At 39.7% G+C, this 72,089-nt stretch overlaps 1 protein-coding gene and 1 pseudogene across 1 annotated transcript; both read right to left on the reverse strand.

Moving 5' to 3' along the window:
- Positions 1–483: 483 nt before the first annotated feature.
- On the reverse strand, positions 484–16,766 carry LOC116523515 (vomeronasal type-2 receptor 26-like). The gene is made up of 7 exons (XM_032238630.1): positions 16,720–16,766; positions 13,342–13,633; positions 10,490–11,350; positions 10,324–10,370; positions 8,876–9,125; positions 2,893–3,013; positions 484–1,385 (listed from the first exon to the last, which is right to left on the reverse strand). The coding sequence occupies exons 1-7, from the start codon at positions 16,764–16,766 to the stop codon at positions 484–486; spliced, it is 2,520 nt and encodes an 839-aa protein (XP_032094521.1).
- A 4,019-nt stretch (positions 16,767–20,785) lies between these two features.
- Positions 20,786–38,417, reverse strand: LOC116523516 (annotated as a pseudogene).
- Between the last annotated feature and the right edge of the window lie 33,672 nt (positions 38,418–72,089).

Consider the following 72,089-nt stretch of genomic DNA (forward strand, 5'->3'; position numbering starts at 1 on the left):
GGCTCTGCTCATAGTCAATCATGCCCTAGTCATTTCCTGAATGGATTTCTGCAATGTAATTTATATCTACGTAAATAGAATAGAATAGAATAACAGAGTGGGAAGGAACCTTGGAGGTCTTCTAGTCCAACCCCCTGCTTAGTCAGGAAACCCTACACCACTTGGACACGATCCAAATTTTTAGCTCATACATGGGTGTAAGTCATTTTAGACATGTTACACCTCTGCTCCATAAGCTGACAATTATGTCCTGCTGCTTTTCAACTATGACAGAAGAGTTATCATTATTATTTTTTTACAGATAACTGGTTGTGGTTACACTGACAATAGATTGTCTTTCATGTAATTAACAAATTTTATTCAATTTCACTTTTAGAGAAGGAGATTATATGATGAGAACACAGAAACCAAGCTGTATAAAATACAATATGTTTCCTTGAAAATGAAATATATTTAATGAAATCTATTTATTTGCACCCAATGTTAAATTCTTCCCTTTCTTAGCTGTTCCTTGTTATTTAAATCAGGCCTTACCAAAATAATGTAACATTTTGGGAAGATGATAAAAGCCAGTAACCCGCCACTGGAGCACAAAATGGAGAAGATCTCAACAGCCACCATATATTTCCCCTTTGTGCTCAAGTATGTTGGAACAAATGATAGCCAGATGGTGCAAAATATCAACATGCTAAAGGTGATAAATTTGGCTTCATTAAAGGTGTCAGGTAACTTCCTGACCAGGAAAGCCACTACAAAACTAATAGTTGCCAGGAAACCCATAAAACCAAGGACACAGTAGAACATGACAGTTGACCCTTCATTACACATCAATACAATTTCCTTTGGCATGGAATGCATGTCAACATCTACAAATGGGTATGAGATAGATAGCCATATAATACAAATAATGGTTTGAATAAAAGAGCAAGAAAGGACAATAGAAAGACCCAGCCTCTTTCCCATCCATTTTCTCATTCTGGATCCTGGCTTGGTAGCCATGAAAGCAAGAATTACAATGATAGTCTTTGCCAAAATGCTAGAAACTGCCATGGAGAAGATGATGCCAAAAGTAACTTGCCGAAGAAGACATGTCCATTGACGAGGCTGGCCAATGAATAGCAGAGCACAGAGAAATGAAAGCAGGAGGGAGACGAGAAGAATGTAGGTGAGGGTCTCATTATTGGCTTTCACAATAGGGGTGTCATTGTGTTTAATGAAGAGCCAGAGCATCAAAAGGGTAATGAGAGAAAAGGAAATAATAAAACTGGTGAAGATGATCCCCAAAGTTTCTTCATAAGACAAAAATGTTACATATTTTAGAATGCATAAATTTTGCTCCTCATTGGGATAATGATCTTGTGGACAGTGAAAGCAGTTGTCCATGTCTGTGAAAAGAGAAATAATCAAATTTAATTAACTATTTAAAGATGCACACAACTGCATGATGGACAACCAGCAGGTCGTAGCTGTGGCTAATAGAGTCTTTGCACTCCTAAGGGAGGTGCACCAGTTGCATCCATTCCTGGACTGGGAGACCTTGCTTGCTACCACCCACACCCTTGTAACCTTCTGCTTAGATTGCTGTAAGGTACTCTACATGGGGCTGCCCTTGAAGATGATTCAGAAACTTCAACTCGTACAAAATGTGGCCACGTGTGTAATTAACGGCACTAGCCTGATAGCGCATGTGAGACTACTACTCAATGACTTGAACTGACTGTGATTCTGCCTCCCAATGCAATTTAAGGTTTCAGTTCCCTACATGGCTTGGGATAAGGTTACCAAAGGAAATGTCTTTTTCCAATGGTTTTTACCTGCCCAATTTGAGCATGCTACAGATCCCAACAGCTAAAGAATTTCAACTGGCAGATAATAGAAGATTTTGTCCTGCAGCTCCTGCCACATGGAATATTCTTTTTTCAGAGATTAGAATGGCTCCAACCCTGTTGACTTCTTATAAAGTTTCAAATACTTGACTAAGTATATGGAATTTATTAAGAGCCTTGTTCAATGGTAAAATCTATTTTTTTTACTACCGGTTCTGTGGGCATGGCTTGGTGGGCGTGGCTTGGTGGGGCCACGTGACTGGGTGGGTGTGGCTATGTTGTCATGTAACTGGGGGATCAAAGGCAGAAACTCACTTTAACAATGTCCTGCTGGAGCAGGGTTGTACTAGATGACCTCCAGGTCCCTTCCACCCTGGATTATCCTCTGAAGCTGCTTCTAATGCCAGGTTTGTAGTTCTTCCTTCATCTCCTTTTCCCCTCCCTTCCTTCCTCTTTCTTTCTTTCTTTCTTTCTTTCTTTCTTTCTTTCTTTCTTTCTTTCTTTCTTTCTTTCTTTCTTTCTTTCTTTCTTTCTTTCTCAGCTCCCCTGCCTACCATTTTTGGCTTAGCAGGCCTCAGGTAAGCCTGCTGGGAGCAAAAACGGACCCCTCATCCCTGCATTTCCTGAGAACATGTAGTAAAAAAAATGCTTAAAAAAAAGTTCCAAAGATCAGCTGTGTGACGTGCAATCGTCGGAACGTTTTTTTAAAAAAACTTTTTAAAGTAATTTTTATTACCTGTTTTGCGAACCAGTAGAATTTTTTACTAGTAGCATTTCACCCCTGGCCCTGTTTCTTGGATTTACTATTAGTTGATTCATCATCATAGGTGCTGTTTGTACTATTTATTTTGTGGGTGTTTTTATCATTTAAATGTTTTCTAAATTGTTTACATTTTAGAATTATAAACCTCCCAAACTCACTTGGTTGAGTTGGATGACTATAGAAATTGAATCAATCAATGAATGAATGAATCAATCAATCAATCAACCTGAGTAACTCAGCAGGTAATTAGTTATGATCACAGACAGAAAGTGAAGGACTATTCCTTTACAAATGATCACTTACCTTTCTGATTAGAAATCTTCCCTCCTGGGCAAGGAAGGCAATCATAGCAACAAAATGGTTTCCCTTCCTTTTCCCCCTTCCTGTAACCTGGATGACAATTGTCATTGCAGAGAGAAAAAGGCTGTGTCTAAAGATAAACCAAAGAAAAGAATATTTTCCGTATTGCAAATGTGTACATCTACAAATAACCATAGTGGTAAGTGCTTTCATAGATGAATCTTTCAGAAGGAATTCATATATGATCCCTTATAATGCAGAATCCTTTAGGGAAAAACAGTTTATCAATTGTTTCAGCCCATCCAAAAGTTCATATAGAGAGCAGTGATGTGCGGTGAGGTTTATGGCTGGTGAGGCACTGAAAACAATTTTTAGACTTGTGGACTTCAACTCCCAGAATTCCACAGCCAGGCATGCTCAGTTCCGATTTAAAGCAACAGCATTTGTTTTTCTCATTTGCGAAATATGTTTCCTTCTTTCTTTTTCTTCTCCCTTCTCCTCCTTCCTCCCTTTCTCCCTCCCTCCCCCCCCTCTCTCATACACACACACAAAGTTGGATTGGAGGGAGTCAGGGAGACCATAGGAGGAGGCAGGAAGCCAGTCAAAGAGCCATACTGGAGCACACACACTTTCCCCCAGCCCTGGAAGGATCCAGCCCAGCTTCACTGATTACAGGTTTGAAAAGACAACGGGGCTCTGCCTGCAATCAAACTACACTTGGGGAGGGAAAGCACTTCCCTCCAGCCTTTGCCCAAAGCCCTGCACCAGGAGGATGAAGTTTGAATTCCTCCCCCTCCCTCCGACTCACACGTACCTTTTCCAGCTGTTTCAGAGAGGATTTCAACTCTGCTCTTGCCTGCCATCATGAAAAAAAAATGTAAGGAAAAAGGCAAGAGCTGAGGTCAGGCTGAGCTAGTTGCTGCCATAGTCACCATGGATGATTCTGCTTAACTGTTTAAAAAAGCCTCTTAAAAAAGCACCCTCTACAGGAGGAGGCAGAAGAACTACGTGCCTCGTCTATGTCAGGAATTTTTCGGCTTTTAACCCTTGCTTAACTCTACTCGAGTGATCATAAAATGCCTAAAGTCAGACTAGCTGAGGCACATCGTTCTCCTGCCTCCTGTAGAGGGCACTTTTTTAGAGGCTTTTTTAAACAGTTAAGCAGAGTCATCCACACGGTGATTCTGGCAGCAATTAGCTCAGCCTGACCTCAGCTCTTGCCTTTCTCCTTTTACATTTTTTTCCTTTTCATGATGACAGTGGTGAAGCTCTGCCTCCCCTGCCTCCCCTGACTGCACGTCACTGATAGAGAGTGATAGCTAGGTAGAGAATCAGAGAAAAAAAAAATAATCTGACATATGTCAGCACTAATCAAATGCATTTTAAATGTCATGTTTTGAATTTCTTATCATTCCTTTGTGATATCTTGTTTATTATTAATTTTCCTCTCACAAGTTTACAATTAGAAATTCTTCAATTGTAGGTAATGACTCATAAGAATATAGCTTCCGAGGCTTCCGGGGAGGGACTTGCCGTCTTCGGCAGCTTAACGGAGCTGCCCCCAGATTCCTGGTTCGTTATCTATTTAATATCTTTTAGATATCTCTTTTTTCAGGCAAGAAAAAAGCAGAGAGCGTCTCAGTCGGCAAGAGTCTTCTTTGAAATTGGCAGGTTTTTTTTTGGGCTGCAAACGGAGGGGAAGAGTCAGTCAAGACTGAGTCATCTACTCCGGCCAGAAAATCTCAGCTGTTTTTTTTACAGCACAAGGCGAGAACCCCCCCCCTTTGAACAATTTTTGTAACTATGTTATTGAAATTAATACAGGCGGAGACTGAACTTGAGAGCTTTACTTTCCTTTTTCTTTTTCTATCAAAAATCCCAGTTTCAATGTGACAAAAAAATCCCTTTGTGTAATTGGTTCTAAGATGGCGATCTTCTAGCTTTCGCATTTGTATATTATTAGCTTCCTGGCACAGCCGACAGAGAGAAAGATCAAAGGTATTGCCTGATAGCATTCTCCGACTAATTAACATTGCCTCTTTGAAGACCTACCAAGAATTTCTTTTTCTTTTTCTTATGAATTCTTAAAAGCTGTTAAGCCTACTTGTCAATATAGAGATATTTTAAACACAGATGAATATGAACTGTTACACTACAATGCTAATTCTTTTTGAGACGTGCTTTGTTACAACGCTCTTTTTTGAAATCTTTTGAAAAACCTTTATGAACAAATAAAGGGGGGACTCAACACTTTCTTCTTTTGCAAGTTACATAACGGGCCAGCAGAGTTCGAGTAATTCTTGACTAATTGTTTGAAATAATGGCACCAAAATCAAAGTCGGGGAAACGTTCTTTTAGCAATACACCTCATGCATTTGGCATGAAGTCGCAGCCTTTACCTTCTATGCCCCCTACTGGAGATTTGCTAATGAAAGAACTTCTTTTTGAGACACTTAGAGAATTCAGAGAGGAGATAAAGCAACTTATTACAGACTTTTGTGACAAGTTTGACACTAGGATTGCTAATACAAAGGAAGACATGATTGGATTTGTAACTGTATTGACAGAGTATGTTGCTGGAATGGAAGATAAGCTAGAGCTTCTGGAGGAAGCCAATACCAACTTGACATCCAAAATCGAAGTGATACAACAAAAAGTTGAAAAAGCTGGAATGGAAAATAAGCTAGAGCTTCTGGAGGAAGCCAATACCAACTTGACATCCAAAATCGAAGTGATGCAACAAAAAGTTGAAAAAGTTGGAATGGAAGATAAGTTAGAGCTCCTGGAGGAAGCCAATACCAACTTGACATCCAAAATCGAAGTGATGCAACAAAAAGTTGAAAAAGCTGGAATGGAAGATAAGCTAAAGCTTCTGGAGGAAGCCAATACCAACTTAACATCCAAAATTGAAGTGATGCAACAAAAAGTTGAATATACAGAAAAACAAATCGTTATGATAAATTATAAAAAGATGGAGCTTGCATTAAGAATCAGGGGACTGCGCGAAAGTGAACAAGAGGACCTGAAACAGATTTTCTCAGAGGCCTTCAATCGTCTGGTGGGAAGACCGGGAATCAACTTTGATTGGCAGATTGAAAAAAATTACCGCCATAATTCTTGGATGGCAAAACAGAGACAGCTCCCTCAAGATGTAATCATATATTTTGCTACAAGAGAGTCTAGAAATAGGATACTACAAAAGTCTTATAATACCAAGCTACAAATTGGCGGACAGGATTTGATTGTCTTCAAAGAAATACCACCCCAAATGTTAAGAGCCAGGAGAGATTACGCTTTTCTAGTGGAAGAACTCAGAAACCGTCAGATACAGTATAGATGGGATGTGCCATTTGGTATTATAATTACACTTGGTGAGCAAAAATATCATCTCAATTCTGTATGGGAAGCCCGAGATTTCTATTATAAGACTCTGAAGGTGGGACATTCTGAATCATCTGGATCCGGAGAAAGACAACGAGAAGGACAAGATAAACAACAAATTATACAACCACAAGATAGAAAGCATCACCTTTCCTTCCTGGTGGGGCAAGGGATCAGAGAACAAGGACCTAGCGGTACGACTACCAGACGAATGGGGAAATAAGGCAGACTGCAACAACTTTAATAGTTATCGGCCATTGATTAAGGAGCTATGTCCGAACTTTTTATAAAAGAGAAAGAAAATATTTTGCTATTTCAAACAGCCTCAATCTCGAACATGGTCAATACTTTGTGATTTCTGTCATGCAAAAGAAAAACGACATAGTTGCATACTGAAGAAAAGATATTGACTTGATATAATTATGAACTTTTATATAAATTACTGATGATTTACTTTCTGGGGCGAAGAGGACGGAGATTGTGGTGGGGGTTCTTTTGGATCATGGCCCAGTTTGGATGGAATTGGGAAGGGTAGTGTAGTTAAGAAGATCTTGGAGGTCGAATGGGAGCTATTTTGATATGAAAAGTATATTAATGATTGTAAAAATTGCTATCTGAATATCATGTTTGGAATATGAATAAGGGCATATTTAGGGAATTTTCAGGAGACCTAAGAAAAGCATATATGAGAGGAGTACTAATGAATATAAAAATATATATGTATAGATATGTACGTATATATATACATATATATGTGTGTGAAGGTGTATATATATATATATATATATAGGGATACAAATAAAGGTAAAAAAGAGTTGGAAGAGGAAATCAAAAGAAAAATTCAAAATGTACCGTATATACTCGAGTATAGGCCGACCCGAATATAAGCCGAGGCACCTAATTTTACCACAAAAAACTGGAAAAGTTATTGACTCGAGTATAAGCCTAGGGTGGGAAATGCAGCAGCTACCGGTAAATTTCAAAAATAAAAATAGATACCAATAATGTTTTTGAATATTTATTTCAAAGAAAAACAGTAAACTAGCGGTGTATTCAATGAAATACTTCACTCACCTCATGATGCTGATGTCCCGCTGTGATGATGATGTCCCGTGCAGCCGCGGGAGCGATGTCCCGCCTCCTATGACACACGGCACAGTGATTCCTATCATTGGATCACTGTACCAGAGGAGGTGGGACATTGCTATGTGGCTGCTTGCCATAACAAGGAGGAGGTGGGACATCGTTGCAGAGCGGCAGGAGGGGGAGGAAGGGGAATCGCAAGACAGCCCTGCATTACATTAGAACGTGAGGAGGGGGGATGGTGCGGTGCGCGCTGAGCGGCAAACTGACACAGAGGGAGGGGAAACTCACAGGGGCGCCGGGCCATTCACGAGTGTCACCCAGCGGCATGGCCCCGCCCCTTTTTCTCCTCCATTTCGGGCAAATTTTTCACTGACTCGAGTATAAGCCGAGGCGGCTTTTTTCAGCCCAAAAAGTGGGCTGAAAAACTAGGCTTATACTCGAGTATATACAGTATCTAAATTGTGTTATAGAGGAAGGAGGCACAAAGGGAACAAAATTAATGGGTTTGGAAATAGACAGAACAAAGCAAACTGTTTAAATTTGTGTAACGGTGAGAAGCTGAGTTTACGAACAATGTAAACTGCTTATTATGTTTAACATTAGTAATAACTTAAACTGTTTTGGGTAACAGTAAGAAGCTGAGCTCAATGTTGAGATATTTTAGACTGTGATTGTTAAAATGCTATACCGTGTACGGGCTCTGGGAAGTCGGGGGAAGGGAAGGGAGGGGGGGTTCTAGGGGGAGGGGGGAGGGGGGAAATACAATATGTGTCAAATTCTAAAGTACATGATTCCACTTGTATACTGTGGCTTTTTAATGTTAGTGTTAAAATAGAACAAGCTGAATATACTGGAAGATAATAGAAGTACACCGAAGGGAGGAGTTGAGCGAAAGAAGAAGGAGAGTGGAGGGGGTGAGAGAGAGGAGGAAGAGAAGGAAGGGAGGGAATGGATTAAGAGAGGGAGTGATAGAGGGGGGGGGAAGTAGGTAGTAGAGGGGTATGTAAGAAGGAAGAATGAAAGTTGGAGGGGGTTGAAAGAGGGTGTATGGTGGATCAAGGAGGTATATTGGGTTTGTATTGTAGAGGGCATTTTCTATATAAGCGAGGGCTGTGTTTATTATTCAATGTTATATGCCCCGGTTATGCACAGTAAACATGTGATTGTATAGAATGGAATGGAAATAAAAATTAAAAAAAGAAAAAAAAGAATATAGCTTCCAACTATATCTAAATCACGATTTCGGATAGAAACTGTGGTAAAAATGAATGCAATCTAATAAACATGCTGGCATGCTGATCCTGAAATATATGATTCCTGCATATTGATACTCCGTGTAAAAGGAAATATTTGAACATTTCATAGTTTGTTGGATACTTTCTCCTATGTCTCGTGATCTGACATTTCTTTCTACATCTTCTTTGTATTTTCAAACACCTTTCTGAGATATTAGAAGAAGAGTTGCTTAAAAAAATCTTTTCCCCCAAGCTTTATAACTCTCGAATCGAAAAAGAGTTACAGAACCTACCTCATTAAACCACTTTGGCCAGATTATGGTTTCCTCTGAAATAGTCAACGTTTTTTCTGCGAGAGACAAGGCTTGTATGTCTCCAACTTTGACTCGAAGGAAGGAAAGGTTTGGGAATGTTACCCAGTTGACAATATCAAATCCAGTTTCCATTTCTCCATTTTGATTGAAGAAAACTGTTTCCCCAACACTGTTGTTGAATGAAATGATTTTCACAAAATGGTTGAGCCGAAGAGAGAAGCTGAAATATCAGGATATATTCAATTACATTGCTCTTTTCCATTTAAGTTTGTTTCATGTAAAACAAATAGGCAGAAAATAGTGTTCTGGAGAAAAAGGAGAAATTGGGATGAATAAATGCATCTTCTGAGAAGGTCTAAACTTTTTGATTGCTTTGATAGACGTTGCTATGCAAGGTCATGCATATCCCTAATTGAATGTGAATTGGGCCTATATATTAAGTTCATAGGAAACTCTCAGACAAACAGCCTATCAGAGGTACAACATTGGATACAATGAAGCTGCATCAATGTTTCTCTATGGCTTATTGAGCAGATTTCTCCATGCAAAACTGGAGCTGCTTGGAAGCACGACTTCAATCTGTATAGAACTACTATGGAAATTAAATAGAAATGCATCCCATTTAGGAAAAGAATGTTATGCACTGTGAGAATAGGGTTCATATCAGTTGTGAAATTCATTTTTTTTTTTGCTACAGGTTCTTTGTGCGTGGCTTGATGGGCATGGTGTGGCTTGGTGGGTGTAGCAGGGGATACTGCAAAATCTTCATTCCCACCCCACTCCAGGGGAAGGATACTGTTAGGAGTATAATCTAACTGTTGGGTTGGCAATATATAAATCATGTAACCTGTTTCTTTAAATCATACTGTAAAATGTGATTGGTTGCTGTTTTCCTCAATCGGCCATAAGAGGGAGCCAGAATGACTGTTAGCTCTCTGTTTGTTAGATGCTGATCTGATCTGATCTGAGTGTTTTTGGAAGCTGGCTGTTAGAAAGTGCCATGAGCTATTGTAAGTTTTGCAACTGCTAGCAAATTTTGAGTACTGAACTGATTATATGATACTGGACTATGTTATTTGGATTATCCCTTAACTGAAAGACATTGATGACTGACTGTCTTATCCGTGTATGACTTGGACTGTTTGATGGACTCTGATACCTCTATTTCCATGAAAGTAAAAGCCTATTTAAACTGCAGTGTCTCTGTATGCTGGTTTGTGTGTTCTCCAACACAACCCTCACAACGCTTCTCTGAACGCACTTGCTCTCCCAACGGGGAGCTTACCTAACAGATACTACAAAATCTCCATTCCCACCCCACTCTGGGGCCAGCCATAGGTGGCATTTGCCAGTTCTCTGAACTACTCAAATTTTCACTACTGATTCTCCAGAACCTGTCAGAACCTGCTGGATTTTACCCCTGGTTTATATGTGAAGCAATACTAGCTCTCATGGCTGTTATCAGCTATTTTACCATTTTTATGGTCTTAAGAAATATGGAAGTATAAGACTTTTCTAGTTAGCCTAGGATCTCTCCCATGAACCTCAGTGACCAAATTGAAATCCATTTGTCCAGGACATTACCTTCCACAGATGTTGAGCCAGTAGGCTTTGGGTTACTTCATGGACACTCTTTTTCTTTTTTGATTGAAATGAAAGCATGTTATGCAAAGCATATGCCACGGTGTAGACTGCATTGTAGATGTTGTAGCTATGGGAGGTCATGCTCATTTCAAACACAGATGCTGGGAGATTCTCCAGTTTCTCCTCACCTGTGCAGGAGAGTCCTTCTTTCCTGTCTACTACAGATGCAGAAAAGAAACACCCAAAAGCCTTTTCCCAGAAAACCTGAATGAAGCTATCTCCTTTTTCATAGGTAGCATTTGTCAACTGAAGAAATTCAGTGAATCTCGGGACCTCCTTTGAATGAACTGCTAAGGACAGGGCACCATGAAGCAAATCTATGTCTTCATTCTTTTGAAAGGAGAATGATGTGAAATCTATCTGGGCTGTCATAATATAAACCCTTCCTCTTTCCTTTATTGCTACATCCTCATGTTTTGATATCATGGGAAACAGTCTGACAAATACCATGGATTCAATTTCACCATAAATAATGGATACATTGGTAATACTTCCAATTATGACTTCATACATGTACATCCCCTCTGTCACCATCTTATCAATGTCAGTAACTGATGTAATTACTGGGAATCTTTCAATATAATCAAAACAAATTCCTCTTTGAGAAAATATAGGAAGAGCATCCTGGATAAATCTCTCTCCATTGTTATCATTGTCATATATCACTCCAATCCATGTCCACTGGAAATGCAATAGTAACTCAAGAATCCCATGATATTGTCTGTATACATCTGGAAACATCTGGTGATAGGATATAGCCTGAGTTTTCCTATTCATCTCAGAAGCAGAACCATAGGTGAACTATAGTAATTAAAGAAAAATGTATTAATTTATATCTAGATAAACATTTATTTTTATTGTTTACATGGATGTGACTGAGATAAAATTTTCTTTTTACATAAAAATATTATGAAGCCAAGTTCACTAAACATTTTTGCTCCTCATAGTGTTTCTATAATTACATAAGCCATAGGAGAACATTAGCTGTTTTTAAGTTCTTAGAAAACATTTCAAATAAAAATGCTTAATTATAGTGATCTTCAATGCAAATGCACTTTATCATGATTTCAAACAAGTATCCCAAAAATACAATGATTAACCAAATCCAACAGTGATCAATATCTATAAGACCATCTTATGATGAAATATTAGAATCATTGTGAATGACTGCAATAGGGCTTGAAATGTAATTGTTCTAAAATTATGAATTAATGCCTAAAATACATTATATAAATACATTATTTGTCATTGAGAGAAAAGAAAAAAGTGAAGCTGAATGAGGATTTTGTGCAGTTGATAGCAGTGTTTCGGGAAATTAAGATATAAATGTAATGAATGGAAAGAATAAAATACATAGCATAATTTATCAATTAGTGAGGCTATTATTGATCTATGCCAAAAAGCAATTCATAGGTTGGTGAAAATTGCATTTTACCTTTCAGTGAACGGTCATAGTTTAATAACCAAATATATATTTTGTGGGAAATTGTGCAACATTTTGAATGACTGCAATATAGCTATAGATGTTATTCTCCATGGATGGGCAGAACAAGATTAGAGAGTAAAAATTACTCATACAGAGACTCAAGAACAATTGCATTTTATAGTGATGACTGCTTGAGTATAATCACTGAGATCACACCACAGAAATGTTAAAAAAGGTCCTTGGAAGCAGATAAAGAGGGATAAACACAGAATTACCAACAGAGTGAGCTGCATTAACAATGAAAATGATAAAAGCACCAGTTTAGTCTAGAGATTAAGGCATCATGCTAGAAAGCGGGGGATCATGAGTTCAAGTCCAGCCTTTAGCCATGAGATAGAGTTCAGTCAGTATAACACTGCATATAATGTAAAGAAATAGTATAATATTTTTGTTTAATTTATGGCCCCCAAAACCCTACCCTAGTATTTTACAGATCTGCTTATTTCTCACTAAAGGAAAATCTGTCTTTTAGTGGTTTTCATTACCAATTTATAAAGGTAAAGTTTCCCCTTTCACATATGTGCTAGTTGTTCCAAACTCTAGGGGGCAATGCTCATCCCCATTTCAAAGCCGAAGAGCCAGTGCTGACTGAAGACATCTTGTGGCCATGTGGCTAGCATGACTAAATGCTGAAGACGCATGGAGCGCTATTACCTGCCCACCAAGGTGATCCCTATTTTTCTACTTGCATTTTTATGTGCTTTCGAACTGCTAGGTTGGCAGAAGCTGGGACAAGTAATGGGAGCTCACTCCATTATGCAACACTAAGATGCGAACTGCTGACCTTTCTGATCGACAAGCTCAGCACCTTAGCCACTGAGCCACCCTAACCCTAACACTTCAATTTATAGTAAAGCAAAATAGAACGGTTGTATATTTTCCTATCCTATTGGTTCCAAGAGGGAGAGAATTTATCCTGAAAGAAACATCTATTTGAAAATGATTTGTCCTTAAAACATGACGCTGCTCCTTATCGCTATAAAAATATTCATTCAAATGTCATTTTTAATTTCCAGTTAACAAAACTATCTCTCTGCATGTTTTAATGTGAGATAAGATACATTGATGACAAGGGTGGGTTCCAGCAGCCACTACTGCCAATTTGCTTGTGGGTCCACAGCGCGCACATGCTTGAAGTGCCTTGCGCACAACTGCACAGTACAATAAAGCAACAACAACAGGAGAATCAGTATGGGGGCATGGCAGGCCTGGGTCACTGCCAGTTCCAGTGACCCAGGCCGCCAAATCACTACCGGTTCAGCCAAACCGGTCCAAACTGAGTTAAAAATTGGGAGGAAACTCTTACTTGTGGAATCTTGTAAATGGACAGGATGGCTGCCATGTGGATACAGACTTCAGAATTAGGTCCTCCAATGACTGACACTAGATTGTTCTCTGTTTCACACTTGTAGTTAGGGATTAATTTGCCTTGTGTTGAGAATACTTCCATTGAGGCATGATACGTCCCGCTTGCAATAAAGTTGCTGTTATAGATATGGGAGCCCAGAGTGAGGTTGGGCAAAATCTGTGGGTTTTCATTGATCTCCCTTACAGCAAATACCAAAGACAAAATGTGTTGGTAGAGTTGAGTCACTACCCTGAAATGAAAATTACATGTTGATTTGAGTACCTTTATTTTAGAAAAAGAGATGTAGCATATTTTCATTCAACTCACAGCTTGAAACATGTTGCGTTCATAATTATACTCATATGATTCCTGATGAATGTTTTTTTTTTTTAATTTCAATTTAAAACAAGTACAACATCTTTCTTTACATGTTATAGAAAGTGTATCAGTCGGTCACAAATTAACTTTGGTACATCTCCTCCACAGTCAACAAACATAACTCATGTTAACTCAAGTATTTCAACTCAGACATTCATACATATCACCATCGTCATATATCCATTTTCATTTGACTGTAATTATTATTTAAAAATATTGATAATAATAATACTCTTAAACAATACATGCCCACACCAGTGGGAAAAGGAAAAATCAAAAAAAGACAAAAAAAAAAAGACAAAAAGAACAAAAGACAAGGCAGGGAAGAAGAAACAACAAAAAAAAAAGAAAGAAAAAAAACACAGGTATATATTATAAAAAAAAAAGTATATCAGCTGGTTACAACATGTTTTGGTGCATCTCTTCCATTAATTCATATTAATTCAAATATCTTAACTCAAATGTTTACCATATTGACATCATTATACCTCCACTTCTAGTTAACTACAGTTATTTAAACATCCTTCAACCTTAACTATGCCAAAGAGTTAATCCATAACCACATGCTGACATTTCATTTACTTGTTTGTAAAATCCTCTATTGACATCAAATCCTCATATCCTATTTTAGCTGAACATCCATAATATTTAATACCAAAAATTCCATCTTCCATGCAATATAATTTATTATCATTCTCCCTTCTTTATGTAGTTGTATCGTATATCATAGCATTTTCCCCATATTAATTAACATTTAACTGTATATATTTTATTTTATTTTTTAGTAGTGATAATTATTGTGATTAATAACCTTTATATATAGCCCAAAAGTATTTCCAACCTTCCTTTCTCATATCCAATTATTATTTATCATATCAACTCCACATTATATACATTACTATCAATATCAATTATTATTCAGCTATATCTATTACAAATAAGAGTAATTAGATTTAGCTAATTTTAAGTTGTATTCTTCCATCTGTCAGCCTATGTCTCTCCAATAACAAAACCTTCTCAGTCCTATTGCCATTCGTTGAATAGATTTACCAAATGTTTTTATAAGCAAGTCCAAACAGGGATATCTTCGCACCTTTTTGCTCAGGATGTCTCTGATGAGATAATAATGTTGTCCCAGGCTTGTTAAACTTTTCAAATTGACTTTAATTCTCAAGGGTGGAATTTTCATTTCTCCTGCGCTCTGTCTCTTAAAATGAGTCTTCTTTATAGCTCCCCCTCTTTCCAGCATAGCATTCCTTTCTTCCTCCGAGATAGACCAGATGCCATTTCTCACATTTTTCATTTGTATTTCAGGAACATTCAAACATTCAATGTTCTCACCTTTTCCTTCATATTTTAATGTCAAATAATCCAATTTTTTTCCAAATCTTTGATATGAATCAAACAGCTTCCGAAATGCAGAAAAAAGTATCTGAAATGAGCCCTTGGGAATATAATTCAACGCCATGTTGTGTCGCAGTTAGAGACTCTAAGGTATTTGCAAGTAAAAACACGCTGGGAGCTGTGCGATCTTATCTGATCTTAGATCAACACAACCAAGCAATAAAAGTGTCAGATCGTGAAGGGCCAATTAGTAGTAGGTTAGTTTTTACAACCCACTTAGAAAGAGTCAGGGGGGAATGTTGAAGAATTCCTTAAAGCGTTTAAGAAATAGGGTAACCACTGGCCATAAATCCATTAAAAAAACACCAATTCGCCGCTAGATTCTTCTGTTCTTTGGTTTCAATTAGCTTAAATTTTAGTGCGGACCGTCTCTCTTTGAGTAATAAAATCAGCTTACCAGTTGAATCCACTTACACCATTCTTAGGGGCAACCTGCAGTTTCAGTTAGCATACAGCTAATCCAGAAAGGAGTTGGCAGGAGGGGTTAATTCCAAGCCCCCCCAGAGACTTTGCGAACGTCTCTGAGGTCACTGGATCTCCCCTCACCTTTCACTGTCTTCTCCGGGACAGCTAGGGTCCGATGACCCGTCCAAAATTCCTTCGGAATAGGGGAATTTCAGGAATAGCCTGAAACTCCGCCTTCTCACTGCTAAGCCCCGCCTTCTTCCCCTGATGAATGTTGTTGAATGCTGATATGAGTTCCATACACAATATCATTTTTAACTTTGTGCTTCATCGTGCTGCAATTGTATCTATATTCTACAGCACGTTTCTGCAAGTATGAAACTGCAACAGCAGTTTATCCTAGCTACAGAAGTCTTGCAAAATCTGAAATAGCAATAGCACAGACATATACTGCTTCATAGTGCTTTACAGCCCTCTCTTAGTTGCTTACAGAGTCAGCATATTGCCCCCCAAAATCTGGGCCCTTATTTTACTAATAAGGATGGAAGGATGGTAAACTTGGAAGGATTTTAACCACTGTGGGATCACAGTTATTATAAGATAGATAGATAGATAGATAGATAGATAGATAGATAGATAGATAGATAGATAGACAGACAGACAGACAGACAGACAGACAGACAGACAGACAGAGAGACAGACAGTATATTAGTATGAATAATTAAATTTCCAGGAAATTATTGATGATAAATTCAATCTGTTGATGTTCATTTTAAAAACAGTGAAATCAGAGCAACTTTATATCTGAGTATACAGTAAATGATCAGAGGAAAGATATTTTAAAATATTTGGGAAGATTGTTATCTTCACACATATACAGACATTTCATTGTTAAAAAAATATTTAGTCATGAATACTCCCATTATTTTAATGAATACGAGAATCCTGATATATCAGAATTATGAATTCAACTACATGAATGAGATTGAATAGAACTATTTATTCTCAATGCATTGCTGAATTGACTTTTACATCCAACATATTTTTAAACAATTTCCATCTTCACAGAACAGGTTTAGTACAATATAGAACCAGCACAAATGAAACCCGTCTTCTCAACAATTAGTTTTAGATACATGAGCATCTTACTCAGTATCATAGAAAAGGTCAGTAGAAGGCTTTTCGTGAAAGTGCATTGTGTTTGAAAATATATAGATTTGAGACAAAATACCAGCAACAATGACATCTCCTGATTGATAGTATTTATGAAAAATTGGAACAGGATCACCAACAATGCAACTCATGTTAGGAATCTCTGAAACTGCCCTAAACAACAGCATTAAGAGCAATATAGACAGCTTCATTAATTTGCATGATAGAATTCCTTCTTTGCAGTCTTTCATTTGTTGTATTTTTTCTTGTAATAGATTCTTGGCTGAATAGCACAACCTAACTTGAATGACTACTCAGTTGGTTTACAGCACCTTGTAATGCATTAAAGGACAACACATAGATATATACAGCCTACACCTGCTTCTTTACATTATAGAGCAAATAATGCTTATGCCTCTGCCTTTACTTTTTCTGGTGGTTAACGAAATTCCTTTGGGACTTGGGGATGAAGGCACAGTAATTGGAGTAAATTTGATAATTGCCAGAAAAATAACCACCTATTCAACATCACAAGTTCTATGAAATATCACAGGAATGTATTCATCATCTTTCATCAAAAGCCATCTCCATCCATGCTCCCTGGAGGAGGAAAAGACCCAAAGGTCCTTAGAAATAAATAAATAAAATGCAAGGTATTCCTTAGTGTTCCATATTTGGGGATTTTCATTTTCTTTTCAATGGGATTGGAGTGAAACATGAATTGAGAAATCACCTGGAATTAAGGAGACCATTCCTAACAGTGAGGACAATCAACCAGTACAACAGCTTGCCTCCAGAAATTGTGGGAACTTCATCACTGGGGCTTTTTAAGAAGAGACTAGACCCATGATGGCGAACCTATGACACACATACCACATGTGGCATACAGAACCATTTGTTAGGGCACGTGAGACATTGCCCTGTCATCTCCAGTGCATGCCTTCTTTTGAGGCTGTTTTTCACCCTCTGGAGGCTGCCTATGGAGCATGAAAAATCAGTGCTATGTGCAAACCAGAAGTTTAAGAACAGACTGTCGGTTTGCTGGTAGGACCGTTTTTCGCCCCCTGGAGCCTTCAGGAGCCTTCAGGAGGCTCCGGAGGGCAAAAACCGGCCCTATGAGCAAACTGGAAGTCCATTCCTAAACCTCCGGTTTGCCCGTAGAACTGGTTTTTCACATTCCGGATGCTTCAGGGAAGTTCCTGAAGCCTCCGGAGAGCATCCAGGGAGGCGGAGGAGGCTGTTTTCGCCCTCCTCAGGCTCCTAGAAAGCATCTAGAGGCTGGGAAGAGCAAAAAAGGTGCACCAAAAGTGGGGGGAGTGCTGGTCGCATGTGCATCTGCACAGGCACACAGGCATATGTTCTTGGGTCATGCGCAATGTGCTTGGGTGTGGCACGCCCACACATGAACCCCCTGCACTCCGCCCGCTTTTGGCACAAAAGGTTAACCCTCACTGGACTAGACAGTCACTTGTCTGAGATGGTCTAGGTTTCAAGGTTCCAAGTAACACCCCCAACAAAAGAAGACCCCAAGGCTTGAAGTTTCCTCAAAGTTCCATTTTCTTAGATATGCCATGTTGGCACATGTGGGAAAACCCGAATCTGAAAGTTTCCAGGTTTTCCCCACTCAAGTGAAAGTTCAAGTCCCTGCCCAGCACCCTCATGTCCATCACATGATCCAATCAGGCACTGTCTAAAACTGGAGATGCCTCCCAGTCACACCATCGTAGCTGCAGGGCAAGGGGTCTTTGACTCTCTGATAAAGGAATGTTTAATTATATATCACCCGTACTGCATATAATCCCCCCTCCCATTTTCCCACAACAGAAAATGTGGCAGTCCTGAAGGCCCAATTTAAAAGATGGCTTCCAGGTCTGACAAAAGTTTTTTTTTTCCTGTTTGACCGGGGGGCTGGACTAGAAGACCTTCAAGCTTTATTCCAGGTCTATTCTATTCTAATTCTAAATATTTGACATAATATTATAAACTAATAAGTTAGAGATGAATACCTCAAATCATTTTTCCATGAAAATAAAACTGTTTTGAAAATGTATTTCATTATTTGTTTATGTTAATATCATCTTTGGAAATAAGAGTGGGGGGAATCGTCTTCTAAGATTACCTCAAATTTCATCACTATACGTGTAGAGCTGAAGAACTTGATTTATTTTGACGACTCATAAATCCTACTGTAAAATCAGACTCACCCCTGACTTTTCCTTCCTTGAATTTCTCTAATGAACATTATTTTGTATCCTGACCCTGTCCTCCGTTCAGTAACGAAAGCTGAGACAAGCTTAACTAGAATGTACTTTAATTGCAAAACCAAAATCCCGGTGGCTGAAAGCCAAGCAAACAAACAGATAAGGACCTTGGCAGCAACTCAGACAAACCTTGGTAGCAACTCAGACAAACCTTGGCAGCAATCCATCCAGCCAAGTTACTTACATTCTCTTTAGTCAATGTGTTGACTTCTGCAAGAGGGTCGTGTGCACAAGCAGTCTTTTTTATAGTGTGGAGGAGCCTAATGACCACCAGCTGAGTGCAATTACCTCCTGTAATTGCATAATTGTTCCTGCCTAGTAGCTCTTCGATGGCATGCATCCAGGAACAACTCACTGCTGGCTTCTGGATCACTCTCCCTTGTCTCCTCCTCACTGGTCCAAGGCTCAGGTGCCACCTGGTGGCCAACCAGTCTCTCTGCGCCCTGCTCGGAGTTGGAACCCTGTCCAGGGTCCTCCACATCCTCCAGAGCCAACTCATAGGGCCCCTCGCTGTCAGGGTCCGGTGGCAGCTCCAATGGCTTCTGCTGGGCCACAACAGTTTTGTAATATACATTTGTTTGAACACAGATGCAAGAAGCACGGAATAAAAAATATCTTCACAGGGTAGAATAACTGGATGAACTGCACAAAATTTATTCAAACTGCATTTTAAAATATAATTCTGACTTTAACGGAGGGTGAAAGGTTCTTAGAGTATCTTATGCTCAATAGAATGAAAGTTAGAAGCCCCTATTATTGTCTTTGTTGATGTTTTTCTTCTTCTCTATTTCTTTCCTTTTCCTATAGCTTCCAAGTTTTTGTTTTTCTATTTTCTCAAACTTTATTTTTCATTAGTTATATTCAACTGACCCACCAGAATGTTGTAAGTCCTGCCTCCTAAAAGGTGGGGGACTCTTGGACCCAGAAGAAGGGCCTTCTCTGTGGTAGCTCCCTCCCTTTGGACCATCATCCCCACACAGATTAGACCTGGCCTCACTTTGACATTCTTTTGCAAGACCCTGAAGACCTGGTTCTACCAATGGGCCAGAATGGGATGGAGCCCATTAAGAGGCTTGTTAGTCTGTTTGCTATTGCTGGGGTGGATGGGTGGGGGGTTATTGTTGGTATTGTTGTATATTGACCCAAAGGTGCTTTTTTTCAAGAGCAACGGGCCTTTCTGGTTTTTCTTTGAAGACGTTTCACTTCTCATCCAAGAAGCTTCTTCAGCTCTGACTGAATGTTGAGGAATGGAAGGATTTATACTCCTTGCAAACAGGTGGTTATTTGCATCCTTTTAGAGAGTCATTGAGGCCACCTGGAGGTTTATCTGTGTCATCAGGGTCACCTGAATGGTGCAAATTGTGTGGAGCCTTCTTGGAATTATTGAAAGGATTCTTTTTTTCTGCTGAGAGAGGACTGTTCAATTTCAACATAGATGGCCTCTTTAACTTCTCTTTACCAAATGGTGATTTGAAGAAAAAGCTTCTTGGATGAGGTCAGATGTCTTTAAAGAAAAACCAGAAAGTCCAGTTACCTCTTGAAAAAAAAAGCATCTTTGGGACAACCATGGCGTGAATAACTGAGAATCTCCATAGATAGGTTGTATATTAAGTTTTTATTTTTTGTAAGCCTTCCAGATTCATGGAGAGTGAGTGGCGGCCATACAAAATTTCTAAATAAATAAATTAGCTTTTACTACATATGTTAAAAATATAAGTATTTTTTTAAAAAATCCACGTTAACAATGACAAGTTATTTGCAAATTGTATCCCTTCATTACACACTGTTTGTTCATCACAAAATCAGAAACTTTTCAGTTGCCCCATTGTTATTCTTCTTAGCTGTTCCTTACTGTTCAGTTCTGGTTTTCTTATCATAATATAACATTTGGGGAAGAAAATACAAGCCAATAGTCCACCACTGGAGGACAAAATAGAAAAAATCTCCACGGCCACCGTATATTTCCCCTTTGCGCTCAAGTATGTGGGAACAAAGGTGAGCCAAACACTACTAAACACCAGCATGCTGAAAGTGATGAATTTGGCTTCATTAAAGGTGTCAGGTAACTTCCTGACCAGGAAAGCTACTATGAAGCTGAAAGTTGCCAGGAAACCCATAAAACCAAGGACACAGTAGAACATGATGGTTGAGCCTTCATTACACATCAGTACAATTTCTTTTGGCATGGAATGCATGTCGACATCTAGGAATGGGGGTGAGATTTATAGCCATACTGTACAAATAATCGTTTGAATAAAAGCACAAAAAAGAACAATAGAAACAGCCAGTCTCTTCCCCATCCATTTTTTAATTCTGGATCCTGGCTTGGTAGCCATGAAAGCAAGAATTACAATGATAGTCTTTGCCAAAATGCTAGAAACTGCCACGGAGAAGATGATGCCAAAAGTAACTTGCCGAAGAAGGCATGTCCATTGACGAGGCTGGCCAATAAATAGCAAAGCACAGAGAAACGAGAGCAGGAGGGAGATGAGAAGAATGTACGTGAGGGTCTCATTATTGGCTTTCACAATAGGAGTGTCATTGTGTTTAATGAAGAGCCAGAGCATCAAAAGGGTAATGAGTGAAAAGGAAATAATAAAACTGGTGAAGACGATCCCCAAGGTTTCTTCATAGGACAAAAATGTTACATATTTTGGAATACATAAATTTTGCTCCTCATTGGGATAATGATCTTGTGGACACTGAAAACAGTTGTCCATGTCTGGAAGAAATAAAACCACCCAGATCTAGAATATTGTATTAAGGCAATCAAATTCATATTTTTACAGAACCTTGAAGAATACCATTTACCTTGAAAATGGAGCCAAATAAAGAAACTTATCCTCCTTCTACTTTTCTGAGTAAGTTATTTGTATATTTATTTCTTTGTCTCTTTGTTTCATATCATTTGCAAACTTCCACAGTCAGACCAAATGAATGTCCATTTTAAATAAGTAAAAGAAGGTCAAATGGCTTTACTTAGATTGGGAAATTATCCAGTGCATAATCTAGAAATTTTCTTCCCCTTTCCTTTTCCATTTTAGTAACTTATCTCTAAAATCTTCGCCTCGTGATCCATAGTGCTTGTTCTGATCTAGACTTCCCAAAGCACGAAGCCAACTCCTCATCAAGATAAAACCTTTTCATTTAGTTTAAAGTGAATTCTTCTTCAGCAAAGTCCCAGCCAACAGTCTTTCAAGAGATTTGTATTTGTATTTGTATTTTATTATTTGTATGCCGCCCTTCTCCGGGAGGACTCAGGGCGGCGAACAATTCAAATGGGATAAGGGGGAACATAAAAGACAAAATACAAATAATAAAAGTCGACAACAATCGCACAACCATACATGTCGAGAGGGGAGGGAACTCATCACCCCTAGGCCTGCTGGCAAAGCCAGGTTTTGACGGCTTTTTGGAAGGCCTGGAGAGAGGTGAGGGTCCGAATCCCTACGGGGAGTTCATTCCAGAGGGCCGGAGCTGCCACAGAGAAGGCCCTCCCCCTGGTAATAGCCAGGTGGCATTGGCTTGTAGATGGCACCCGGAGGAGGCCAACCCTGTGAGATCTAATGTGGGTCTGTGGGAGGTAATTGGCAGCAGGCGGTCTCTCAAGTACCCAGATCCAATACCATGAAGGGCTTTATAAGTTACGACTAGCACCTTGAAGCGTATCCGGAGACTGATCGGTAACCAGTGCAGCTCGCGGAGGATAGGTGTAACGTGGGTGTACCGAGGTGCACCCACGATCGCTCGCGCGGCTGCGTTCTGGATGAGTTGAAGTCTCCGAATACTCTTCAAGGGCTGCCCCATGTAGAGCGCATTGCAGTAGTCCAGTCTTGAGGTCACGAGGGCGTGAGTGACTGTTGCGAGTGCCTCCCGGTCCAGGTAGGGACGCAACTGGTGCACCAGGCGAACCTGGGCAAATGCCCCCCTGGTCACAGCCGACAAATGGTGTTCTAAAGTCAGCTGTGGATCCAGGAGGACTCCCAAGTTGCGAGCCCTGTCTGAGGGGCGTAGATTTTCACCCCCCAGCCTGAGTGATGGAATATTGACCAAGTTTTTGGGAGGAAAACACAACAGCCACTCGGTCTTGTCTGGATTGAGTACAAGCTTGTTAACCCCCATCCAGACCCTAACAGCCTCCAGGCACTGGCACATCATGTCAACCGCTTCACTGAGTTGGCACGGGGCAGACAGATACAACTGTGTATCGTCCGCATATTGATGGTGTTTTATCCCGTGCCGTCGAATGATCTCACCCAGTGGCTTCATGTAGATATTAAATAGCAGGGGGGACAGGACCGAACCCTGAGGAACCCCGTATTTCAGGGGCCTAGGGGTCAACCTCTCCTCCCCAACTAACACCGACTGCGACCTGTCCGAGAGGTAGGAGGAGAACCACCGAAAAACGGTGCCTCCCACCCCCACCTCTCGCAGTCGTCGCAGAAGGATACCATGGTCGATGGTATCGAAGGCCGCTGAGAGGTCAAGGAGCACTAGGATGGAGGAATGACCTCCATCCCTGGCTCTCCAGAGATCATCGGTCAGTGCGACCAAAGCGGTTTCCATGCTGTAGCCAGGCCTGAAACCAGACTGAAAGGAGTCTAGATAATCGGCTTCATCCAAGGACCGCCGGAGTTGCGAGGCCACCACTTTCTCAACAACCTTCCCAATAAAGGGGAGGTTGGAGACTGGACGGTAGTTGTTCAAACTGGCTGGGTCCAACGATGGCTCTTCAGGAGGGGTCTCACCACCGCTACCTTCAATGCCGGTGGAAAGAAACCCTCCCGAAGAGAGGCATTCACCATCGCCTGGATCCAGCCCCGCGTCACCTCCCTGCTGTTCGCGACCAGCCAGGAGGGGCACGGATCCAGTACACATGTGGAGGCACTCACCGCTCCCATGGCCTTGTCCACTTCATCAGGAGCAACAGGTTGAAAATCAGTCCAGAGGTGTCGTTCAAGACCTTCCCCCGGTACCTCGGCTGGCTCTGCGCAATTGGAGTCCAGGTCCATCTGAAGCCGAGCAACTTTGTCCGCGAGGAACTGGACATATTTCTCTGCTCTACCTTGTAAAGGGTTCCCCGCAACCCTCGTGTTTAAGAGGGAGCGGGTCACCCTAAACAAGGCGGCAGGGCGGGACTCAGCGGACGCAATCAGAGCGGCAATGTGATTGTTCTTTGCTCACAACTACAGACCTTTATCAGGCTTGGAGAGAAGCCAGGCTGATTTCTTCCAAACACCACTCTGTAGCAGACAATACTTGGCAAGAAGTCAGAAACAGATCTTCACCCTAATGAATTGAACTAATTATCTCCTGCAAACTCCCCCCACCTTGTTCCTCTCTATTCCCTATGGGAGGGGCCACTAACCCTCCATCTACGGCTTTACTCCCAAGTCGGCCCTTGTTCCTTAGCCATTCCCTTTTCTGGCAGCTCTGTGCATGTGCAGGGAACAGGTTCTAGCTCTTCTTCTGCCCCACTGATGTTTGACTCTGAAGGTAGCTCATAACTGGCATACAACTCTGGCCCCCTCTCTGACTCAAATGCAGAGCACTCGTCAGAGCCTTCCCCAGACTCCAAGACTGGCCCATGTTCCTCCCCAACCTCCTCACTGTTTGAATCTGCTGTTAGATCCACTGGCTGCTGGCGGGTCACAACAATGCTTTTCAAAAATCACCTGGGCTTTCTTGGTGAGAGGACCAATTGTCTTTTGAAAAGCATCTTTGGGACAACCATAACTTGGATGATGGAAAATCTCCATACACTTCTTCTCCTGAGATATTTGAATATAAATTCAGATCAGTGGTGGGTTTCAAAATTTATTAGAAACTACTCTGTAGCTGTGGCCTGTTCTGTGGGAGTGGCTCAGCAGTCATGTGACTGGGTGGATGTGGCTTGGCAGTTGTGTGACTGGGTAGGCATGGTCAACTTGGAAAATTTTGGGCTCATTTGTGGTCATAAGTTCTCGTTCTCTTTCTTTCTTTCTTTCTTTCTTTCTTTCTTTCTTTCTTTCTTCTTTCTTTCTTTCTTTCCTTCCTTCCTTCCTTCCTTCCTTCCTTCCTTCCTTCCTTTTCAATTCACAGAGCTCCCAATTCAGCCTCTTATCACTCTGGGGTTAATCGAATATGGTTAGTTGTCCTGCTATCTCTTGGCCTTGGTTCCTGCCTTTTTAGCAGAGCATCAGAGAGGGCTAATTTGAAATGGCTTTTTTTCCTTTTGCCAAAGACAGATTTCTCTGCCACTCAGCAAGTGACCTGGTGGGTGTCCGAAGGTGTTGGGCATTCCACAGAAGGCATGCATGTCATGCACACACACACACAGAGAGAGAGAGAGAGAGAGACTGTGCTTGCAGCAATGCAAGGTGCATGTTTAAGGGGGACTGGATCAGCTGGGAGGATGGCAAAAAGAAGCCTCTGTTTCTCTGCTGCCATGGCTCACAGATAAATGAAGTGGGGATGATGGCCACTGCTGTTGCTGCAACTCACTGGCTGCAGCCCTACCTGCCCTGCTTAGCTGGGTGGCTGGCCAGGAAAGCGGCGAGGAGATGAGCACCGGCCATCATCCCCGCCTCCTTTGTCTGTGAGCCACGGCAGCGGAGAAACAGTGGCTTCTTTTTTGCCAGCCTCCCAGCAGATCCAGTCCTCCTTACATATGCAGTGTGTGTGTGAGACAGCCAACTAATTTCCAATGGGGAGATCCATGCAGAGGGATGAAAAAGGCATGGATCCCCCCCCCCATTGGAAACAAGGCAGCTGTCAAAGAGAAGGGAGCGTGCACCACGTGGGCTTGGCCAACAGCCGAATCCTTGCCTCCTGTTCCTTCTTCAGTTGTTGGACAAGCCCACATAGCGCGTGTTGCTCTCTTCTCTTTGACAGCCACCTCTTTCCAATGGGGGGGGGGGAATCAATGCAGAGGGAGGAAAAATGCATGGATCCCCCCATTGGAAACCAGACAACTGTCAAAGAGAAGGGAGCAGTGCGCGTCATGTGGGCTTCTCCCAATCCTCCACTCCGACAAAGGAAGTGGGTGGGTGGAGCAAGCCTGGTGCAGACAGGCAGGGCAACTGAGCAGTAACTAGGCGGGTGGGTGGGGGAAGTGAGTGGGTGGGCAGGCCAGGGGAGGGAGCATTCCGGTACGGTGCCTCCAGAGGATCAGGTACGGGAAGGCATGCTAAATTTCACCAACCGGTACGCCCATACAGGTGCATACCAGCTGAAACCCAATCCTGATTCAGATTCTTTTACATCTCTAAAAATTGTGCAAGTGTCAAAGATTAGCTAAGTATATATCCACAATCTTAGTCTACAAAGTTCAAATTGATTTTTGCCTGGAGCACAGACTGGGAGTCATTGCTGTCCATGATATTGCTTACCTTTGTGGTTCGAAATCTTCCCTTCGGGGCAAGGTATACAATGATAACAGCAAAATGACTTTCCTTCTTGCTTGACCTTGCTATAGCCTGAATGGCAACTGGGATTGCAAAGAGAAGGGGGCTGTGTCTATTCAGAAAACACACAAAAACATTTTTCATCTCTGATAAATGTGTATGTCAAGAGTATCTTTAGTTCTCATTGTCTGTAGTTTCTTAGAAGGAAATTATTTAGGATTTCTAGTTTCACATATCAAATTTAAAGTCTTTGAGAATAAAATTGCATGTTTTGTTATAAGTAATATAATATAAACAATATTTTGTGTAAATATAGGTCCTATTGGTACACAAAATTAAAATCCTTCAAGTGTTTCTGGAGAGTTTAATGAGTCAATGTAAAATCACACAGGTAGGATTTTACCAATTAATAACTATTTTTTTCCAAATCAGAAAAATTCTAATCCCCTAGAAGGAATGAATTTGTATTATATAAATTGTCTATGACTGTAATCAGAATCACTTTTGCTAGAACACCTATCTTTTTCCAAGTCAGAGAAAATATAGAATGTGTGAGCACTATATTTATTTGTTTGTTTGTTTGATAATTTAGTTTGTCAAACATGTATGAGATAATAGGTATAAGTATACACATGGCAAATTGATACAAATAAATGTGGACAATAGGATAGGGACTGTAGGCACGCTCGTGTGCTTAGGCACATCCCCTTACAGACCTCTTAGGAAAGGCATGAGGTTCACGCTAGACAGTTAAAGGTTAAAGTTATGGGGGTTTGAGGATGTAACAACAGAGTCAGGTAGAACATTTCAGGCATTGACCACTCTGTTGCTGAAGTCATATTTTCTGCAATTGAGTTTGGAGCGGTTTACCTTGAGTTTGTATCTGTTGTTTGCCTGTGTTATTGCAGTTGAAGCTGAAGTAGTCATTGACAGGTAGGACATTGTAGCAGACAATTTTGTGTACTACGCTTAGGCTACACATTAGTCGGTGTAGTTCTAGGGTGTCCAAGCCCAAAATTTCAAATCTAGTGCCATAAATTATTCTATTGTGAGCAGAGGAGTGGAGTACTGTTCTTGGAAAATACCTTTGGACTCGCTCAATTGTATTAATGTCCGATATTCAGTGTGGATTCCAGACAGGCTATTCATATTAATATACCATATTTTTGGAGTATGACACACTTTTTTCCCTCAGTAAAAAGGCTGAAAATCTGGGTGCATCTTATACACTGAATGCAGCATTTTCTGCCTCCAAAAACCCCACCTCTTTACAAAAATGGCTGTCCATAGCCTTTAGGAGGCTTTCAGAGTGTTCCTCGGTGCTGGGGAGGGCAGAAATGAGCGAAAAACAGACTGTTTTTTGCTCAATTTTGCCTCCCTAGCCCCCAGGAGCACTCTTTAAGCCTCCTAAAGGCTATGCATGCCCTTTTTTAACCAAAACTTTTTGGGAGGTCTGCAGAGTGTAAAAAACTTTTTTTTTAATTTGCCCCTTCAAAATCTTGGTGCATCTTATATTCCAATGCGTCTTATACTCCAAAAATATGGTACTTTCCTCCCAAATTAAAAACAGGTAGAAGGCACATTGCCATGCATATAAGGAAGAGGGCACTATGAGCCTACCTGATTAAACCTGTGTGTCCACATTATGGTTTTCTCTGAAATAGTAAACATTTCTTCATTAGAAGACAGGGGTCGTAGCTCTCCAACTTTGACTCTAAAGAAGGATTGGTTGGGGAATATAACCCAATTGATAATATCAAATCCAGTTTCCAGTTTCCCATTTGGAGTGAAGTAAAGTGTTTCCCCAACACTATTATTAAAGAAGACATGTCTCACAAAATAGTTGAGCTTAAGAAGGGAAAAAGAAAGGAAGGGAAGGGAAAGAAAGGGAAGAGAAGAGAGCACTTCATCAGTATATAATAAAGGGCTTTAATCTTTCCCCATTTGAATTTGATCTCCCTAAAGAAGATCTATTCCATGTTAAACAGAAGAAGAAAGAGGAAATGATCATGAAACATGAATTAAAAACATTTTTTCAGGTCCAGGTGCACTCCAGTTCTTCACTTTTCTTGACTGTCTTTCAGCACCAGTTTTATAAAAGCTTAGAAAGTGGAGATGGAGTAACAACAAATGAAAAGCCTGATAAAGAGAAAGCTCTGAAATTCTGGAAGAATTTGTGGGAAAAGAACAAGAAGCACAACAGAAATGCAAAATGGATCAAAGAGATTAAGGATTCTATTAAAGGGCATAAAATGGAAGACGTGAAAATAACAAAAGAAATGGTACAAAGACAGTCAAGAAAAGTGAAGAACTGGAGTGCACCTGGAACAGATGAGTTACATGGCTTCTGGTTAAAAGCACTTACAAGTGTGCACAAAAGATTGGTAGCCCAAATGAACCAGATCTTAAAAACATCTGAAAATGAAGAATGTATGACAACTGGAAGGACATTTTTGATCCAAAAAGATAAAGAAAAAGGAAAGGATCTTGGAAACTATAGGCCAATCACCTATTTGCCAACAACGTACAAACTCCTTACTGGTATCATTGCAAACCAAATTTATGGATACTTGGAAAGAAATAACTTGCTTCCTGTAGAACAGAAAGGATGCTGCAAAAATTCAAGAGAAACAAAGGACCAACTGCTGATTGACAAACTAATCCTAAAGAAAGCAAAGAAAAGACAAACCAACCTGTTCATGGCTTGGATAGACTATAAGAAAACATTTGATTCAGTTCCCCATAGCTGGATCAAGAAATGCCTGAAAATCTTTGGCATCAGAAGCAACATACAAAAATTCATGGAAACTTCAATGAACCTCTAGAAAACGAAGCTTATAGCTAATGAAGACATACTGGGTGAAGTTGAAATTAAACGATGCATTTTCCAGGGCGATTCCCTTTCACCCCTACTTTTTATACTCTCAATGCTACCACTGACATTCAACGAATTTGCAAGATATTAAAGTCCAAACTGAGTGGAGGAAACATCATAAAAACCATAAATACCTGAGCTATACCCGTGATTCGATAGTCTGCAGGAATAATTGACTGGACCCAGATGGAGTTGGACAATTTGGACAGAAAAACAAGGAAGCTTATGACAATGAATCATGCTTTGCACCTTAAAAAGTGATGTTGACCGATTATATCTATCAAGAGCAGACAGTGGTCAAGGACTCCTACAAGTAAAACAGACTGTGGAAGAAGAAAAACACAGCTTGAATGATTACATCCAGAAAAGTGAAGAACCAATGATTAAGGAAGTAAATAAAGGAGGCCTTTTAAAGACAACTAAGTCAAAAGCTGAATATAAGAAAGAAGTAATTGAGAAGCGAGCTGAAAATTGGAAAAACAAAGCTACGCATAGCCAATACTTGAAAAGTATTGAAGGCAAAGCTGACCTAAAGTTAACTTGGAACTGGTTAAGATCAGGAGCACTGAAAAAAGAAACAGAAGGTTTTATTTTGGCAGCTCAAGGACAAGCCTTAGCCACAAACTACATGAAAGCAAAAATTCAACATGTTACCACCAACAGCAAATGTCGCCTCTGTAGTAAGAAAGATGAGACAGTCGACCACTTGATCAGCGGGTGCAGCAAAATTTCACAAACTGACTACCTACAATGCCATGACTGTGTTGCTAAGATCATTCACTGGAAATTGTGCCAAAAGTTTGGATTTGAGTACAGCAAAAACCACTGGGACCATCAGGTTGAGAAGGTTTTAGAGAATGCGAAAGTCAAGATCTTGTGGGACTTCAGAATCCAGACTGACAGGTACTTGGCCCACAACACACCTGACATAACAATAGTTGAAAAGAAAAAAAGTATTGTTCATTGACATTGCAATACCTGGAGATGCACGAATTAAAGATAAACAGCAAGAAAAAAAATCACAAAGTACCGGGACTTGCAAATTGAACTTGAGCGACTGTGGAAAAAGAAATCGTGTGTTGTCCCGATTGTAATTGGAGCCCTTGGAACAATACCCAAAGGGCTACCTCGCTATTTGGAAATTTTAAATTTATCAGACTTGAACATTCTGATTCTACAAAAAATCGGCCTACTTGGAACAGCTTATATCCTTGGACATTACCTTAACAGTTCCTAGGTCCTTGGTTAGAACTCAAGCTGTTGAGCTACCAACCAACCCCAAAGGCTGTGAATCTCACCAAAGATTAACCATGTAACAACAACAACAACAACAACAACAATAATGTCATGACTCTGGTTCTCTCAAAGATAAATACAGTGAGCATGGGAAGAAATACATGGAGGCAAATAGACATGTCTCAGGATATTCCAATCTGGGTCAGTCACCAGGACCAGAGGATTAGTCTTCCGAGCTTTCAGACTCATGCTGGAGCCCATCTTCAGGGAACTTCTCTCTAGAAGAGAGTATGTTTTATGCTGTTCTATGTGTGGCATTTATATGGTTCCTGTTGTATGTGGCTTTTACATGCTGATTGAGATGTTGATGGCTGGTCATTAAGTCATTGGCTGCTATTTGCCTATGCTACCAAGCCCTTGACTCCTAAATACTTGATAAGCTGGTGGTAAATCAGCATTCCTGTTGACTGATGAGGTTTCCCAGGCTTCAATCACTTTCCTGGCTGGTTTTGTGCCTGCTCGTCCAACAATGTTAGTAATTGCAAAATTGAATGCATGTTCTTTTTCATTACAGTGTGAGGCTTCCAATGAGTTGGGTCTCCTCATCTGACTGATCACTTGTGTTCTTGCAATCTTGTGGTTAAGTTCCTCCTTGTCTGCCCTACATAGTCACAGGGGCAAGCTATGCAGTGGAAGACACATACTCAGACTTACAAGCTTCTGTTGTTAAAACATTTAAATAAAATTATTAGATTTATAACCCTAACCCAGGGGTAGGATTCTACCAGTTTGGTCTGGTTTGGGTGAACTGGTAGCTCCGAAGATCAGAACTGGTTCACCATGACTTTCAGGTGGGCGTGTGCCCCCCCCCCCGGGCTATATTCACCTATATTTCCATGTTTTTTAGCCCAGCTAATAGGTGCTGCAGAGTGGATTGCTGCACCTCAGCTGTTTTCCTGTGGTGAAGCAAGCAAGAGAACCTGTTGTTAAACTGGTAGAATCCCACCCCTGCCTTAACCCTAATCTGATCCCTCCCAAAATGGTGAAAGAAAGATTTATCAGCACATAATGACATGCCAAAAGGAAAAGAGTACCGCCCCTCAAGAGGATTTCCTTCATATCAACGTGCACCAACTATTACCTTCCAGACAAGTTGATTGAGAAGGATCTGTCTTCCTTTATGGACCTTTGCTTGCCTCTTGACTCCCAAGGAAAGCATAGTGTATAAAGCATGTGCCACAACATAGACTGAATTATAGATGCTGTAGCTATGGGCAGTCATGCTGGTCTCAAAAACAGATGAAAGAAGTGTCTCCAGCTTCTCCACACCTGTGCAGGTCACTTTTGCTTGGCTGTCCAATGTGGATCCAGGAAACAAACATTCAAATGCCTCTTCCCAGAAGGGCCGAATAAACCCATTTCTGTCTTCCTTTTCCAAGTTAGGTTTCCTCATGTGAAGAAACTCCTGAAATCCTAATATCTGCCTTGAATGGATTGCAAAGCTGAGAGCACCATGGAGGAAGTCTATATTCTCATGCTTTTGAAAAGGAAGAGGCGTGAACTCCATCTGAGCTGACATAATCCAAACTTTACATACCACTATTTCTGCGATAATCTCATATTTTAATATGGTGGGAAACATTCTTATAAATACCATGGTCTTAATATCGCCATAAATAACAGAAACATTAGCAGTGTTTTCCATTACAACACGGTATGTTTGAAATCCTTCTGTCACCATCTTATCGATGTTGTCAACAAAAGTAATTATTGGGAATCTTTCAATGAAATCAAAGCAGATTCCTTTCTGAGAAAACATGGGAATGACATTCTGGACAAACCTCTCTCCGTTGTCATCATTGTCATATAATACCCCAATCCACCTCCATTGGAAATGTAAGAGTAACTGAAGAATTCCTCTATACTGTCTGTTCACATTTGGGAACATCTGGTGGTACAAAGCAGTCTGAGTTTTCCGACTTAACTCAGCAGCAGAACCATAGGTGAACTAAAATAGGAAGGAAGGAAGGAAGGAAGGAGGGAGGGAGGGAAGGAGGGAAGGAGCGAAGGAAGGAAAGAAAGAAAGAGGGCATGGGACAGAGATCTGAACATTGATTAAATATTTCGATTTCAATTGGATTCAGTGAATATGGATGAATCAGGGCTACTAGCTATACCATTTAGTAATGAAGATTGTTATTCCATTTGGAATCACTATAAATTATTGGAATATCCTAGTTCAGGGGTCAGCAACCGCAATGTGATTCATTCATCCCTCTGCTGCAGCTCCCTGTCACCGGTCAGCTTCACAATTGATAGGGTTTTTGGTTAGGACAGGTAGAGGAAAAAGGATGTTGCTCTAAGAGGAGACTCTATGGTGGGGGAACCGGACTTCTGGTTGGCTCCAGAATTGAAAGGGGGGCTTCCTTTTGCGATTTTGTGGCTCTTTGAGTATTTAAGGTTGCCAAACCCTGTCCTAGATAATCAGTTCGGTGTCGTGGTAAAGGAACCATGCTATAAACCAGAAGGCCAAGAGTTGTAGTCTTGCCTTAGACACAAAGTATCTGATTGACCATGGGCCAGTTGTTTTCTCTCAACCCTAGAAAAAGCATAATAATAAACTACTTTGACAAGCGTTGCCAAGGAAGCTATATGGAGTTGTCCAGAAAATTGCCACCAGTTGAGAATCAATTGGAATCAATCAATCAATAATCAGTGTATAGGTGAGAGGGAGGACCCAATTTCATGATGAGATGGTTGTGTGGTCTCAATGCCACAGCCAACCCTTTTGCCACTGGGTGGTCCAAACAGATTTAAACCATCCCGAAGAGACAGTGAACAGGAAGAATATGTCTTGCTGATCTTGGGGATATCGCAAAATCCTCAAAAGAAGCAAGAGAAGTTCTTCAAGCCGGTGACAAAGAATCCAGCCAAGCCTCACAAAGTCGGGGCGGCTCCAAAATGGAAGGATATGGAAAGAGAAAATGTTTCCAGCTGATGAAGAATTTTTATTGTTTTAAAAAAGAGACTCAAAAACCAATTTAAATTAAAGAATAGAAGACTCAAGCGATGGAATTAAATTTGGAATGGTTTTGGACAGTGGTTATCTTAGTTTTTAAATGTTATTTACATGGATCGAATCTATGCAAATCTTTTGAAATGGATGGATTAAGTTTTCTTCTTCTACCTTCTCTTTGTGACTCTCTGTAATTTACAGACTAAAGTTTTTCTCTTTTATTGCTGTGGGTATTTTTCTAATTCATTTAAAGATTGGACCTCTTTTTCTAATTTAATATACAAAAAAGATACAAAAAGATATTCTTTAATAGTGTCTCTGCTCCGGAAGCTGGGAGGTATTGTTGATCGGAGTTTTGTGTATTAAAAATGGAATGTGGTTTTTTTTCATGGATTGCTTTGACTTGGCACCACAAGGCTTTACTGTTTGGCTACAGACTGATAAGAGCGCACAGATGTCCCTTTGAAGTATGTTTTTGACCAGAGAGAACTGAGAGCAGCGTTCTTTGTGAATCTATGCTTTAATTTTGTTGATCTTTCAAGCTAGAGTAGCTGTGTTTGTCAGAGTGACACAATCCCAAAGAAAAATAGACTTTGCAAAATGTATTTTCAGAACTACAGAAATTATCAAATATAGTAGAGAAATGTTCATCAAATGCAAAACAGGGTGATTGAAACTCAAAACACCGAAGTGGAAAATGAAATAAAGAGACTAAACCTGCTGATATCTATGGTAATTGGTTTGTTCCTGAAAATGAAAAGAATGGAATACAGAAAGAGGAATTAAATGGAGAGGAAATCTATTTCAAAGGTCAAGATATAGAAGAAGATAAAATTAAAGAACCTATGGACTTAAAGAAAGAAATTCCACTAGCAAACATTTTGATAACACTGCTGACAATCAAAGACAAACTGAATAAGGAAACAGAAAGAGGTCATCAAGATTATATGAGAGATTTTATAAGCAAGGAGTTGCTAAGAGAAATCCATACAAAGCTGATCAAGAAGATGACTAGAGGATTGGTACCACAAATGGCAGAAGATATGAGATTGTTTTGTTATTGGAAAGATACAGGTTGATAGATTATATAGAATATAACTTAAAACTAGTTAAACAGTGAAATTTAGTGATAATAGATATAGTTAAAGAAATAATTGATAATGATAATAATATATACAATGTGTAGTGTTATGATAAGTAATAATTGGATATGAATATTGAATGGTATCCATGAAAGGAAGATTAGAAATCCTTTTGGATTATATACAAAGGTTAATAAAATAGAACTAAGTTAGATACAGTTAAGTTTTGATTATTTGGGGGAAAATGTTATGATACAGGATATAGTCAAGTAAAGGAGGGATAATGATGACAACCTGTAACAACGACAATATGTATGGGTACAATATAAGGAAACTGGATGAAAATTGCAAACGGTGATCTGGAAAGGATGATTAGAAATGTTTGTTACTAAATATTATGGATGTTTGGCTAGAATAGGACATAAGGATTCAGTGTTATTGGAGGATTTTAGAAATATTAAATGAAATGCCAGTGTGTGGTTTTGTATTAAATTTTGGTATAGTTTATGATGAAGGACGTTTAAATAATTATAGTCAAACATAAATGGAGGTATAAAAGTAACATGTATAAATATTTGAGTTAAAATATTTGCGTTAATATGAATTATGCTTGATGACTGTGGAAGAGATGCACGAAAACCTTTTGTTACCAACTGATACACTTTCTACAGTATGTAAAGAAGGGAGATTTTATGTGCTGTGTTTGTTTTGAAAATAAAAATAAATTCTATTAAAAAAATAATCATCAGTGTATAGGTTACAAAAATGTCAAACTGAAGATATTTAATTCAAAATACTTCGTTATGGATGGCAATAGTTCAAATAAAAAAAACATAAAACATGAATGCTCTATCTCAACCCTACATGGAGAAATCACAAAATATCTATCTAAATCAGGTTGAGAACTTCTATATTCATTTCAAACCTATTTCTGTAAAAATAGAATAATTGACAAATAAAGGCATGTCAATCATGCCTGTCTGTATCACATGGCTCTCCCCAAAATAATTAAATTACATGCATTTTTTTCCTACAGAGAAATCCTAGAGATCAAGATAGAGTTATTTCTGATTTTGTCATGTCAGTCAATATTAGGGACAAATCATACTTTGGTTAGACCGTAAAAGCTGCAAGGTGTTTCTACTGAGGGACTCTTAGGTACCACATTTCATTCTGAATTCAATTCTATTTTGTTAATCAAGTTTGTTTGTTTGTTTGTTTGTTTAGTTAGTTAGTTAGTTAGTTTGTCAAACAGGTATGAGATAACAGATATAAGTATAAATATGGACATGAACACGGGAAATGGGTACAAATAAATGGGGTAATAGGACAGGGATGGTAGATACTCTTATAAGCTTATGCACACCCACTACAGACCTCTTAGGAAAGGCGTGAGGTACACGCTAGACAGTTTAAGGTTAAAGTTATGGGTGTTTGAGGGCGTAATAACAGAGTCAGGTAGAACATTCCAGGCATTGACCATTCTGTTGCTGAAGTCATGTTTTCTGCAATCAAGTTTGGAGTGGATTACCTTGAGTTTGTATCTAATATTTGCCCATGTATTATTGTGGTTGAAGCTGAAGTAGTCATTGACAGGTAGGACATTGTAGCAGACAATTTTGTTTACTATGCTTAGGTCATACCTTAGTTGGTGTAGTTCTAGATTGTCCAAGGCCAAAATTTCAAGCCTGGTAGCATAAGGTATATTATTATGAGCAGAGGAGTGGAGTACTCTTCTCGTGAAATCCCTCTGGACTCGCTTGATTGCATTAATGTCCATTATACAGTTTGAATTCTAGGCAGGTAAGCCCTAGTTTGCAATACAACGTTAAAGGAGAAGAAGCTTTGCAAAATTAGGTTTACAACTCTTAATGGCTTTTTGGCAATGCTCTTACAGTGAGCTCTGGGGCTTAGATCATTTGAGATGAGTACTCCTAGGTCTTTGACTGTGTGAGGGTCGTCTACAAGGTCATATCTGCCCAGCTTGTATTTGGTTTTCTGATTTTTCTTGCCAATGTGTGAGACAAGGCATGGTGTTCATCTCTGTTTCTTGGCTGAGGGAGCCAGTGTTGTCTGAAGGCATTTTCTGTGGTCAAGTGGTCAATGTGGCTATATGCCAAGGGTGACTTGAATGCTGTAACCTTCCCATTGAAGTGCTACCTATTAATCTACTTGCATTTGCATGCTTTCAAACCACTAGGTGAGCAGGAGCTGGGGCACGGATGGGAACTCAACCTGTTTCATGGCACTTGGGTTCTGAACCTAGGCTGTGAGCTTTCCAGCTGACAAGTTGAACATCTTTAATGGCTAAGCCATCATGTTCCTAATCAAGTATATTCACTGACCCAAAACACAAATAATTATTTATGATAGCAAAGATAAATCCTACTCTATGCATCATGGACTTCTTCAGAACTATTTTTTAATATGAAAATATTTTAATAAACCGTTCCTCATTGCTGAAAGATCAAGCTGTCATTATTTTAATTAGAGTGCTTATTCAGGCAACATCTTCATGCCAAAAAAGGGTGGGTTTATGAATGATGGCATATGCAAATAAAATTGAAAAAGATAAGAAAATATCTTACTTGTGGAACCTTGTAAATTGACAGAATAGCTGCCATGTGGATAAAGATTTCTGAATTAGGTCCTCCAATGACTGATACTGGATTGTTTGCTGTATCACACTTGTAGTTAGGAATGAACTTGCCCTGTGTTGAGAAGAGTTCCATTGAGGCATGATAGGTCCAGCTTGCGATAAAATGACTGTTATAGATATGGAAGCCCAGAGTGAAATTGGGCAAAATAAGAGGATTTTCATTTATCTCCTTTACAGCAAATGCCAAAGACAAAATGTGTTGGTAGAGCTGCGTCACCACTCTGAAATGAAGTTTAAAGACTGATTTGTGGAGAATTTGATCAAAAGATGGCATATAGTACAAAGCAATAAGATTTCTGGCTAATAAATTCCATGTAGCAATAGCAACAGCACTTATATACTGCTTCATAGTGTTTTTACAGCCCTCTCTAAGCATTTTACAGAGTCAGCATATTCTCCCCAACAATCTGGGTCCTCATTTTACCCACCTCGGAAGGCTGGAAGGCTGGGTCAACCTTGAGCCAGGGAGATTTTAACTGCCGAACTGCAGCTAGCAGTCAGCTGAAGTACCCTGCAGTACTGCACTCTAGCCTCTGTGCCACCTAGTATGTAGTCATTTTATCTAATTTTAGTAACCCTAAACAAATACTGATTCATATAACTTTTATTTATTTATTTATCAAATTTATTTGCCACTGATCTCATGGTTCAAAGTGACCCTGTCAATGTTCACCAACTGCATGCATATTAAACATTTTAAACCATACCATAGAATGAGCAGAGAAATTCACCATCCAAACCACAAATACCAAACTATAAATACCAATATGTATATGGTGAGACTGCACACAATTTTACATCCCAATGTTTGGTTGCATCTCATAAATCGAACATTCTTAAAACAATTGCAATATTTATGATTGCAAGTAACTTGCATAGTTCTTCTTCTTAAACAATTGCAATATTTATGATTGCAAGTAACTTGCATAGTCAATCTGTGCCATAAAGGGGGAAAGTGGTTAGAAGAAAAGATTAGCAAAAGAAGGTTCAGGCAGAACAGAGCAAAACTTTCACAAATACATTTTATATCTCTCTTACTCAGTTTCATAGAAAAGGTCAGTAGAAGGTCGTTCCTCAAAGGTTAGTGTGTTTGAAAATATGTAGATCTGAGATAAAATTCCACCAAGGATAATATCTCCTAACTGATAGTATTTATGGAGAATTGGAAGAGGATCACTGATGATGCAATTCATGTGAGGAATTTTGCACAGCACATCAGGCAAAGACATCATAACCATGATAGAAAACTTGCATGAGATCATTCCTTTTTTGTATCACTTTCTCTGACTTCACATGATCTCTTATTGAATTCTTTGCTAAATAGCATAGCATCACCTGAAATGCTATTCTGCTGGTTTAGGTGGCCTTTATAGTCAAATAAGCATTTTTATTTTATTTTTTAAAAAAATGTTTCTTCAAATCCAGATCAGAATGGTACACCTTTGACTTTGATTACAATTTTGTTTGACATATCTCCCTTGTCCAGGGACTCGTAAAGCAAGCAGAAATAATTGTGATTAATTTTATAATTACCTGAAAGGCAATTCATTTGTTTATAATTACAAGTTCTCTGAAATTTTACAGAAATGTTTATTGTAACTCTGTCTTCAAGCATAGCTGGGAATTGCACACAGTTCAGTGTCGATTTGCAGTTTTGACGGTTATGGCAGCTCTCTTGAGATACAGAGAGAACTATGTTTGATGTTAATTTGATAATGACAAGGAACATCATGTTTGTCTTTCTTATGATTAACATAGGAGGCTTTGCAAAGAGGTATCAAAGGAAGCAAAGTGTCATTTTTGTGTGTGTGCATGGACCAACAAAGAACAAGAATAAGAAATTTATTCCCGTAGAAAGCAACCCTTCATTTCATTTAATGAATTTCTATGCCGCCCAATCCCGAGGGACTCCGGGCAGCTTACAGAAATGAAAAAAAAACTTAAAAAGATTTTTTTAAAACAGTGGGACACATCAAAGTTAAAAAAGGAACACAACAAACACCCAATCGAAAGGGGGCTGGACCTCAGTCAAGGGGTCAACAGCCCCAGGCCTGCCGGAAAAGCCAGGTTTTAATGGCTTTGCAAAAGGCCATGAGAGTGGGCAGGGCCCGGATCTCTGGGGGCAGCTCATTCCATAGGGCCGGAGCGGCAACAGAGAAGGCCCTACTCCTAGGCGTCGCCAGCCAGCATTGTCCCACTGAAGGCACCCGGAGAAGGTCCATCCTGTGCGATCTTATTGGTCTAAGGGAGGTATGTGGAGGAACCAAAACAATGTAGGCTAAGTGAGAAGCTTGCTTTCCTGTTATATATTTTAAAGGGTACTAAAGTTGTATCTGTGTCATTTTAGAGGGTAGACGGGACCAGAATATTCCAAACTCTGAAATACAGTATGACAAAGATGATAGAGGAAGCACAAACAAATGATGAGGCAACTGGAGAGACAAGATGAAGCAATAGCTGTCTTCTATTTCATTCTTAGAAGTGAAGAATGCTAGCAAAGCAGCCTTAAAAAGATTCTCCCTTTCAGCTTTTCTGAAAGTAAACCAGAGGTGGTATTCAGCAGGTTCTGACCAGTTCTGGAGAACCAGTAGCGGAAATTTTGAGTAGTTCGGAGAACTGGTAAATGCCACCTGTGACTGGCCCTGCCCCATCTATTCTCTGCCTCCCGAGTCCCAGCTGATTGGGAGGAAATGGGGATTCAAGCCAAGCCACGCCCACAGAACAGGTAGCAAAAATGTTTGAATCCCACCACTGAAGTAAACATGACCTCAATGATCTTTCAAAGAAATATTGGACAAAAATACATACATGGTTGAAGAAAATGTTAGAGCAACACATAGTATATAAGCCAGAAATATTTTTGCCAGGCATAATACCTGAAAAGTATGATAAAGGGAATCTATATTTAATATTACATGCATTGACAGGAGCAACAATTGTTTATGCCCAGTATTGGAAAAATGAGGAAACGTCCGCAGAAGATGATGTAATTAAAAAAAATAGATTGGGCAGAAATGGATAGATTGACATTAAAAGAAAAAAAAAGAAGACACGATATTTTTGAACATGGGACTTCTTATATAAATGGTTGCACAGTAGAGGTAGAAATTAGGAGTGGGAAAAGTATCATTGTATAAAAATAAATTGCCCCAGAAAATATGCCGTTCACTAAGCACTTATGTATGTAAGGTGAAAAAATATAAATAAACTGTTAAAAAAAAGATCTCCATGATTCTCAGTTCTATCTAGCTGAATTGAAATCCAAAGAAAATAAAGAGGACTGTCAGCGTTCCAAATACCATGGAGAATTAAATCAGAGTCAAAGGCAAAACTATGCTTAAAGTTCCAATTTAATAAAGCAGGCATGTTGGCATAGTGCTGTGGGATTCCAACTCTTTACCACCCAGGTAAAAATTCATGATCTTGTCCCCACACCCACAGTCCATCACATGGTCCAATCTCCTTCTTCCATGCTGGCGTCCATGCCCAGCTTCTTCTGGTCAGGTGTACTGGTGCGGAGAACAAAGGATGACCTTGCTTCTAGTAAAGAATGAAAAACAATACATTCCACAATTCTACTCCTTCTATTCCCCCCTCCCATTGACTATACTTAAAGAAACAGCATAATGAAATAAGAGAAAGTATGGCAGGCCAAAATTCTAAAAGGAATATAAATGCAGGCCTGACAAGGACTGTGGCTAAATCTGTCAATGGGGATGAAGAGTTTCTCTTGGCTTACCATCAACCTAAAATTTCCTCAGGATATAAAAAAGAATCTTTCTCAATAGGACTATGAAGTTTCAGTTTCTTCCTTTGGTTTATGGCAACATTTTAATTTTCAGTATCTTCTTTTCATTAGTAGATGCTTCTTGCTTCCTTCATGTCCAAACACAATGATAAAATAGATTTGAGCAAAGAAAGCCAAACACTGCAGAACAAAAGCATATTGAGGATAGGGAATTTGGCTACGTTGAAACTATCAGGTAATTTCCTGGCTAGAAAAGCTGACAAGAAGTCAACAATGGCCCAGAAGCCCATGAATCCCAAAACACAATGAAACATGGTCACAAATCCTTCATTGCATTCCATTACAATTTCCTGAGACACTGAATGGTTATAAAAATGTGGGAATGATGTCAATATGAGGCACAAATGGTTGCTTGAAAAGAGAGCAGTAAAATACAATGAACCTCATTTCCTGCATTCATTTCCTCATTTTAGATCCAGACTTGTGGGAGACTGTAGCCAATAATCTAGAGCAATAACAAAATTTGGGCAGCATATCACTACAGAGAAGTTAATGTATTATGTGAAGTTAATGTTTTATGAGAAGAAAGAAAATGTCTATCTACAAATGAAGCAGAGGCATACTGGAGCATTATGAAAATAACAAATTTCTAGGGATTTCAATCGTTTTGAAGCATCTACAGTTTTGAAATGGATTAAGGACCAGCAGTATAATAGTGTAATGATTTCATTTGAAAAGAGATGCAGATTGACAATAAATTAGAATCATGTCCATTGCATATACAGTAGATAATGATTATTACTGATATGCCATGATGGTACTTATAGCCATAACCTGCAGGGGTGGGTTTCAGGTGGTTCGCGGCGGTCCCCGCGAACCGGTTGGTCGGCGAACCCGGAAGTAAGTAACTTTCGGGAATGCCGAAGGGTCCACCCGCCCGCCCGCGTTTCTTACCCGGTTTTGACGAGTTCTGCGCTTCCACGCATGCGCAGGACGCATACAGCGCCTGCGCGATCCTCCAGGAGCAGCTGGAGCATCGCACAGATGCTAGTACGCATGCGTGCACTGCGCGGGTGCACGAGGACGCCGCCGGCCCCGTTCCAACCGGTTCGGTTGGAACGGGGCGAGAAACCCACCCCTGATAACCTGGTATATCTAGAAGATAGAGTGTGAAAAATGGGATGTGGGAATCCTTTCAAAATTATTCCTTGGGAGGAGCCTGTCGCCGAGGAGCTCAACGGAGCCCCTCTTAAAGTTCTGGTCTGTATATCTAATTAAGATCAATAGATATCATCCCTTTCTGGCAGAAAGGGACAGGCAGAAGCTCAGGTGTTAGGATTTATTCGTAGTTCACAGCCCTCTTCCTCTTTTTTTTTTTTGGGCTGCGAACAGAGAATAGTTCCAGCGTAACTGAGCTCTTATCTCCAGCCAGTTCTTTGCAGCTGCCTTTTTGCAGCCCTAGACAGCCGACTCCCGCACTCAGGACAATGATAAATTGTTTTTAAGATAATACGAGCGGGTCGCACTTCTGTGATGTGTTGTTTTTTTTTAACTATCTAAACACCAGCCTTGTTTTTCCTTTGAACTTCTCTGCGCAATTGGGATACAAAATGGCGTTTTTACTGTGTTGGTGATTGATGACGTAATTAACTGGCTTTATTTCCCCGGAGACCGCTACTCATTAATGAACAAAATCTACAAATAACTTATTGAAAACTGGCCAGCTGAAGATACTGTTTATCTGTCTATTCTCAGATTTTATCTATAATGTCTCCCAGGTCTAAACAGGCAAAAAAATCCTCCCCCCTCGTGCTTAAAGAACTTGCTACCAAATCGCTGCCTTTGTCTCCTACGCCATCTACTGGAGATTTCTTGACACAGGAGCTTCTCTTTCAAATAATTAATGACTTTAGAAAAGAAATTCAAGAATTTGTGTTGGATTTATGCGATAAAATACATACCAAAATTGCCCAGATAAATGCGAATACGTTTGAAGTCACGTCTACCTTAACAGATTATGTTGAAGAAATGGAGATGAAACTGGAAACTTTGGAGAGGGCCAATTTTAATTTGACTTCTAATATTCAAGCTTTACAACAAGAGATTATTAATAATCAAACACAACTTACAATGATAAATTATAATACAAAGGCGTTTGCAATAAGAGTCAGAGGACTGCCTGAAAAGAAAGGAGAAAATTTGAAACAGACTTTTGTAGAAGCTTTCAGCCAAGTGGTGGGAGGCCCAGGACTTAATTTTGATTGGAATATTCGAAAAATCTATCGCCAAAATTCGCATGTAGCAGAGCAACGACAGCTTCCAAGAGACATAATTATATATTTTTTCACAAGAGAATCCAGAAATGCGATCTCACAAAAGCTTTATAATAGCAGGCTTCGAATCGAGGGCCACGATTTGTTCGTCTTTAAAGATATCCCGCTTCAGATGCTGCAAGCAAGGAGAAGTTATACTTTTTTAACCCAAGAACTTAGAAATCGTCAAATAAAGTATAAATGGGAAGCTCCAGTTGGAATCACAGTTACATTTGAAAATCAAAGATTCCGTATTAATTCTGTTTCGGAAGCTCAGGACTTTTATTATAAAACTCTGAAGGCGGGGCTTCTTGACTCACTCGGAAACGCGGAAGGACAAGGTGAAGGAAAGACAAGCAGCAAGTCACTTGGCTACAAGAAGGAGGGAGTTGTTCTCCCCCTACTGGAGAGGCAGAAGAGCGGAAACTGAGGATTCAGTTATATCTTCGAAACAGCGGGACACGTGGTTATAAGGCAGAGGGTTGCCTTTTCTTTCCGGAAGGACAGAAGAGTAAAGAATATAGACCCAGCGACGTCTTTAAAATACTTTCTAAGCTTTTGGACTGATTAAAACTTTAGGATTCCTGTTTGGTATGAAATGGTAAAGCGGTGTACTGATACGGGACTTTTACAAGACTTATTTGAATTTCAATCCAAACTGTGCATGAAATGTTTTCTGTGAGGAAAGCGGGGACTAAGATTTATTTGAACTGCGGTTTGGGATGAATGGAGTGTGGGGCAGAAAGGAAGGTGGAGTGGGATATTGATGAAGGGATCTTGGGATTGAACGAACTGGTATGAATTTGGGGCATATATTTTACGAATTTACATGTTTGAAGTATAATATAAAAAGCTCAGGATTTTAAAGTGAAGAGTGAGATCCTAATCTTATGCAACTTGGGCTTGGGAGGAATGGAGACGTGAAACGAAGGATAGGAAGATGAGTAGCGAAAGTATGAAGATAAATTGATTTTTGTATAAACTAATATTTGAATATAAGGTTAAGAAAGGCTATCTGGAGATTCTACAGGAAGATGGGGGTAAATATCAAAGAAGTAAGGGACGAGGACAAAATATAAATGGAATGATTCACACTGTTTAAACTTTAAGAATGATGGGAGGCTGAGCATAATGCAAAAGAGTTTTCAATTTTTTTTTTATTAGTTACTTTTTTGTTTTTGTTTTCTTTTTCGGAGTGTTCTTTTTATTTTATTTTCATCATTATTGTTAATAAGATATTTCGAAGGTGAATGGTACTGAACTGTGCCGGGTGTGTGACCTGGGAAGTCGGAGGGGGTTAGGGAGGGGGGTTCATTGGGGGTGGGTGGGTGGGTGGAGATATAGCTTCAATATATAGAACAAGAAGAATACACTTGTATACTGTTGTTCCTTATCTTTTCTTTTTATTTTTCTCTTTTTTTTTCTCATTGCTTTTTTCTTTCCTTTTTTTTTTTTTTTTGGTGTAAGGAATAGAGAAATGCACCATAGTGAGAAGTAGAGGAAAAGAAGAGGGAGAAGTAAGGAGGGAGGAAGAGGGGAATGTAAGGAGGAAGAGAGGGGAAGGAGGGTGAGGAAGGTGAGAAAGGAAGATAGGAGGGGAAAGGGAAGTAGGAGGGGTGATCGTTGGAGGGAGAAAGGAAAGTTGGAGGGGGAGAAGAAGGGGTGTATGAAAGTGATAGGTTGGGTTTATGAGTTGTGTTTAGGTTGGGTTTTTTTTTTTTTTTTTTGTCTTTTTTCTTACGATTATATTACTATTATTGCAAATATCCAGTATATAAGTGAATGTACAAAATTGAAAATGAAAATGAATAAAACATTTAAATAAATAAAAAAAAAATTATTCCTTGAAGCCTTCCCTGAAGGAGGAAATGCTGAGGACTTTTGAGAACATTTTTATATCTTGGATATTACAATATCTCAAATGATAATTTACAAGGAAAGCAAGCATGTGTGCCTATGTGTAAACTTAAAAGGTTGTTTACAATATAGACATGATTTCCAAATAATTAATTACTGAATTCTCAGAGTATACACAGAATTAAATACTGAATTAGCCATTTTGGAGATTGAAACTACAAGAAAGGACAGATAAAATAGTGTTCTCTTTTCTACTTGTCCTCATTTCACTGCAATTTTTTGAGTTTTGCTCAATATCCAAAGAGCTGGACTAATGGAAACAGACTTTTAAACATCCTGACTTGCAATTGTAAACAGCTTTAATACAGGAAAAAGTCATATTACAAAGTTGATTTTCCCATTGTGGTGTACAAAAGTCCAATGCTTCATATAAGCACAAGCTTTACAATTGGAATATAAATGAATTCCTCTGATACTTCTGAATTAGTGAAGACATAGACAATATCTTGATGCCTTCCAAAGATGCAATATCTATAGTGGCATGAGAATTATATCAGACTTTGAAAATGCCTTATTATCTTCATTATTTAGAATATTGAAAATAAATGTAAATATGTTTATAGCAGTCACATTGCAACTAATTCTCAATTTTCAACCATAATTGGGACTGAAACATCTATTCCTAAGTGAGGCAATTGTTAAGTGAGTCAGTCCCAATTTTACTCTCATTTTTGCCATGGCCTTAAATGAATCACCCCAATTGTTAAATGAAGCATAAAGTTGTTAAATCAAGCCAAATTCCCCCATAGACTATGCTTGTCAGAAACCACTTAGAAAGATCTGTAATGCTATAACAATTGTAAATTTGAGGATCACTTGTAAGTCACTTTTTCCAGCACTGTCATAACATTGAATGGTCGCTAAACAAATGGTTCTAAGTCAAGGACTACCTGTATTCTACACCATAATAAATACAGTAGAGCTGATCACATTGCAATAAAAGTACTTTGATTGGTCTTAATGTGGTACAATGTGCTATGACGACAAGTAAAGTTGTTTGATCTCATCCCATTCCAACAGAATTTGCATTAGTTACTGGTAATATTTTCTCAAAACTTCAACTTTATCTCCTCATGAGCAAATGCTTGCTGTTTAGATCAGGTCTGAACAAGATGATAAAACACTTGGGGACAAAGATACAACCGAGTAAGCCAGCACTGGAAGATAGGATGGCAAAGATCTCCACAGCCAACATATATTTTCCTTTGGTACTCAAGTAGCTTGGAACAAAGGACAACCAAACACTGCAGAAGACAAACATGCTGAAGGTGATGAATTTGGCTTCATTGAAGCTGTCTGGTAATTTCCTGGCTAGAAAAGCTGCAGAGAAGCTAACAATGGCCAAAAAGCCCATAAAACCCAAAACACAGTAAAACATAGTCACCGATCCTTCATTGCATTCTAATACAATTTCCTGAGAAACTGAATGTTTATCATAATCTGGGTACGGTGGGAATGTCATCAGCCATGAAGCACAAATGATGGCTTGAACAAGAGTGCAGGAAAGTACAATGGAGCTCACCATTTTCTTCCCCACCCAATTTCTCATTTTGGACCAAGGCTTGGTAGCCATGAATGCTAAGACAACCACAATGGTTTTGGCCAACAAACAAGAAACTGCCACTGAGAAGATAATGCCAAAAGCTGGTTGTCAAAGAAGACATACAAATTTATTTGGTCTCCCAATAAATAACAAGACACAAAGGAAAGAAAGTAGAAGGGAAATGAGGATAATGTAGGTGAGGTTCCTGTTGTTGGCTTTGACGATAGGAGTATCCCTGTATTGTATGAAGATCCTGAGCACATAAGATGTGATGAAAGCAAACAAAAGTGCACAAACAGCCAGACTAATCCCCAGTGAGTCTTCATATGATAAGAATGTTATGACTTTTGGAATGCAGGAATTTTTGTTGTGATTTGGGTATTGATCTTCTGGACATGGAGAACAGTCAGCTGTATCTAAAAACAACCATCAAAAATCAATTTACAATCTGTTACACTAAATATTATGTGTCCCGTATTGACAGAACATGGCCATGACGTACTTTGTAATGCATTGACCTTGAACTTGAGAACATTTATCTGTGCCCTAAGCTAACCACCCCAAATCTATTTATAGCCTGCTGGGACCCATTCACAGAACACGACAGGTTGAGATGTGAAAATGAAAATGAGACCAAAGGAACAGATAAATGCCCCAAACAAAATCTGCTGGAAATAACATGGGAAATAATCTCTCAGTCTCCCAATAAACATGGTATCAATGGGAGAAATAAAAAATAGTCATGCTAATTTATCCTTTTCTCCAAATTCTATGCAAACAGACACAGAGTTTCATGTAAATACAATTGGTACAGGATTTACATTACTAAAAAAAAATCTGATTTAAAGACATTTTGGCCAGGGACGATTGAAAAAGACTCTAATACTAGAAAGTTCTGATCCAGACACTTTACAGAGATGGTCAAATACAAGTTTATTCACTTAATATTATAGGGACCTTTGATTTGACATTCAATTTGCTGAAGTGCTTAAACATGGATTGTCTAGAAGTGGGGAAAATGTGAATTCCAGTCCTCCCTTTTGAGATGAAAAATAGTTCGGGGACATTGGGCCATTCGCTGCCTCTCCACCCCAGAAAGAAGACACAGTCAAACCACTTCACAGATATTGCCAAAAATCTATGCACCTATCCATGTAGTTAGCAGAAGTACAGATTAGTTAAAACAGCTTTTTTCTTAGGAATTTACTCCATGCTGGTGAGGGAAGAACCCAGCCACTGAGATCTCAATAGGAAACTCAAAGCTCAAAGCTCCGGTGGTGCAATGGTTAATATGCAGCATTGTAAATTAACTCTGCTCACTGCCAGGAGTTCAAGTCCTTTGATCCTGACTGGCTCAAGGTTGACTCAGCCTTCCACCCTTCTGAAGTTGATAAAATGGGGGAACTAGATTGTTGGGGGCAATATGCTGACACTGTAAATCACATAGAGAGGGCTATCAAGCACTATGAACCATATATAAATCTGAGTGCTATTACTATTGCTCCTACTGCTATCTATTTTATGCCCCATTCTCTCTTTGCATGTACTTCATAGTGAATGTCTGCATCTCCCCTGTGCTTATATCTGAAGTGTATCTTTATCAATCCATGCACTTTTTTACTACGAGTAATTTCACAACTGAGAAGATTGCATACCTGTCTGGACAACTGCTAAGAAGCTGATTCACTTTAATTACTTTGTTTTATTTTAAAAGAACCCTCTTTACATGATATATCTTACCCTTTTCAGCAGAAATTTTCCCTTCTGGACACAGAAGGCAATCATAACAACAAAATGGCTTCCCTTCCTTCTTGGTCTTCCTATAGCCTCTCTGGCAATGATCATTACACAAAGAAATAGGGTGTGTCTATTCCCACAAAAATAAGAATAATATATTAGCATTCATATGGCTAGAAGGATAGACAGATTTGAGATTTACTTCATGCAGGAAAATCAACATTTTAAAACGGATAAATGACAAATTTTTACAAGACTTATTGGTTTAATAATCAAAGAGTTGCCAAATGGCTGTTAGAACTTACAATAACAAGTTAACAATTGATGGAACATATCATGCGATCCCTACATAAAAATGTTATCACACAAAATGGCAAGATTCCTTTGAAGGATTCCTAGGATTGGGCATGGCAATATTCAAAATTCAGTGTCTCATTATAGTGGAAAGTATAAAGCAGTGATGGCAAACCTTTTCAGTATCAAGTGCCCAAATTGGTACATGTGTGCTTATGTGCTCATGTGCACATATATGCACACCGGAGCACTGGAAACCCAAATAGCAGCTGGCTGGGGGGCAAATGCCTGTTTTTGGCCAAATGTTTTGGCTGTTTTCAGGCTGTTTTTTCCCCCCAAAATGGCCTGAAAATGGCCCCAAAATGGCCTGTGTTTTGGCTGTTTTGGGGGGCATTTTCAGGCTGTTTTGGGGGGCATTTTCAGGCTGTTTTTTGCCCCAAAATGGCCTAAAACACCCTGAAAATGGCCTAGAAATGGTCCAAAAATGGCAATTTTCCAGCACACCGGCACCCACGAAGACAAAGCATTTGCATGTCAGAAACCAGAAGAGCAGCTGGTGACAGTGTGTGTGCCCACATAGAGGGCTCTTCATGCCACTCCTGGCATGTGTGCCATAGGTTTGCCATCATGATTATATAGTATAAAGATCCAACAGAGGGGGCATGCTACAGGTTCCATCTGTAGCAAAAGGAGTATGGAATGTCAACCTCCCACTAAACTCCTACCTATTTATTGTCAGGGTTCCAAGTTACAGACTCAATGCAATCATAAAGTCCAAATTTATTAGGCACATCATATTGGCACATCTGATGAAGACCCGACTCTGAAGGTCCCTGGGTTTTCCTCACCCAAATTAATTTCCTCCAGTCCATATTACCATCACATGTTCCAACCAGGTCACAGTCTCCACTCCAGTTGGGTTCAGCCCATGGTGGGAACGTCCTTGGTTCTCAGGATAATTTTTTTAAAAAACTTGGGCTACAAGTCCCCAGCTATCTCTACTCTCCCTTGTGTTGTCACAGCTCCAACCAGCCTTGCTGTGGCAGCCTTGAAGATGCTCCAAAATGGCTTCAGGGTTGATATTTATCTACTTGCATTTGCATGCTTTCGAACTGCTAGGTGGGCAGGAGCTGGGGCAGGAACAAATGCTCATTCATTACACAGTGCTCGGGTCTTGAACCCAGGCAGTCTCCAAGTGACAAGCTCAGCATCTTTAACCACTGAGCCATCAACCCCCCTTTTAGATTGTAGTTTTACTTAATTGTGCTATACTACCAAGAGTAAGTTCTGATGAGATGGTCAGCTATATGAAATGAATGATGAATGAATGAATGAATGAATGGTAAAGTTGGTATTTCAGATAATTGAAAATCTATAATAAACTTTTATATCCATCAACCCATGTGATGTAGACATCAATATCTGGCCATCATGGTTGGGACAACATGGGAGCTATAACTGCAGTCTAACACTATTGGAAGGTAGCAAAGTATAGGAAAAAACAAGGACATAAGATTTTTATACTTTATTCCAAAATCATGGCTAGAATGCCCTTATATGACTTGCAACTTACAGTTTAGATCAGGAATTTTGCATTTAATTAAAATATGTGAGGTGTGATGATATATAGCATTCACATTCACAAAATCAGATTGACTGATTGATCAATATTTGAAATATTTCAGCAACAATCCAATCTAATTAAACAAGGATTAATCTGGTAAATATAACTGAAACAATCAGTAACAAACCTTTCATGCAGGATTAAACATAAGAGATGGATGGCATATATATATATATATATATATATATATATATATATATATATATATATGTATACGTATACGTATATATGTATATATTTATATGTGTGTGTGTGTGTGTGTGTGTATGTACAAATTTAGACCACAGATTTTTAGAACAATTCATCCCAATTTGGCACTTTTCCTAGTAATTTTAGTAAAGTTGGCCTGCTAATACTGTTGTCTTCCTTAAGAGACAATTACTGAATTAGAATTCTAAAAATGGTATGAGTGGGATGATAACAATATTCATAAATCTGTCTTTCAAACCATCCAAGCATGCAGTTAGGCCAGGGCAACCTTAAACACTCAAAGAGCCATAAAGGTCCTAACCGGAAGCCCCTTGTTCAATTCTGACCAGTTCCCCCACCATAGAGTTTCTTCCTAGCACAGCATCCTTTTTCCTCTACCAGTCCTAACTGAAAGCCCTATCAATTGTGGAGCCGACCAGCGACAGGGAGCCGCAGCAGAGGGATGAAAGAGTCACATGCGGCTCCAGAGCCACAGGTTGCTGTCTCCTGAGTTAGGCAATTCTGAAGAGGAATGTTAATAAACCTCCATTGCCAGAATATGGATAGTAAAATATTGTTGTAAGGATGAATGCTGTCTTCTATGAGTGAAATAAATGTCATGGGAATCATTAGGGATAGAAAAAGAGCTACTGAGAGACAACTATTGGTTTAGCATAGAACTTTGCTCATGTTCTACCAAAATTCAAATCAAGAATTAGCAGCTAAATCTATAGAGTTGGTTTCATGCCCGAGAACTTCTGAGCATTGAATGAGAGATCACAGTAAGTCATATCCAAGACTGTGGTTCTTACAAGAAGAAACAAATGCACCAGGAAGTTGAGTGTGACCCAATGATTAAGCTAAGAAAAAGCTTTTAACAAAGGCTGAGGGTTTTGATTTAGTTTGTTTTAAATTTGCTGAAATGATTTAGGGCAGATGATCCTATCTCTTACCTGATTAAAATTTTCTGGCCACGTGATTAACTCCAGATGGATATTAAAGATTTTGTCTGGAGGAGCAAAAGGATCTATTTTCCCCACTTTTACCTTAGAAAATGACCTATTTGGAAAGGTGATCCAATTTATAATATCAAGTCCTCCAATAAATTCTCCATATCTATCAAAAGAGATCTTTTCACCCACATTATTGTTGAAGGAGACACTTCTCAGAAAAGGACGAAGCTAGATTGGAGAGAAACAGAAATATCATGAAGGGAGAGTAAATTTACTTCATTTCTGCTAAATCTCAAGTTGATATGTAGCAATAGCAATAGCACCTATATACCACATTATAGTGCTTTTACAGCCCTCTCTAAGCAGTTTACAGAGTCAGCCTATTGCTCCCAACAAACTGGATCCTCATTTTACCCACCTCAGAAGGGTGGAAGGCTGGGTCAACCTTGAGCCAGTGAGATTTTAACTGCCGAACTGCAGCTAGCAGTCAGCTGAAGTAGTCTGCAGTACTGCACTCTAACCACTGCACCATCGTGGCTCATAGCAATAGCACTTAGATTTATATACCATTTCACTGTGCTTTACAGCCCTCTCTAAGCAGTTTACAGAGTCAGCACATTTTTCCCAACAATCTGGGTCCTTATCATAAACTGCAGCTAGCAATCAGCTGAAGAAGCCTCCACTACTGACTTCTAACCATTGTGCCACCTCAATGAAGGAACTGAAATGGGTGTTTCATCCTATTGCTATTGCTGAAACAGTAACTACACAATTCACATTTCAGCTGGTTTAAGTCGTGGTTCTCAGACATGACAAAATAAGAACATGTATTTTTGTAGAGGTGGAAATTGAATCTTCTTGTTGCTCTTTCAAGGAGGCTTTTTCTTCATGGATAATTTTCAGTCCTTTTTCAGGACATCTCACAATAGAATAGAATAAAATAGAAAAGAATAGAATAGAATAGAACAGAACAGAACATTGGGGATCTTCTAGCCAATCCCCCTGTTCAAGCAGGAGAACCTATACTATTTCAGATAGGTTACTGTCTAGTCTCTTCTTAAAAACCTCCACTGATGGAGTTCCCATGATTTCTGAAGGCAAGCTCTTCCACTGGTTAATTGTCCTCACTGTTAGGAAGTTTCTCCTTGATTCCAGGTTGCTTCTCTCTTTGATTAGTTCCCAACCATTGTTTCTTGTCCTGCCCTCTGGTGCTTTGGAGAATAATTTGACCCCCTCTTCTTTGTGGCAGCCCCTCAAGTACTGGAATACTGCTACCATATCACCCCTAATTCTTCTTTTCTTTAGACTAGCCAAACCCAAATCCTGCAGCTGTTCTTCATATGTTTTAATCTCCAGGGCCTTGGTCATCTTAGCTCCTCTTCTCTGAACCTTTTTTCCAAAGTCTCAACATCTTTTTTGTAGTATGGTGACCAAAATTTGTTGTAGTATTCCAGGAGTGGTCTTACTAGAGTTTTATAAAGCTTTACTAATATTTCATGTGATCTTAATTCTATGCCTGTGTTTATACAAGCCAGGATTGCATTAGCTTTTTTTTTGGCTGCTGCTGCTACTGGCTCATATTCAAGTGATCATCCACTAGGATTCCAAGGTCCCTTTCACAGTTACTATTTTGGAGCCAAGTCTTGCCTAATTTGTACTTATACCTTTGATTTTTCCTGCCTAAATGTAAAACTTTGCTTTTCTCCAACATTAAATTCATTTTGTTCGAGAGAGCCCATTATTCAAGTTTGTCAAGATCTTTTTGGATCCTGAGTTTGTCTTCTGGGGTGTCTGCTAGTTTAGTGCCCCCCCTTTTTTTTTGCTGAGAAGTTTTAAAAGTGTGATTGTGAGAAATGTGTTGTGAATCATTGATTGTAGGGATCCTGGGAAACCATCAATAGCAATCTTTTACTGGCTGTGCTATTCAATCATTTGAGACTTTCAGAAAGAGATTGGACTTCCATTTGTCAGAAATGGTGTAAGGTCTCCTGCTTGAGTGGGGTTTGGACTAGATGACATATAAAGTGCCTTCCAACTCTGTTAATCTGTTAATGGAATGAGAAGATTGCACCAAATTGTTTGTGCTGTTTGTAAGGACACTCATTGTCCAGAATGTATTGGAGTTTATTTCCCAGTTGATGGCACATGGCATACCTTTTTCATCTTGGATTGTTCTTCAGATCTTCTTCAGGTATTATGTGTCTATTCTCCAGATGCATAGTTTGTTTAAGTGTGTTGTTTTATGCACATATGGGTAATTATAAAAACATTTGGCAAATTATCTGATTGGCATGCCAAATTGAACATACCAGAGTGAAGTCTGTGAAATAACCTCTATTTTGCGCAGAAGAAGAACACAGAGAAATCTCTCAATCTCGATGTGCCTCCTAATATCCACTGGCAGGTTTTATATAGCATTCATCTTATATTACAGAATGTTTAAAGCCACAAGGTCACTATTTCTTGGGTATAGACATACTGTTTGTATATATGAGTGTATTTAGATTTGTTTGCATATAGTAATTTATTGTATCTTTTTAGGATTGTATTCAGTGATGGGATTCAGCCAGTTCGCACCTATTCGGGAGAACCAGTTGTTAACTTTCCAAGCAGTTCGAAGAACCGGTTGCTGGAAGAAATGTCATTTTGTTTTTTTCCACTTTACGTGTAAGGAAGGAAGGAAGGAAACATTCTGGTGTTGTTTTTAGCCTAATCTTTATTGTCCTGCTTACAAAAACTGCCTCTCCGGTTAACCCTTATTACATTGTAACAGCAAAGATGAAGCGCCCATCAACGTGAGTGACATTGAGTTGGCCACACCCACCCAGTCACATGACCACTGAGCCATGCCTACCCAGCTGGTTATTAGGGCAGAGAACCGGTTGTTAAATTATTTGAATCCCACCACTGATCATATTGTATCAAGTGTCTTTTGCAGATTTCTCTTTAAAGAAAAAGACCAAGTAGATTTTGTTATGGAGAATTTTTTAAGATTCAAGTCCAAAGTTAGAAAGTTATAAATACTATATGTTGTTCTGATGTTCTCTGCTGTAGACTTACCTGCCATGGTTGTAGATACTGAAACTTCTGCTTCTCCAATTTCACCCAATTTCGTTGCTTGTATTTAGAAGAATGCATAGACTGCAGAGCATGTACCACGACATAGACAGCATTGTACATATTGTAGCTTTGGCCACTCATGTTAAGTTCAAAAGTAGAAGTAGGAAGAGTCTGCAATGTCTCTTCTCTAGTACAGATGTTCTCAGGGTTTTTAGTTCTTTTTTTAGAGTTGGGAAATGAGCAATCAAACACCTGCTCCCAAAAGTCTCTGATAAAGCCATCATGTAGTTCTGTGGTTGGATTTCTGCTCCGAAGAAATTCCTGGAATCCAAACACTTCATTTGAACTAGAGGAGAGGGACAAAGCACCATGGATGAAACTTATATCCCAGTTTCTGTTAAAGGATACTGATGCAAAATCCATTTGTGCTGGCATAACCCAGATTTTTTCTCTTAGTCCTAAATCTTCTACTTCTGAAAAATGGAGAAGTGTTCTTAAAATTAACATAGTCCGAAGTTCACCAAAAATAATTATCACATTGGTTGTGCTTTTCATGAAAACTTCATATAATTCAAGTCCTTTCTCCATCACTTCCATAAAATCACTGTAAAAAGCTACATTTGGGAACCATTCCATAACATCAAAGCAGATTCCATGCTGAGAGAACTTGGGGACTACATCCTGTACAAACTTCTCTCCTGCTTCATCTTTCACGGAAAGAAGACCAATCCATGTCCACCTGAATTACAACAGCAACAGAAGGATTCCTTGGTGTTGTAAGGCCTCATTGGGAAACATTTGTTGTAAAAATACATCTTGGGTTTCTTTATTCATTACTGGAGCAGAGCCATAGGTGAGCTAGAGAATTTTGTAAAAGAAACCAAACCAAACCAAAAGTTGTGTTAATGTTTCCTTTTCTTGGTCTGAATAAAAGTATATTTTCTGAATTTTATTGCGGCTTTCTAAACATCAAGAAAGCTCAAACCCAGGTTTCCATTCAGAGCTTGTGTGAATGTGGTACAGTACAAAGATTTTGGGCAAGAGGCTTCAACATTCCATGTGAGCCCAATAAGGGTGACCCAGATAGCAATCTAGGACAATTGGTACCTAGATGCTTGACATATATTGTAAGTTAGAGGAATATTCTTGAAATTTTCCACTAGCATTTCCACTACTGTTCTCTTTAATATCCTCAGACTCTGTCCTGTTAAGAAACCTTCAAATTTGGTAACAATATCTACAACTTAAAGTGGAAGACTCACTGAAGAAGAGCCTAATGCTGGGAAAGATTGAGGGCAAAAGAAGAAAGGGACGATAGAGAATGAGATGAATGTAGTCACCAAAGTAGTAGGTGTGAGCCTAAATGGACTCCAGAGGATGGTAGAGAACAGGAAGGCCTGGAGGAACATTGTCCATGGGGTCGGGTGGGTCGGACATGACTTCACAACTAACAACAACAGAAGTGGAAGAACAACTAACAAATATAAGTTTCCAGAGGACTCCCAAATGGGGTCATTATATCAAACATGCAAAGTATGGAATAAGGGAGCTAGCCATCCTTTTATGGTCCCCAGAAGTCCTCTGAGAAGCTAAGAGTAATGGTTTGGAGACTGTTTTTTTTTTTTTTTTTTGCAAAATGTATATAGGGGGAATTAAGGATGAAAAATGATCATTGCAAATGATTAAGATCATTTCACTCCAATGAACACCTTAACCATCTTTCCCAAATGGGAGAGGTCTCTCTGTCACACCTAGGCAGACACAGTTATTGAGTAAGGATGTGTACTTTACCATGATTTATATTAATAAAAATAACATGTAGTATCCATTTCTCTAAATGAATGTCAACTTTAAATTGTTAAAAAGAAACTGAAGATATTTCAAGATGCTCTATCCATATTTAAAAATGCAATTATTTGGAATGTATACTTCTTCTTTCGAATAGATACTTTGCAAATACTGTTCATGGAAAAAGATGCAACGGTTTTAATGATTCATAAAGAGAGACTTTGCCCATTCTATTACACATCATGAATAATTTCTTTTAATGAATTCATTGAACCCCTAAAGCCTAACCTCATACTGAACTATTTCCCTTGTCCCAAACATAGTGCTTCTAAAGAATTGCAACTAGCTGTAATGGGAACTGAGAGAAATTTATATAATCCTGGGAATACCTGTGGAATTTTGTAGAGAGACAGAAGGTTCAACATGTGAAGACAGATGTCAGGTCCTCCAATTACTGCAATGGGAATGTTCCTCAGGTCACACTTATAGTTTGGGATGAATGTGATGTGCATGGAGAGAAGTCTCATTGAGGCAAGGAAGGTCCAGCTTGGACTAAAATTGCTGTTATAAATGTTGAACCCAAGGGTGACATTGGTCAAGATCTGGAGATGTTCACTAATCTGCTTTACAGCAAAAACCAGGGCCAGAACATATTGGTAACTCTGAAATACCACCCTATCATAAAAATTAAGTCCTTTGTTAAAGATTGCAACACATGTTATGTTTCAGTTCTATATCACATTGCTTCATAAAATGTGATAAGCATATAATGCAGCTTATCACTGAAAAATAAAATGGAAAAATAAAAATTACAAATCTGCAGTCCTCAACAACAGTATTTAGCTTTTGGAAATTCTTTAGGATACAGCTGGGTTCATGCTCCCCAAATAAACCTCAAGCAGTGATTTTCAATCAACAGAGATGCTTGAGGTACTTTGAACTCAGTGCAAAAATTGACTTCTGACTATGGATCTTTAGATTTCAGTGAGAACCAAGCCTAACTAATTAAATATTAAGCCATATAAAACTATTCCAGGAAGTTTTGCTTAGGAACAACACCTAATAATTGTTAGAAATAGATCTTGCCCTTGTTTATTCATGGATTGTTAGCATAACTCTTAGAATGTTGACTTTTGGGAGAGAATCCTATTGGAACAATCATTGAAATTGAATAACAAAATTAGGAATGATACTCTGCTCGCAAAAGAATACCTTATGCCACCAGACTTGAAATTTTGGACTTAGACAATTTTAGAACTATGCCACCTTCGGTCTGTCCTGAGCGTAATACATAAAATTATCTGCTACAATGTCCTACTTCAGCTTCAACCACAACAATACACAAGCACACAATAGAGACAAACTTCAGGTAAACCACCCCAAACTCAATTGCAGAAAATATGACTTCAGCAAAAGAATGGTCAATGCTTGGAATGCACTACCTGACTCTGTGGTTTCTTCCTCAAAACCCCAAAACTTTAACCTTAGACATTCTACTGTCAACCTCACCCCATTCTTAAGGGGTCTGTAAGGGGCATGTATAAGCACACCAACGTGCCTATCATCCTTGTCCTAATGTTTCTTTTTATATGTATCCATTTCATGTATTCAAAATCATGTTTATATTTATATATGTTATCTAATACATGCTTAATGAAATAAATAAATAAAATAAACAAATAAACAAAAATAAACTATCCTTTTTATGAAGTTGAAGACACAGTATATGTGAATACAGTGTATTCTAACTATTCAAAGTAAATTGTCCTTTGTGTCATGTGAATTAATGGTGGTGTAGAAATCTTATGTGGGGAGAATAAACAACTTACATCACTTCATCCTGAAGTTCTCTGGAAGGGTGACGATCAAAGTGAATTGGACTGGAAAAAGTATAGACTTGAGAAATGATGCTAGCAATGGTCAAATCTCCAGACTGAGAGTACTTGTGAAGAATAGGAAGTGGATCATTAACATTGCAATTAATATCAGGAACTATGTGTACTGCTTGAGGCATTGTTACTAGTAAGAGCGCCAAGACAACTATAGTTGATAATTCAACAGTTAAGTTGTTTGTCTGTTTGCTTCTTCTCATTAATCAGAAAAATGAATTGCAGTTTTAAAAATCCTATAAATTCTTGTGAAATCAGAAAATCCAATTGTATGGATAAATAATTACAGAAGTAATCCTTCATTCAGAGGCATTATTACTAGTAACAACACCAAGAAAACAACTATAGTTGATACCTCAATAATCAATCAACTTCTTTGTCTCTTTACTTCTTCTAATTCATCAAAATATTGAACTGCAATTTTACAAGACCTTGCCTAAAAATCCTATAAATTTCCTGTGAAATGCAGAATATCCAGTTGTGTGGATAAATAATTAAGGAACTAATCCTTCATTCAGAGTGTGAGCATGCATGAATACAGTATCCTCCTAATGTCATTCAACTCCATCAAGGAAAGTTTTCAATCTCCATTTATCAGCTGACAAATAACTTGGATTGCCATTAGAATGGTAATCAAATTTTACAACGTGGGTTTGTGGTCCGGTGGGATTTGGAACAGGTGCATAGATAATCATAGTTAATTTTATAATTATAGAGGAGATAACTATACGTCCAACTTTTTCAAATTTGCAACTAATAAAATATTCAGTATAATTGTTACAAAAACTTCTCAGATCAAGAAGCAATGATGCACATCAACCTACTTTGTTTTCCCAAAAATACGATAGGGTCTTATATTTTTTTGACCCACAAAATAAAGGCTTGGGCTTATTAAAGGGGAGGGCTTATTGTTTTTGGGTTGCCCTGCAGAACCAGGGCATCTCTGCTGCTTGTTTTTTTTTTTCTTTTTTGGTGGCTTTCAAAGCATGGAGGATGGATGCCGCTCTGGAATTATGCTCTATGGTAGCATACAACCATAAAGCGTACTCCCAAAGTGGTATCCTACCTCTGTGCATTGGAAGCCGCAATGGAGGATGGATGCCGCTCTGGGAGTATGCTCTATGGTTGTACGCTCGGTAGCCCACAACCAAAGAGCATACTCCCAGAGTGGCATCCATCCTCTGTGCTTTGAAAGCCGAAAAAAAAACAAAGCTGCAGGCGGCGCCAGCAGTGCTGATGCCCTGGCTCTGCAGAGTTACCCAAGGGCATCATGAGCCTGCGAGTCATGCCAGCGGGGAGCAGAAAAGTCACAGCTGCGCATGTGCGAAGAATCGGAATGGCTCCTTCGTCGTAGACGATCTGACGAAAAAAGCGCTGGGAGCCCTTGGAACTAGCTTCTTACAGCCTTTGCCGGGGTCCCCCGGGATGACAGAGATTCGGGGGACGTGTGCGGGCCAGAAGTTGAGGGAGGCCGATGCCTTCTGTCGATCTGGGGCCTCGGATTCTCCGATGTGGCTGGGCGTTCTCGGCGGCGGGAGCAGCGGCTCTATGGTGGCGGTGGAAGCGGAGGCGATTGAGGGCGTTTTGCGGCGGCTTCAGCAGCGGTGGGGTTTTTTAACCCCTTCTTTACAAATACTGAAGCTTGGTGAGCAGCTCGGTGAGCCTGGGGAGCTTATAGTGACTGTGACTGTGTTAACTGGCTATTGCTATCTTTTGGAACCGGGAAATTCAAACGGGGGTTCTACTCGAACTAGGCGAAGCGGGCGGCTGACTATGTGTGCCGTGGCTGGAGCCTTTTCCGGATGCCCCCCCCCTCCATATTTAGCTCAGCTTTTTCAGCGATGCTACTGCCCTCAACAGCGCTGCCCCTTTCACCAATGCTGTCTCCTTTACCAACGCTGCCACTGGTATCACCATTGCTCTTCTCAGCAACATAGCCCCCTCCACCAGCACTGTTTCCTTCACCAACGCTGCCTTTTTCTCCAACGCTGCCTTTTCTACCAACGCTACCTTTTCTACCAACATTGGTTTCCTACCACTCTGGACTTTGACTGTCTGACTTCCCTCACCCATATATTTAGGTCCTGTTGTCCTGTTTTTCTTAGCCCTGACTGTTACCATCATTATTATCTCCTACGGCCCGTGGACTGCCAATATTGCCATCGTCATTGCTCTCCACTACGCCCCTTGGACTGCTATCTGTCCCTGGCATTCCAGGGACACCAGGGACATTATTCAATCTGCTCCCTACTTTCGCAACCGTCATCTATTCCACCAGATTGGACTTTTTTGTACATTTACTTTTTTGTACACCCGCCTACGAACTTCGCACGGTTGCGCAATTTTTAAATGGTATGATGAGTGTATGGGACTGCATGTGATTGAGTGAATGATCCCACTTTTATCATTCTATGATTGTTGTATTCTTATGTGTTTTTAACTATCACGTGGGGACTGCTTGAGTGAATAAATGAGTGTGCTTGATTCGGAGGGCCTGTCGGGGAATGCGGGAACTGTGGGGGTGGTTGAGGGGACCATGGCCACGGGAGCGGGTCGGAGCATTACGGTCGTAACAGGGAGGGGCAGATATGGCGGGGACTTTAGGGCTGGCCATTACCGGGGAAGGAGGATTCGCTACGTCACAGAGATCCCTCCTTCCAGCCCTATGAGTCCCACTCTGAGGCCAGATGGCGCGAGTAATCAGGACCCTGGTCCAGGCTGTTGTCGCTAAATGCCAGGTCTGTTGTTCACAAGGCTCCACTCGTCCGGGACTTAATTTTAGACGAGAGGGCAGACCTGGCATGTATTACTGAAACCTGGCTGGGCCCGGAGGGAGGAGTCCCCCTCGTAGAGATGTGCCCAGAAGGATTTCAGGTGCTGCATCAGCCGAGAGCCCAGAGAAGGGGTGGGGGTGTGGCTATCGTTATCCGGGAGTCGTTAGCACCTCGTAGGATCCCTGCTCCGGAGCTTGTCGGGTGTGAGTCTCTGCTGGTAAAGTTGGACCTCAAGGGTCAAGTGGGTTTGCTGTTAACGTACTTGCCTTCCAACAGCGTTGCAGCAGCCCTCCCCTCGCTCCTCGAGTCAGTAGCCGAGCTAGCAATTGAGTTCCCCAGACTTATGGTCTTGGGGGACTTCAATTTGCCTTCGCTCGGTGAACACTCTGATGGGGCGCAGGAGTTCATGGCTTCCATGACGGCCATGGGCTTGACCCAGATAATCCGGGGCCCAACCCACTCAGCGGGTCACATGCTCGACCTCGTATTTCTCTCGGAGCAGTGGACTTGTGATCTTGGTCTGAGGGATAATGAGATCATACCCCTGTCGTGGTCAGACCACTGCCTACTGAGGCTCGACTTTCGGAGACCAAACCCCCACTGTAGGGAGGAGGAACCGACCAAGTGGTTCCGCCCCAGGCGACTTATGGAGCCTTTGAGGTTCCAGACGGAGCTTGGGGTTATTCCTGATACTCTCGCCCACGGTCCGGTGGAGACTCTGGTTGCTGCCTGGCACTCAGCAGCATCGGAGACCCTTGACCGGATCGCGCCACTACGGCCCCTCCGAGGCGGCGGATCCCGGAGGCCTCCTTGGTTTACTGAGGAGCTCCGGGAGATGAAGCGCCGGAGGAGACGCCTAGAGCACCTATGGAGGTCCGATAAATCCGAATCGAACCGAGCACTCCTAACAACCAGCACCAAGGAGTACATCAGGGCACTCAGGACAGCAAAAAGATCTCATATTGCCACCTTGGTTGCGTCCGCTGAGTCCCGCCCAGCCGCCCTGTTTAGGATAACCCGCTCCCTCCTAAATAGGAGGGATACGGGGGAACCCTTGCAGGGTAGAGCTGAGGATTATGCCCAATTCTTAGCGGACAAAATTGCTCGGTTTCGATCGGATTTGGACTCCATCCCTGCAGTTCCAGCCGAGGCACAAGAGGATGAATTGGTAGACCACCTCTGGGTTGAGTTTCAGGATGTTGCCCCTGGGGATGTGGACAAGGCCATGAGAGCTGTGAGTGCCTCCACCTGTGTACTGGACCCGTGTCCCTCATGGCTGGTTGCCAACAGCAGTGAGGTGACACGAGGCTGGATCCAGGCGGTTGTTACCGCCTCTCTTCGGGAGGGGCACTTCCCCACCGCACTTAAAGCGGCGGTGGTGAGACCCCTCCTGAAGAAGCCATCTTTGGATCCAGCTATCCTTAACAATTACCGTCCAGTCTCCAACCTCCCCTTTTTGGGGAAGGTTGTCGAGAAGGTGGTGGCCTTCCAGCTTCAACGGTCCTTGGAGGAAGCAAGTTATCTCGACCCCTTCCAGTCGGGCTTCAGACCCGGTTACAGCACAGAAACCGCTTTGGTCGCATTGACCGATGATCTCTGGAGAGCCAGAGACGGAGGCCATGCCTCCATCCTGGTTCTCCTTGACCTCTCGGCGGCTTTCGATACCATCGACCATGGTATCCTTCTGCGACGACTGCGGGAGGTGGGGGTGGGAGGCACTGTTTTGCAGTGGTTCTTCTCCTACCTCTCGGACAGGTCGCAGTCGGTGTTAGTGGGGGGGCAGAGATCGACCCCTAGGCCCCTAACATATGGGGTGCCGCAGGGTTCGGTTTTATCCCCCCTACTATTTAACATCTACATGAAACCGCTGGGTGAGATCATTCGGAGGCACGGGATAAGATACCATCAATACGCGGACGATACTCAGTTGTATCTGTCCGCCCCGTGCCAACTCAATGAAGCGGTGGACGTGATGAACCGGGGTCTTGAGGCCGTTATGGACTGGATGAGGGCTAACAAGCTTGTAGTCAACCCGGAGAAGACCGAGTGGCTGTTGTGTTTCCCTCCCAATAATTCGACCAGTGTTCCATCGCTCAGGCTGGGGGGTCAAATTTTATACCGAATCTTCATTGCACTCCAGGATGACTTCTTCAGACATTGGGTATGCATCAAAATCTGGGTATGGTGGGCACATTATTAACCATGCAACACAAAAGCTTAATTGAACAAGGGAGCAGGAAATAATAATGTAACTGATTATTCTTCCACCCACCCATTTTCTCAGTTTGGACCCAGGTTTGGTGGCCATGAAGGCTAGAACCACAACAAAGGTTTTGGCCAATACACAAGAAACTGCCACAGAGAAGATGAGTCCAAAAGCAGATTGTCGAAGGAGACAGACAGTCTTACCAGGTCTCCCGATAAATAAAAACACACAAAGGAAAGTGAGAAGGAGAGAAACAAGGAGAGTATAAGTGAGATTCCGGTTGTTGGCTTTGACAATGGGGGTGTCTTTATATTTAACAAAAATTGTAAGCACCAAAGTTGTCTTCAATGAAAAGCAAAGGGAAAGAACAGTTAGACTGATCCCCATAGATTCTTCATAGGACAAAAAGCTGATTCGCTTTGGAATACACATATTTCGATGGAGGTTTGGATAATGAACATCTGGACATGGAGAACAATCATCCTTGTCTGAAAAAGAACACAGGGGAATCAATATAGTGGGTTAAACCCAGTGTTGTACCCTAGTCCCTTTCTTCTTGGAAATTTCCTACCTTTCACCTTGGATATTTTCCCCTCTGGACACAGATGGCAATTATAGCAGCAAAAAGGCTGCCCTTCTTTCTTTGCCTTGCTGTATCCTGTCTCACAAGGATCATTACATAAAGATAGAGGTAATACCTATCAATAAATGAAGATAATATTTTAAGATGCAGAGGGTAAAGGAAGTACTTGGAGAGATACTGTTACTGTAGAATCAACAGAATAAAAATATATTGATAAGCAGAAGTAGCATGATGACACTATTTTGAGATATATTTTTTCTCAAACAAATTCACTGAATATCTATCATGATTGGGATTGGTGGCTTTCCTATAGCAATAGCAATAGCAGTTAGACCTATATACCGCTTCATAGGGCTTTCAGCCCTCTCTAAGCAGTTTACAGAGTCAGCATATTGCCCCCAACAACAATCCGGGTCCTCATTTTACCCACCTCGGAAGGATGGAAGGCTGAGTCAACCCTGAGCTGGTGAGATTTGAACAGCCGAACTGCAGAACTGCAGTCAGCTGAAGTAGCCTGCAGTGCTGCATTTAACCACTGCGCCACCTTGGCTATAACCATCACTCCCACTCTTTAAAGGCAATTTCTATACTGATTAAATAAATTTTCTTATTTTTTAAATGTTGATGTCACTAGATTGATGAAATCTAGTATACTGAATGGATCTTGTACATCAAAACCAGTGAATTGATTATCCATAATTAACAGGGAACAAAATAAAAGGTGCAGCATTGTAAAACAGCCATTAGAAATTAAGCATTCTTGCATATATTTTTTTCCTTCCCTAGGTTATACTTAGATTAGTTAAAACTGATGCTATGGGAATTTCATTGGAAAAGATATTTTATGCTACATAAATAAAGGCTGACCAATTTAGATTCAAACAGCTAACCTGATTAAAGCCTATTGGCCACATGATGGAATCTATGGAAATATTGAAGAACTTGTCTGGTGGAGCTGTGGGATCTATCATCCCAACTTTGACCCTACGAAAGGACTAGTTTGGGAATGTGATCCAGTTGATAATATCAAATCCACCAATGAATTCTCCATTTTTATCAAGAGAGATCTTTTCACCAACACTGTTGTTGAATGTAATACCTTTCAGAAAAGAATGAAGCTGAAATATAGAGATGTAAAGAGAGAGAAAGAGACAAATTAGAGAATGTTTCTTTAAACAAAGATTTTTTTTAAAAAAAATCAAATAACTCCGCAATCATTCCAAAATTTCACATTACTGAAATAAAATTAAAATATTATTAATATGTACCGTAATTTAAAAAAAAATATTACCCTAGTGAAAATTTTATAAAACTGCAATTTATCATCGGACTGCTATAATTAATTAAGCCAGATCAAATATAAATATATACAAAAATATTAGTATGTATAAGTCTATAGTTTGATTTTAAGACTTTTTACTATTTCAGACAAATAGTTGTCCAGTCTCTTTTTAAATCTCCAGTGATGGAGCATCCACAACTTCTGGAGGGAAGCTGTTCCACTGGATAATTTTTCTGTCAGGGAATTTCTCCTTAGTTCTAGGTTGCTTCTCTCCTTAGGAAATAATTTTAGAAAACAATATTCTAACTAAGTCATGATATGTAAATAGATGTATTTAGCAGTAGGAATTGAGGACAAAAGTGCATTTCTTTCCTTGTTATTTTTTAGAAAAGGCAGACTCAACATTTGTTGATGGTGACATAATTTGAAATTTTGCACTAAGCAGGGATCAGAACTGATGACCTAAATTCAGTTTTGGAACTTATGATTCTTTCAACCCATATGAATACACCGCACATGAGTACAAGAGGTATGCCCGCAATAACATCCTGCCTTGCTCCTCTTTTATTAAGACCCTGAGAAAAAAAATATCTTCACTCCCTCCCTTGTTTCTTCTAGAACAGAGGTGTCAAACTCAATTTCATTGAGGACCATGCCAGGGTTGTGTTTGAACCTGGGGAGCCGAGGTGGGTGTGGCCAGGGTCGACATGGACAGCTTGACATCATTTATGTGGGGGCATCTGTGTCCCGAGTGCTGTGCCAGCAAAAACAGGCTCTTGAGCTCCATGTTCCCTGGGAGAGGCACCATGGGCCAATTCTTCACTGTTTCCACAATAGTGCCCCATGGGCCAGAACTATGCATACCATAGGCCTAGTCTGGCCCACGGGCCTTGAGTTTGACACCCCTGTTCTAGAACCTTGTTTCTGGAAGCATATCAACCTGTTCCATTTCTTTTCCATTCATTTGCTCTAAAATTATACATTGTTATATTATACACTGTTGTTATGAATATCTATTTGTAGAAATGCAGATGAGTCTCAAATGGTCTATGAAACATTATCCCTGACGGAAAAGGACCACTCCATTATCCTGCTTTAAGTAAGAATGTCAAATTATTATGAGCCCTTCCTCTTCCACTTAGGGTTTGCATGAGAAGATCCTCATCAAGAAATGCCTTAAAGTGAGGGCGTGACAATACTTTCAACAATCGAAAGAACTGTGCTGACTCAATGCAAGCATTCAAAAACAAAACATTTAGGACAAAAGAATGATTCAGAGCACCAGAGGTATCAAACCGGTGGCCCGCAAGCTGGATGCATCACATGCAGACCACACCCACCCCAGCTTCATGAAGGGGGAAAATGTCACGATATATCATGTGATGGAAACATGCTGCTGCGAGTTTGACACCCGTGATCTAGAGGTAGCATTTACTTACTTACTTAAAATTTCCATTTACTTACCATTTACTTGAAATGGCAGTTACTTTAATGGACAGAAGGGAATTCGAAGAGATGTGTTTACAATTTTGTAGAATGCCTTTTGTGATTTCAATAAAAAGGTAAAGGTTCTCTTCACACATATTAGCTAGTCATTCCCAACTCTAGGGGGCACTGCTCATTTCCGTTTCAAAGCTGAAGAGCCAGTGCTGTCTGAAGACATCTCTGTGGCTGGCATGACTAAACACTGAAGGCTCATGGAATGTTGTTACCTTCCCACCAAAGGTGGTTCCTATTTTTATACTTGCATTTTTACATGCTTTTGAACTGCTGGTTGGCAGAAGCTGGGACAAGTGACGAGAGCTCACTCCGTTACATGGCACTAGGGATTTGAACAGCGGAACTGCCGACCTTTCTGATTGACAAGTGTCTTAGTGGCTGAGCCACCATGTCCCTTGATTACACTGTGATTTCAATATGATGATATAATTATTTCAGTTGGTTAAACCATGTTTCATTTGACTTTTAGACCTAATTTTGATACGCTTACAGAATATTGACTATAGAGATTCTGCGTCATCCAGGTCATAGCTATTCCAAAAGGTGCTTTTTCAAAAGGAAACTGGAGGTTTTTTTCCTTTTCCTTTTTTTCACCCAAGAAGTTTCTTCAGTTCTGATTGAATGGTGAAGAATGGAAGGATTTAAATTATAAAGACCAGATAAGTGCAAGAATATAAATCCTTTCAAGTTTCTTCACTTCTCTGCTGAAAGTCTTACTTGCCACAACACTTGATTGTGAAATTGTTTCCTTCCTTCTTTCACTATTGTACTGTGCCTGGACTTAGACAAATACAGAAATTGCAAAGCATGTGCCACAGCATAGACAGCACTGTATATGTTATAGCTCTGGCCACTCATGAGTGTTTCAAACACAGATGTAGGAAGGGTCTCAAGCGTCTCCCAGCCAGTACATTTTTTCTCTAACTTCTCTGCCACAGAATGGTAGAAGAAACAATTGAACGCTTGTTCCCAAAAATCTTTCCGAAAAAGATCATCCTGATTATTCCTTGGATTTATCCTTTCAAGAAATTTCTGGAAGTCTTGGATCTTCTTTGTGTGAATTGCAAAGGATAAAGCACCTTGAAGGAAATGGATATCCCAAGATGTGTGAAAGGAGACTGAGGTGAAATCTGTCGGAGCTGTTATGAACCAGATTTTTGTCTTCCTTGGAATATCCTCCACTTCTGAAAACTGGAGGAATGTTCTCAGGGTAGACATGGATCTACTTTCACCATACAGGATTATCACATTGGCTGTGCTTTTCATCAGAACTCGGTATATTTGGATTCCTTCATCTACTGCATCAGTAAAATCACTATAAGAAGCTACATTGGTGAACTCTTGTATGAAATCAAAGCAGATGCCATGCTGGGAAAACATAGGAAACTGGGACAAGAGCCAAGGTGGCGCAGTGGTTAAATGCAGCACTGCAGGCTACTGCTAGATCAGCAGGTCAGCGGTTCAAATCTCACCGGCTCAGGGTTGACTCAGCCTTCCATCCTTCCGAGGTGGGTAAAATGAGGACCCAGATTGTTGGGGGCAATATGCTGACTCTCTGTAAACCGCTTATAGAGGCCTGAAAGGCCTATGAAGCGGTATATAAGTCTACTGCTATTGCTATTGCTATAGGAAACACTTCATGAACAAATTTCTCTCCATTGTCATCATTCACAGCAAGAACTCCAATCCAGATCCATCTAAAATAAAGCAATAGCTGGAGGAGACCCCTATGTTGGTGAGATTCATTTGGAAGTATTTGTTGGAAGAAAACTGCTTGAGTCTTTTTATCCATGAGTGGAGCAGAGCCATAGGTCAGCTAAGAAAAACAATTGGGAAGAATTTATAAAAGTTGGAATAAAATTGATGAAATGCTTTTTGTGTGGCTACATAGTTCATTAATATTATCTCTCTCTCTTGTAATTTTAACATACTCCCCTTTTTCTTTTGCACAATTTTACATTGGTTCAGGGACCTGTATTGCCTCAGTGGAAAGCTGACAGCTCAAGGTTTGATACTTGAATGTTGCATGAATGGGGAACTCCTTTCCTTGCCCCAGATCCTACCCATCCATTGAACGTAAGCATATGTGAGTAGATAAATAGGTAGCACTTTGTTGAGAAGGTAACAGCGTTCCATGTACTTTGGCAGATCGTCGTGCTGGACACATGACCACAGAAATGTCTTAGGACAATGGTATGGATATTTGTGTTATGATGAAGTTAAGGTTAATTTATCTTTTAAAAATCTTTAAGTTAGACATAGTTGAGACTATGAAATAGATACAAAGCCATATTGTTCTCCGAAAACACCTTCATGCCTGTCACCATAAGATGTTATAGATGAAAAATAATTGGCAAACACAAATGTCGAATTCATCATGAAGTACTAGAATTTTGTCAAGGAGAAAGTAAAATAAAAATCAAGGGAACAACTAGTGGCAGAAGGATTTAGATATCAATGGTGAAGCTCTATAAATAACATGTTACAATTATTTAAAAATGTTAAAAAATTTTTTAAAAAATATGTTATTTCACCTTTGGAAACTAGAATTCTCTATAAATGATAGGGAGCACAGTTCATAGTTCTCATGAAGTTAGGATGATGTTTGAGACCTGGTTGCTGCTGTGGGGTGCATTGAACTCCTGTCATAGTGTAACTTCTAATCACTCAGCAGTTTGAAAGTGAGCTACTACAACTTGATACATGGGTACCACTTTGATGGGTAACTTAACAGGGATGTGAAATGAGCCCTCAAATCGGCATCCTCTGAGCAACCATGATGCCACTATCTAATCTTTTCTTTTAATACAAATGACAAATAGGTATTTGCCAAAATGTATGAAAATGTATTGAAATTTGAAAGAGAAGTATAAATGAAAAAAAATAGTCTGAACCATGCAAAAGGACTTTGCAGCAGGTTCAGAAGGATTCCCAAGAGCTGGGGTTCACCTGTCTTACATCATTTTGATTACATAGGTTTATTTCATCAACAGGCTAAAATTGTTTCTATTATTTGGGGATATTTGAGCAACAAGCTAAAACTAATCATCTATCAAAAGGTTGTATAGAATTTGAGCCATGTACTTTATTATAAAGGCTAACAGTCTAGATTTCTTCAGGTAGTGCCATAGATTTTCAACATATCTTTACCTGAGGGACTTTGTAGATGCACAGAAGAGTTGCCATATGGAGAGAGATGTCAGGTCCTCCAATGACTGCTGCCAAATGTTTTGGGACCCCACACTTGTAGTTAGGGATGAATCTGCCTTGAGTTAAGAGAAGCATCATTGAGGCAAGATAAGTCCAAGTTGGACTGAAATTGCTGTTATAAATCTGGAAGCCCAGAGTGACATTGGGTAGGATCTGGGAATTTTCATTGATCTCTTTGATAGCAAATGCTAAGGCAAGGATGTGCTGGTAATTCTGAAACAATATTCTGTAGCAAAAATTACATAATACATTAAAAAGGGTCTGTTTCACAATATCACAGGTTTAAACTTTTGGTAGTATAATAAGTTGAATTCTAAAAAATTCAGAACAATATACCCCTCTAGAATCTGGAGTTATTTTTTAATACAAGATGAGCACTGTCTTGAAATTATAAGAATTATTTTTAAATACATGAAAAAGGCCCAATATCAAATTCCATCTTCTAAAAACTGTTTATATCCACAATGAAATTGATAAATTTTGGCACTGTAAGTATGAAATGATTAAAGTTATCATGATAAATACATATAGCCTCCCCCCCCCAGTTGTAGTTATAGATTTATATATTAATCTGCAGCAACATCTATGTTTATACATATTTAGAAGTGATTTATTATAATAGAGATTCGGCTTTCTTTGGGGTTTTTTCAACTTTACATGGGAATTGATAGAAAATATATTGAATGTGTTTGTTTCTGGAGTCTTTGTTATTACAAGAGAACATTTTGATCATCATATGGTTGAATAGCAAGGTTCAGAGCTTGAAAATAAATTGATGGTGTACTTACATAAGTCTATCATGAAATCCCTGAGAAGGATGTTGACTGAAATCAATGGGGTCAGAATATGTTGAGAATACAGAAATAATGCCAGCAATATTACCATTTCCAAGCTGATGATATGTGTGACGAATAGGAAGAGGCTCATCTAAGTCACAATGATGCATGGATTCCTTGCACACCATTTGAGGCATTAACAGAAACAATGATTGCAGAAATATGACCATCTTCCATGAATGGCTTCTTTCTGTATACAAATATCCCTGTCTGCAACATGATCCTTGAATGTCTCCAAATACGTCCAAGAGACCTGACTTTTTCTGTTTTTCAGACAGAAATAGGCAGTGCAACATTGAATAAACTCACAGAGCTTTGTGGCTTCCAACCATGGTTGGAATATCATGGGGAATAGTAATAATATCCCTCGTTTCTTCATTTGCCTTGCAATCCCATGGGTTTCAAAGAGAGAAACATGTAACCAATATTTAATTATAATAACAACCCAGAATTCTGAGCTCTTCCACTCAGAAAAAGTGTATTGCATCTTAAAAGAAAACATACCAGGTATCCCAGAAACAATATTCAGTGATTCTTATCAACAAACATTTATTAAAATTAGAAAAGTTGCCTAGATAGATAAAGATGCAAGATGAAAATACAGGAATAATCATTTATATAAAGTGTAGTTAACATTTACATGGTATGTTTAAAAATAGTAGTCAACCCTTTCAGTGCTATTATAACTTTGAATAGTTGCAAAATGAACTATTGTAAGTTGAGGCCTACTTGTATTCTTCTTTAACAGAGTTTCTTCTTCTTCTGGTGCTGCTCAGTCTAAGCTATACTCCTGGAAATTCTGGTTGACTTCTGTCTAAATATTGACGAATCTCAATTATACCAAACTTTTCAAGACATAGCTTGATTATTTTGGTTATTTTAAATGTTACAAAACAAATGTAAAGACAAATTTCCTTCATGTTGGCATGGCTCTGTTCCACACCAGAGAAATTTTAGCTAAGTTTCTAGTCATAAGTTAGGGTACTTTGTGTTTGTAAACTATGGTGAAAATAGTCACTTTATAGTAAAGAGAGCAAAAGGAGAAGGAAGAGAAGAGAAAATTATACAGAAAGGAGAAGCAGTAGGAGAAGAAAATAAGAAAAAGAGGAGGAGGAGGAGGAGTAGGAGGAGGAGGAAGAGGAGGAGGAATGCATTCATTAAAACAGCAGCTGCTACATCTTGCAGATTTCTCCTTCTTACTGCAGGTGCCTTCTGAGTAAAGGTCCAGGTCACTTACATTTCTCGGATGAAATAGCACAATTACTGTATTTTTTGGAGTATAAGATGCACTGGAGTATAAAACACACCAAGGTTTTAAAGAGGCAAATTAAAAAAAAAGTTTTTGCACTCTGCAAACCTCCCCAAAATGACTCATTTTTCACAGAAACGGATCTGTTTTTTGTCTTTT

The sequence above is a fragment of the Thamnophis elegans genome, unplaced genomic scaffold (assembly GCF_009769535.1).
Source record: "Thamnophis elegans isolate rThaEle1 unplaced genomic scaffold, rThaEle1.pri scaffold_38_arrow_ctg1, whole genome shotgun sequence".
NCBI classification, from domain to species: Eukaryota; Metazoa; Chordata; class Lepidosauria; order Squamata; family Colubridae; genus Thamnophis; species Thamnophis elegans.

Excerpts from the sequence above, each read along its gene's own strand:
- LOC116523515 (XM_032238630.1), bottom strand. The coding sequence starts at position 16,766 with ATGCACTTTCACGAAAAGCCTTCTACTGACCTTTTCTATGATACTGA. Across the intron at positions 11,351-13,341 it reads CCATTTACAAGATTCCACAA|TTCACCTATGGTTCTGCTTC; the intron begins GTAAGAGTTTCC and ends TAATTACTATAG. Across the intron at positions 1,386-2,892 it reads GAAGATTTCTAATCAGAAAG|ACATGGACAACTGCTTTCAC; the intron begins GTAAGTGATCAT and ends CTCTTTTCACAG.